General features: G+C 36.3%; 1 pseudogene; it reads left to right on the top strand.

Annotated features, from left to right (window-relative positions):
• Positions 1-12,598: 12,598 nt before the first annotated feature.
• LOC114107653 (corepressor interacting with RBPJ 1 pseudogene) lies at positions 12,599-30,873 on the top strand (annotated as a pseudogene).
• The last annotated feature ends 41,216 nt before the right edge of the window (positions 30,874-72,089 follow it).

The raw sequence follows: 72,089 nt of genomic DNA, 5'->3' as shown, positions 1-72,089 counted from the left end.
TAAATATACATCAGAAAAAAGATAGCCTTTTCAACAAATGGTGCTGAGAAAACTGAAAATCCATATGTAATAAAATGAAATTAGACCCCTATCTCTCATCCTGCATGAAACTCAACTCAAGGTGGATCAAAGACTTAGGCACTAGATCAGAGACCCTGAGCCTACTAGAAGAAAGAGTAGGCCCAAATCTTCACCATGTTGGCCTAGGATCTGACTTCCTTAATAATACTCCTAAAGCATAAGAAGTAAAATCAAGAATCAATAAATGGATGGATTCAAACTAAAAAAGCTTCTTCTTAGTGAAGGATACAATAAATAATGTGAAGAGAGAGCCTACAGAATGGGAGAAAATCTTTACCATATGCACCTCAGATAGAGCATTAATCTCCAGGATATATAAAGAGCTTGAAAAACTTAACAACAAATAAATAAATAAATAAATAAATAATTCAATCACTAAATGATCTAAGGAACTAAACAGATACTTCACAGAAGAAAAACAATCTATCAAAAAACATGAAAAAATGTTCAACATCTCTAGCACTTAGAGAAATGAAAATCAAAACTAGTCTAAAATTTCATCTCACTCCAGTCAGAATGGCAATTATCAAGAATACAAGCAACAGGGGGGGACTCAACATGGCGGCGGATGGGGAGGCAGAACTTCCATTACCTCTTCAGCCACGCGGACAGAGAGACACATCAGAACATTTGGATTCTGCCTGCTGAGAAACTCCCAGCAAAATTCCGCTGAAGTGAGACCTAGGCGGGGAGTTTGGGCTTATTGGAGGTGACAGCTTGCCCTGGTACGGGTGAATCTTGGCCACTCTGCGTGCGGAGGTGCAGGCCGGCTGTCTGGCAACCTGCCGCAGACAGAGGCGTTTCAGCACTTCGGGAGACTGTGAGCGGCTTAGAGAAACGAAGAATTGGACCCTTTGAAGTGGTTGCTAACCAAGCCTCCATGTAACAGCTGACCGAGAACTGAGACCGAGACAGGCCAGATGCACCCCTCCCATCGGACACCCCGGCAAGCAGTCTGGAGCCCTCCATAGCAGAGAGCTGAAGTCACCAGAGTTCGGTGGACGGAATCCCTTCCCAGTGAAATCGGCTTCAACAGGTGTGTGACTCCCACCCCACCAGATACATACAGCTGGAAAACCTCAAAAATCTCTCCCCAGAGCTCCGTGGGCGTGACTGTAGGGACCGAGGGTTCATGTCAAAACCCTAGAAAAGGAAGAGCAAAACAACAGCAAATGTAGCAGAAGGCAAGAAATAATTAAAATCAGAGTGGAAGTCAACGAAATGGAAACAAAAGAAACTATTGAAAAAATTGACAAAACTAAAAGTTGGTTCTTCGAAAAAATAAATAAGATCGACAGACCCTTAGCCATGCTAACGAAGAGAAGAAGAGATAGAACTCAAATTACTAACATACGGGATGAAAAAGGCAATATCACAACAGACGCTACAGAAATACAGAAGATAATTAGAAATTATTTTGAAACCCTATATTCCAATAAAATAGAAGATAGTGAAGACATCGATAAATTTCTTAAGTCATATGTATGCCCAGATTGAGTCAGGAAGATACACAGACTTTAAACAGACCAATAACAAGGGAGGAAATAGAAGAAGCCATCAAAAGACTACCAAATAAGAAAAGCCCAGGAACGGATGGGTATACAGCAGAGTTTTACAAAACCTTTAAAGAAGAATTAATATGAATACTTTTCAAGTTATTTCAGGAAATAGAAAAAGAGGGAGCTCTTTCAAATTCATTCTATGAGGCCAACATCACCCTGATCACGAAACCTGACAAAGACACTTCAAAGAAAGAAAATTACAGACCAATATCTCCAATGAACCTAGATGCAAAAATCCTCAATAAAATTCTGGTGAATCGGATACAAAATCATATCAAAAAAATTGTGCACCATAATCAAGTAGGATTCATCCCTGGGATGCAAGTCTGGTTCAATATCCAGAAATCAATAAATGTTATTCACCACATCAATAGACAGACAAAAGTAATTAAAGGTATAAAAATAGGAAAAGAAGAACTTAAATTATCACTATTTGCGGATGACATGATCTTAAACCTAGAAGACCCAAAAGGGTCTACAAAGAAACTACTAGAGCTAATAAATGAATTCAGCAAAGTGGCAGGATATAAAATCAACACGCATAAATCAAAGGCATTCCTGTACATCAGCGACAAATCTTCTGAAATGGAAATGAGGACAACCACCCCAATCACAATATCCTCAAAAAAAAAATAATAAAATAGTCGGGAATCAACCTAACAAAAGAAGTGAGATATATACAATGAAAACTACAGAACCCTAAAGAGAGAAATAGAAGAAGACCTTAGAAGATGGAAAAATATACCCTGTTCATGTATAGGCAGAACTAACATCATCAAAATGGCGATACTACCAAAAGTTCTCTATAGGTTTAATGCAATGCCAATCAAAATCCCAATGGCATTTCTTGTAGTAATAGATAAAGCAATCATGAAATTCATATGGAAAAATAAAAGACCCAGAATAGCAAAAGCAATTCTAAGCAGGAAGTGTGAATCAGGCGGTATAACGATACCAGACTTCAAACTATACTACAGAGCAATAGTAACAAAAACAGCATGGTACTGGTACCAAAACAGGCGGGGGGACCAATGGTACAGAATAGAGGACATAGAGACCAATTCACAAAATTACAACTACCTTATATTTGACAAAGGGGCTAAAAGCATGCAATGGAGGAAGGATAGCATCTTCAACAAATGGTGCTGGGAAAACTGGAAATCCATATGCAAGAAAATGAATCTGAATCCCTTTCTTTCACCATGCACAAAAGTTAACTCAAAATGGATCAATGAGCTTGATATCAAAAAAGAGACTCTGCATCTGATAGAAAAACAAGTTGGCTCCAATCTACATATTGTGGGGTCAGGCTCCAAATTCCTTAATAGGACACCCATAGCACAAGAGTTAAAAACAAGAATCAACAAATGGGACTTACTCAAACTAAAAAGTTTTTTCTCAGCAAGAGAAACAATAAGAGAGGTAAATAGAGAGCCTACATCCTGGGAACAAATTTTTACTCCTCACACTTCAGATAGAGCCCTATTATCCAGAGTATACAAAGAACTCAAAAAGTTAAACAATAAGAAAACAAATAACCCAGTCAACAAATGGGCCAAAGACCTGAACAGACACTTCTCAGAGGAGGACATACAATCAATCAACAAGTTCATGAAAAAATGCTCACCATCTCTAGCAGTCAGAGAAATGCAAATCAAAACCACCCTAAGATACCATCTCACTTCAGTAAGACTGGCAGTCATTATGAAGTCAAACAACAACAAGTGCTGGCAAGGATGTGGGGAAAGGGGTACACTTGTACATTGCTGGTGGGACTGCACATTGGTGCAGCCAATTTGGAAAGCAGTATGGAGATTCTTGGGAAAGCTGGGAATGGAACCACCATTTGACACAGCTATTGCCCTTCTCGGACTATTCCCTGAGGACCTTAAAAGAGCGTACTATAGGGATAGTGCCACATCAATGATCATAGCAGCACAATTCACAATAGCAAGACTGTGGAACCAACCTAGATGAATGGATAAAAAAAATGTGGCATTTATACACAATGGAGTATTATGCAGCACTAAAAAATGACAAAATCATGGCATTTGCAGGGAAATGGATGGCATTAGAGCAGATTATGCTAAGTGAAGCTAGCCAATCCCTAAAAAACGAATGCCAAATGTCTTCTTTGATATAAGGAGAGCAACTAAGAACAGAGCAGGGAGGAAGAGCATGAGAAGAAGATTAACATTAAACAGGGATGAGAGGTGGGAGGGAAAGGGAGAGAGAAGGGAAATTGCATGGAAATGGAAGGAGACCCTCATTGTTATACAAAATTACATATAAGAGAAAGTGAGGGGAAAGGGAAAAAAAAACAAGGGAGAGAAATGTATTACAGTAGATGGGGTAGAGAGAGAAGATGGGAGGGGAGAGGAGGGGAGGGGAGGGGAGGGGAGGGGGGATAGTAGAGGATAGGAAAGGCAGCAGAATACAACAGACACTAGTATGGCAGTATGTAAAAACGTGGATGTGTAACCGATGTGATTCTGCAATCTGTATATGGGGTAAAAATGGGAGTTCATAACCCACTTGAATCAAATGTATGAAATATGATATGTCAAGAGCTTTGTAATGTTTTGAACAACTAATAATAATAATATTAATAAAAGAATACAAGCAACAATAAATGAGGATGTGAGGAAAAAGGTATACTCATATATTGCTGGTAGAACTGCAAATTGGTGCAACCACTATGGAAAGCACTATGGAGATTCCTCAGAAAACTTGGAATGGAATCACCATCTGACCCAACTATCCCACTCCTCAGTTTATACCCAAAGGACTTAAAATCAGCATACTTAGTGATGTGGACACATCAATGTTCATATTAGCTCAATTCACAATATCTAAACTATGGAACCAAACTAGATGCCCTTTAAAAGATGAATGAATAAAGAAAATGTGGTCCATATATACAATAGAATATTACTCTGCCATAAAGAAGAATTAAATTATGGAATTTTCCAGTAAGTAGATGGAACTGGAGGCTATCATACTAAGTGAAACAAGCCAATACCAAAGAACCAAAGCCTGAATGTTCTTTATGATATGTGGATGCTGACTCACAATAGGTTGATGGGGAGTGGAGGTTCACCAAATTAGACAAGGGGTAATGGAGGAAAGGGAGGGATGATGGTAATTGGAAAGACAGTAGAATGAATTGGCCATAACTTTCCTATGTTCATATATGAATACATGACCAGTGTAACTCCACATCATGGACAACCAAAGAATGGGAAGTTATACTCCATGTATGTATGATATGTCAAAATACATTCTACTGTCATGTATAACTAAAAAGAACAAATCAAAAAAAAAAAGAAAAAGAATAATAGACATGATTTATGTGTTAATAAATGGAACAAAAGTGTTAAAAATAGTCTGATCATTATTTAGGGATAATAGATCTGTTAATCTCCTTGGGCTGCCATAACAAATTATCTAAAACTGGGTAGCATAATACAACAATAATTTATTCTTTAATAATTCTGAAGGTAAGTAGTCTGAAATCAAGGTGTAAACAGTACTGTACTCCCTCTTGAAACTGTTGACAGTATCCTACTCTTGCCTCTTCCAGCTTCTAGTGTCTGCTGGCAATATTTGTCTGTGACCCCATTTCTCTCTGCTCTGATTTCACACCATCTTCCTTGTGATTGTATTTCCCTGTGCCTGTCTCTCTTATAAAGATATCTGTGCTGGTAGTTGGGACACATGCAGAAAATACCCGCACAATCTCATCTCAAGACTCTTAATTGTTTCTCCAAACACTCCTTTTCCAAATTGGGTGACATTCAAAAGTAATGGGAATGAGGATCTGGATATGCCTTTGGGAACCATTATCAGACTACCTTCATGGTACTGCATGGAACTGTTTAAATCAAAAGATCAACAGGATAAAATTTTTGTTTTAGAGAAAATAAAAGTTCCACAGCTTTATAGAATATGAATTAGAAAGAGCCAATTTTAAAGGCAAAAGAAAAAAAAAACTTATCAGAAGCCTGCTCAATATTTCAAATAATCAATGGTAAGGAATTATATAGGGGCACTGATAATAGGAAAGAAAAGAAGTGGCTAAAAGTATGATTGGTAGAATTGAAGGGCAGATTTGATGTGTGTATGAGAAAGAGCCTCTAATGATTTCTGTGGTTCTAGACTGGGTACTGAGGTAGGTCATAGATAGAGGAGGAGGTTCAGTTTTGATAGAAGTGCTGGAGGTATATCGTACTAGCATGGCTTTAATAGATCTCTCCAGAAGATGGCTCTCATAGCTTTGCTTTGCTTCCTGTTTTCATCTTGGTTGGAAAAACAGTTGAAAGTTTACAGTAATATGACACATTGACATATGACTCAAATGTCTCTCTATACACTGATTCATCCATGTCATATGACCCCGGGGCATCAAAGCATTGTATTAACATGCCAGAATTCTACATTAAATAATGGAGGGAGGTATATTTTAAGTTGTGGTGATAGCTGTATTGATCCTTGGCAGCCCATTTGTTTTTCCTGGTTGTCTTGAATTGAGGTGTGATGGTAAGATAATCAAATAGAATTGTTTGGGACACTCAAGTGGTTTTGAACACTCTATGTTATCTAAAGACATTTCCTAAAAAGACATATCCCATTACGGCAATCTCAAAAGGTATACATTTGGCTGAGAGTTTAAAAAAGATAAAACCAAACTTAAATAAAAGTTCCCAATTCCCAGTCACCTGAGGGAAAAGATGTAGAGATTAATTGGATGAAGATTCAAATATCACCCTAGATTGCTAGTAATGCTGTGTATGGGAAAGAAAGTGATTTATGTGTGAGTAAATAATCAGATTTTCTAACATTCTCCTGAAGTTAATTTCTTGGGACAACCTTGACATCAAAAACATGTGGATGTTTTTAAAATTTTTATTTATTTATTCTAACTTGTTATTCATGACAGAAGAATGCATTTCAATTCATAACACATATAGAACACAATTTTTCACATTTCAGGTTGTACACAGAGTCACACCATTCATGTCTTCATACATGTTTGTAGGGTAATGATGTCCATCTCATTCTACCATCTTTCTTACCCCCATGCCCCCTCACTTCCCCTCCCTCCCCTTTGCCCTATCTAAAATTCCTCCATTCCTCCCATGCCCCCCCTTGATCCCCATTATGGATTAGCATCCTCATATAAGAGAAGAAAACATTTGGCATTTGGTTATTTTGGGATTGGCTTATTTCACTTAACATTATATTCTCCAACTCCATCCATGTACCTAATAATGCCATGATTTTATTCTCTTTTAATGCTGAGTAGTATTTCATATTGTGTGTGTGTGTGTGTGTGTATCTCACATTTTCTTTATCCATTCATCTATTGAAGGGTATCTAGGTTGGTTCCACAATTTAGCTATTGTGAATTGTGCTGCTATGAACATTGATGTGGTTGTATCACTGCAGTATGCTGTTTTTAAGTCCTTTGGGTATAAACTGAGGAATGGAATAGTTGGGATAAATGGTGGTTCCATTCCAAGTTTTCCAAGGAATCCCCATAATGTTTTCCAGATTGGTCGCACCAATTTGCAATCCCACCAGCAATGTATGTGTGTGCCTTTCCCCCACATCCTTGCAAACACTTATTATTATTTGTATTCTTAACAGCTGCCATTCTGGTTGAAATGAGATAAAATTTTAGAGTAGTTTTGATTTGCATTTCTCTAATTGCTAGATATATTGAACATTTTTTCATATATTTGTTGATTGGTTGTATATCATCTTCAGAGAAGTGTCTGTTCAGTTCCTAGGCCCATTTATTAATTGGGTTATTTGGTTTTTTGTTGTTAAGTTTTTTGAGTTATTTATATATCTTAGAGATTAGTGCTTTCTGATGTGAGTGTGGTAAAATTTTTCTCCCATTCTGTAAGCTCTCTATTCACCTCACTGATTTTTTTTTCTGAGAAGAAGCTTTTTATTTTAAATCCATACCATTTATTGATTCTTGATTTTATTTCTTTAGATCTACTTTTTTTTTCCTACTGGGAGCAGAGTCTCTGGTTTAATTCCCAGGTCCTTGATCCACTTTGAGTTTTATGAGAGATAGGGGCTTAATTTCATTTTGTTGCATATGGATTTCCAGTTTTCCCAGCATCATTTGTTGAAGAAGTCTATCTTTTCTCCAATATGTGTTTTTGGTGGCTTGTCTAATGTGAGATAACTGTATTTATGTGGGTTTGTCTCTGTGTCCTATATTCTGTACCATTGGTCCAAAAGTCTATTTTAGTGCCAGTGTCATACCATTTTTTTTTTTATTTTTTTTACTATTTCTCTGTAGTATGGTTTAAGTCTAGAATAGTGAAGCCATAGGCTTCACTCTTCTTGCTAAGGATTGCTTTGGCTATTCTGGGTCTCTTATTTCTCCAGATAAACTTCATGACTGCTTTTTCTATTTCTATGAGAAATGTTACTGGAGTTATGTTGAAATTGCATTTGATAATATTGTCATTTTGACAATATTAATTCTGATTTTCCAAGAACAAGGGAGATCTTTCCATCTTCTAAGGTCTTCTTTAATTTCTTTCTTTAGCATTCTATAGTTTTCATTGTAGAGGTCTTTCACCTCGTTCATTAAGTTGATTCTCAAGTATTTCATTTGTTTGTTTTTTTTGAGGCTACTGTAAATGGGGTAGTTTGACTAGTTTCTGTTTCCAAGGATTTGTCTGTACATCTCACTGATGTACAGAAATGCCTTTGGTTTGTGGGTGTTGATTTTATATCCCGCTACTTCGCTGAATCCATTTATTAGTGCTAGAAGTTTTCTGGTGGATTTTTTGGGTCTTCTAGGTATAGAATAATATTGTTGATCAATAGTGATAGTTTGAGTTGTTCTTTTCCTATTTGTGTAAATCATCCAGATTCAGTTTGGGTCAATCATATGACTCTAGAAATTTGTCAATGCCTTCAATATTTTCTATTTTATTGGAGTACAAGTTTTCAAAACAATTTTTAATTATCTTCTGTATTTCTGTAGTATCCCTTTAATTTCTTTCATCTGTCTAGTTTTTCTGGCTAGAATTTCAAGAACTCTGTTAAATAGAAGTGGTGAAAGAGTGTATTCCTGTCTTGTTCTAGTTTTTAGAGGAAGTGCTTTTAATTTTTCTCCATTTATAATGATGTTGGTCTGGGGCTTAGTATAGACAGCTTTTACAATGTTAAGATATGTTTCTGTTATCCCTATGTTTTTTTTTCTTTTTGAACATGAAGAGTTGCTGTATTTTGTCTAATGGTTTTTCTGCATCTATTGAGATGATCATATGATTAATATCTTTAAGTCTATTGATGTGATGAATTATATTTATTGATTTCCATATATTGAATCAACCTTCCATCCCTGGGATGAATCCCACTTGATCATGGTTCACTATCTTTTTCATGTTTTTGTATTTGATTTGCCATAATTTTATTGAGAAATTTTGCACCTATATTCATTAGAGATATTGGTCTGACATTTTCTTTTTTTGATGTGTCTTTGTCTGGTTTTGGATTCAGGGTGATATTGGCCTCACAATATGAGTTTGGAAGTGTTCACTCTTTTTTATATTTTATGAAATAATATGAGGAGTATTGGTATTAGTCCTTCTTTGAAGGTCTTGTAGAAGTCAACTGGGTATCCATCTGATCCTGGGCTTTTCTTGGTTAGTAGGCTTCTGATGGCATCTTCTATTTCATTGCTTGAAATTGATCTGTGTAACTTGTGTAAATCATCCAGATTCAGTTTGGGTCAATCATATGACTCTAGAAATTTGTCAATGCCTTCAATATTTTCTATTTTATTGGAGTACAAGTTTTCAAAACAATTTTTAATTATCTTCTGTATTTCTGTAGTGTTTGTCATGATATTTCCTTCTTCATCATGGATGTTAGTAATTTGAGTTTTTTCTCTCCCTCTCTTCACTAGCATGGCTAAAGGTTTATCAATTTTATTTATTTTTTTCAAAGAACCAGGTTTTTTGTTTTGTCAATTTTTTCAATTGTGTCTTTCGTTTTAATCTCATTGACTGCAGCTCTGTTTTTAATTATTTCCTGTTTTCTGCTTTTGGTGTTGATTTGTTCTTCTTTTTCTAGAGCTTTGAGATGTGATGTTAGGTCATTTATTTGTTGACTTTTTCTTTTTTTAAGGAATGAACTCCATGCAATGAACTTTCCTCTTAGTATTGCCTTCATAGTGTCCCAGAGATTTCAATATGTTGTATCAGTGTTTTCATTCACCTCTAAGAATTTCTTAATCTTCTCTTTGACATATTTTGCAACCTGTTTATTGAATAGCAAATCATTTTGTCTCCAAGTGCTGGAGTAGCTTCTATTTTTTTAATTTTATCATTGATTTCTAATTTCATTTCATTATGATCTGATAGAATGTGGGGTAGCATCTCTACTTTTTTGTATTTGCTAAGAGTTGCTTTGTGGCATAATATATGGTCTATTTTAGAGAAGGATCCATGTGCTGATGAGAAGAAAGTGTATTCACTTACTGATGGATGAAATATTCTATATTTATACATATTAAGTCTAAGTTATTGTTGTATTATTGAATACTGTAGTTTCTTTATTTAACTATTGTTTGGAAGATATATCTAGTGGTGATGGATATGTTAAAGTCCCCCAGAAATATTAGTGTTGTGGTCTCTTTGACTCTTGAACTTGAGAAGATTTTGTTTGATGAAGATAGATGCTCCATTGTTTGGGGCATTTATATTTATAATTATTATGTATTGTTGACATATAGTATGAAATGTCTTTCTTTATCCCTTTTGGTTAACTTTAGCTTGAAGTCTACTTTATTTGATTTGACAATGGAAACCCCTGCTTGTTTCCACAGTCCATGTGAGTGTTATGCTTTTTCACAACCTTTCACCTTCAGTCTTGGGATTTCTTTTCCTATGAGATGACTCTCTTGAAGGCAGCATATTGTTGGGTGTTTTGTTTTGTTTTGTTTTGTTTTGTTTAATCCAATCTACCAGTCTATGTCTTTTGATTGGTGAATTTACACCATTAACATTCAGGGTTATTATTCAGATATGATTTGTTTTCCCAGTCATTTTTGGTATTTAACTTGACTTGATTTCTCCTTGGATTGGTTTTTCCTATAGTGTAACACCTCCCTTTGCTGATTTTCATCATTGTTTTTCATTTCCTCTTTGTGGAATATTTTTCCAAGGATATTCTGTAGTTCAGGCTTTCTAGTTGTAAATTCTTTCAACTTTTGTTTATCTTGGAAGGCTTTTATTTCATTATCAAATCTAAGCTTAATTTTGCTGAATATAAGATTATTGGTTGGCACCCAGTTTCTTTCAGAGCTTTCAGTGTCTGGGTTGAAAAATCTGCAGATATCCTAATTGGTCTCCCCCTGTATGTAATCTGATTCCTTTCTCTTGGGCTTTTAAAATTCTCTCCTTATTCTGTATGTTAGGAATTTTCATTATAATGTGTGTTGGTGTGGATCTATTGTGATTTTGTACATTTGGTGTCCTGTAAGCCTCTTGTATTTGATTTTCCAATTCATTCTATTCTAATTTATTTCTATTGAGTTTTTAGTTTGGTTTATTGTTTCTTTCATTTCAAGGATTTCTGTGTTGTTGTTGTTGTTTTTTCAGAACCTCCATCTCCTTATTGCAGTAATCTTCCTGTATTTCCTGTCTTTATTTGCTTATGTAGCTCTTTGTTGAAAAGATCTGTTGCTGCCTTTATTTGCTCTATTATATCATCCTTGAATTTATAGAACATTTTAGTTATGTACATCCTGAACTCCTCCTCTGTCATTTCTTCTGTTGTGCTAGCCATGGATTCTAATAATGTAGTATCTTGTTTTGTCAGGGACACTATCTCCCCTTGTTTTTACATGTTGTTTGAGTGTTTTCCCTTTTAGCACTGTGGATCTGAGGCATTTAGTGTACCCAATTAATTTACCCTATATACTTATAGTGTCCCTGCAGAGTTCCAATACTTCTCCTTTATGAGGGAGAACAATAGTAGTAGATCCCAATACAAACTATATACAGTCTTAAACCAAATAGCTGCTATTAAGACATTTACAATTTTGTCACAATATACAGAAATGGTGAGTTCAATTATTATCTACAATATAAACAGTAGGTTTGCAAAAGGGTCTAGAGTTTCTTATGGTAGACAGAGAACCAGAAGGGAGGTGTAGGATGAGATTTCAAGGGGGTAGAAGGTGAGGATATAGACTTATTATATCTTTGAAAGCATGAAAGCAAAATCTAAAGAAGTTGGTTACTAGCAGGAGAAGACAGAGAAAGTCATTTTGGGGAGACAAGTAATTAGGAAGACAATAGAGTATAAAAAACATAAATATTAAGAAAAATTAAAAAGGTAAAAATATCAGATTAAAAATATACAATACAACTGTAATATACTATTCAGACATCCCAGTCCTCAGTAACCTAATTCGTGAAAAATACTTGGTTTCATAAATGTTGGGGATGTGAGGGTGAGAGAAGAAAAAAAATCTCAAAGGAAGATACAAGGATTGTTTTTGTTGAAGATCAATATCTTTCCTACTTTTCTTCTTGTCCAATGCAAGGCAGGGGGGTATGCTAGTTTAATGTGGGTACCTGGTCTTATCTCCTTATATGGCCTGTAGACCTCATAATTAGAGAAAATTCCTGGTCTCGAATTTAGTCTCTAAACTGTATCTCACTCACCTTCTCCTTTTTACTTCCCAATCAGGAACCTTTCTCTCTGTAGGTCTTATGGGTTGTGTTCTGGGGGCTGCACACCTGTCAGGAAGAGCTGTTTTGTACTGGGTAGTTCAGAACCAGGTTTTGCAAGCTACCTTCCGTCTGTGTAGTCAGAAGCACTGTGCCAGGTTAGTGGCTGCTGGGGAGGTGGGAGAGTTGGGGACTAAAGCTACCTTGATATTGCTTCTAAGCCCCAGCCAGTGTTCCAAGATGGAGGTTGACCCAACTAAAGATGGTGACAAAGTGTCTCAAGATGGAGGCAGCTGCTTTCAGCAATGGGGTGTCGGGTTGGGTGGGGTCGGGTGGTGGTGGTGGGCTGCATGTTCAGAGATGCAGCTCTTTGGTGTGTTGTGTTGTAGCTGGTGGCTGTCTCCAGACCCTGTGCAGTATTCCCAGGTGCAGGCTACCACATGTATGGGACTATGGCAGTGGTTGTAGTGTCCTAAGATGGAGGTGACTGGGGAAGCCCCATATTGGTAGACGGGGTTCCACACTGAAGTGGTGGCCAGATATCCTTTGTTGGAGTGACAGCCAGCATAAGTAGGGGACCAGGAGTCCTACTTAGGCACCCAGAGGTTATGCATGGGTGAGTGGCTGGGATTCTTTTGCTGACGCTAAGGCCTGGAAATAAATGTTGGATGGAGGCCATGATTCCTGCATTGGAGGAGCTCTAATCACTTGCAGAGAAACATGTTCCCACTACTTGAATCCCAGGTCACAGAGTGACACAGAATGCAGCCTCCCTTGAGCCCACCATCTTGGATCTCCCTGAACATGTGAATCTTAAAATAGACACATTGGGTTCCCATGGGAACACTCATAGTGGGCGCTTTCCCCCAACTAATTAATGAGCTCTTGCTTTGAACTTTCAGAACATGTAGATCTTCCACAGGGCTTTTCCATGGAGCACTTTGCTTATTCATGGAGCAGCAGAAGTACTGGGGGAATATTTGATCAATGGCTGTCAGTGGAAGGAAATAAAAACTCAGGTTCTTTGGATCCAGAAAACCTTTGAGGTAAACTTACAGTACTTACTTCCTTTATGGGTTCAGATGAGTCATCCTTTGGGGGACTTCTACTCCTGCTTGATTTTCTGTCTCTGTCCTGCTTCTCTACTTCCTTGCTAACTCTCCCACTCCACCCCAGGAGCACAACCTACTCAAATAGCTTATGCATTCATCCCTGTCTCAAGATTTCCCTCTGAGGAGCCCAACCCAACTGAGAACTTTAGGACAGATGCAATTACTCAGATTTCTGCTTCTCTTTGGCACCTGTAAGCAGCTCTACAATTCCAAACCCTTCCAGATGTAACTTCTAAACTGGCAAGATCTCCTCCCTTTCAAGTTGAGTGCATTCTCTTTTGGAAATCATGAGAACATCACAGATGGCCTTATGATATAAATAATTAGTGATGAAGACAATTATTGCTCATCTGTGGTGAATCAAACTTCTTTTTATTTAGTCAGCAACAAGCAGGACCTAGTCATCATATTGCCTTTGAGTCTGCAGGGCCACACAGTTTAGAAGGTTGTTCTTTATTTTTGCCTTATGGGGTCATGTGCTAAATATTTATCTGAAATGTCAGGATTCATATACTCTCAGACTATCAGTTTCTATGCTAATATTTTTCTTGGCAGTTGGTCACAAGCTCTGCCACTAAAATTATAGGCTTTATTTATCACAGCTTCACTTTCCAGTCCTTTCTTAATATACCTCATAAAAAGAAATTGCTCCTCTGATGATTTAAATAAGATACCCCAAAAAGCAAACAAGTTCTTCCACTTCCTCTTTAGCTGTGAGGCACATGACCTCTTATTGTTTTCATTCAGTTTTACAAAATCCACAGTTTCATCATCCTCTCTGACCTTGATTGATTCAAGCTGGGATGATTATCCTTTATTACTCCATGGTAATTTGGCCCCAGAGGGGCATCTATAAAGGTACTCTTAAGTGGGATGATCAATGGAGATATATTGGACCAGAAGTTGGAAAATCTCAGCTATGTTTCTATACCTTCCTTGACTTGTTTAACTCTAAGATAAAATTTGTGAAATTCAACTGTTGTTTAATCAGGTATCAAAGAAGTACTATGGCATCATGATTTACAAATTCTATTTTAGGTCCAAAGTCCTATGACCCTGGGAGTTTTAAGTAGACCTGATTAGAACAAATTCACATAACAATTAGTATTGATATTGCTGGTTTTCAAAGTGTGATCCTTAAATCAGTACTATTAGCATCAGTTGGGACCTTGTTAGAAATATGAATTATTGTCCCCATCCCAATTTATTGAACCAGAAACTCTGGGAATGGGCTCATAAATTTGAAGCCTGCTGAAGTGTAATACCCATTGATTCACAAAGCACAAGTAAAATACCATCATCATGGTAACCAAGATTGAATTTTTCCAAACAAGATACAATAGGCCTCAACATTATTAATATGGTTTCCCAATAGCTAGCCAAGAGTATTTGATTCAAAGGTCTGGAGGAGCTTCTAAGAATCTACATTTTAAATATCTAAGATTTCAAGGACAAACTTTAAACAATATCTGAAAGGCAGTGATTGAGCTGCTGTTTTGTCTTCCCATGTGTGGCATGAAATGAGAACTCAAGAGCTCATTGATGGAGGAAGGAGAGGATGAGTGTGGTGAGGGAGGTAAACTGAGCAAAAGTTTATTGTCAGTGCCCAGCCTTTGAAACTGAGAAATCGAGAAGATCAGTGCCCTTACTTGTTGCATGGTTATTTCTAGAATATAAATCCCACTGGGACAAGTTATAAGTAGTCCTTGAGAAAAATATCATGAATTTTTCTTTTCATGCATCTTTGCATAAATGGCAAGATGGATCAAGGCAATCCTACAACATCTTATTCATTATGGAATAAAGAATAGTCTCTTGGGTTCATATACAAGATGAAAGTTTTAAAAAAAGAGCACCATCTTCTATCCTGTTATTACCTCATAAAGAAGAAAGAAATCTGGGAAAAACTACTGGAAATACAGTAGATTTGTATTTTTTTAAAAAATATAAACTAACTGCCTCCTTCCTTCTATCTTCTTTTTTTTTTATGTTCAATTCAGCATTATTTACATTTTGTTTATTTTTCATACTTTTTTATTTGTTTTAATTAGTTACACATGACAGTACAATGACCTTGACATATCATACATTTGAATCAGATGGGATATAATTTCTCATTTTTCTGAGTGTACAGGTTTCAGAATCACATTAGTCATGCAGTCACATATATACACACAGCGATAATAATGTCTATTTCAAAGTACAAGCATGAGAGTAAACTTGTAAGTAAAGAAGAAAAGAATATGGAATTTGCACAAGTTTTCTGGACTAACAGGATATGATTACTTTAAAATATATTCACTAATTGTTTTCCTTCCCTACTTTGGAAATGTGAATGTTCCTAATGTTCCTCTCTGAATTCCCAGACTTAGTGACCCATTCCCAGCTGATAGAATGCATGGAAGTAATGGCTTATGACTGCAGACGTTAGATCATAGAAGGTATTCATCTTCTGTCTTGGTATTCATCTTCTGTCTTGCTCTCTATTACCCATTCTAGGGATGCCAGAAATGTAGTGAGAACATGTGAGCAGTCTGTGAAGAGGTTCATGTGGAGAGGAACTGAAGCCTCAAGCTAACAAGCAGCCTCAACCTGCCAGCCACATGAGTCAGTTTTGAAGAAAGTTCTGCAACTCCAGTCAAACCTTCAGATAACTAATTTCAAGAGTTCATATTTACTAATATATGTGCATTCCAGGAAAGCCTTCCAGTTGACCCTGGAAATGCTAGAAGCTTATTGTAAGTTAGTTACAGGTGCTCCTGATAGAAGGACACCATGTCGTGTATCAGTTAGATTTGGGCGGGAGTACAGGCAGGACCTGGTCCTGACAAACCATTGTCAGGCTATCAGAAATCATTCTAAAAATCATGCTTATCACTCAGTATTAGACAGCCTTTTGTCCCCGTGACCAAAATGCTTGATCAATAAACAAAGTTTATTTTGAGCTCATGATTTCAAAAGTCTCAGTCCATGGTCTGCCAACTTCATTGATACAGAAAGAACATCATGACAGAAGTGTGTGGCAAAGGAAAACTGACAACTAGAAACCAGAGATGGAGAGGAGGCATACCCCCACTGACATTTTTCCTCCAGCTAAGTCCTTCCTCTCAGTAGTCCATTCAGCTGTCAAGGGTTTAATCAATTAATCCAGCCATTGCCTAAAAGCCCCACTTCTTTTTTTCCCCATTTTTTTTTATTTTTAATTTTAATCTGTTATATATGACAACAGAATGCATTACAATTTATATTGCACATATAGAGCACAATTTTTCATATCTCTGGTTGTACACAAAGCAGAGTCACATCCTTTGTGTCTTCATACATATACTTAGGATAATGACGACCATCACATTCCACCATCTTTCTTACCCCTATGTCTCCTCCCTCCCTCTCCCTCCCCTTTCCCATCCTTAAATCAGAGAAATCATTTGGCATTTGTTTTTTTGGGACTGGCAAATTTCACTTACCATTATATGCTCCAGCTCCACCCAATTACCTGAAAATACCATGATTTTATTCTCTTTTAATGCTAAATAATATTCCATTGTGTATTTACACCACATTTTCTTTATCCATTCAACTACTAAAGGCAAAAGCTCCACTTCTGATCCTTGCCCCCATTGAAGACCATTCTTCCAACATATGAGCTTTTGGGGGAATATTCCATCCAGATTTGTGTTAGTCAGTTTTACATAGCTATGACCAATGTAACTGACAAGAACAACTTAAAGAAGAAAAAGTTTATTTTGACTCACAGTTTCAGAGGTTCAGTCAATGGTTGCTAATTCCATTGCTCTGGGCCCAAGGCAAGTCAGAACATCATGGCAGAAGTGTGTGGCAGAGGAGATCATCTCAGGACATGATAGACAGGAGGCAGAAAGTGCAAGGCACAAAAATATAAACCGCAAAGGCATGCCCCCAGTGACCTACTTCCTCCAACCACATCCTACCTACTTATAGTTACAACCTGGCGTAGTAGTCCTTTCAAATTATTGATCTCATCAAATGGATTAATCCACTCACCAGGTTACAGTTCTCATAATCTAATCATATCATCTGCATTGTCTCACACATGACCTCTTGGGGGACCCTTCATATGCAAATCATAACAACATCCAAATCCTTATACACTCTACATATAGCATGCTCCAGACATAAGAAAAATATTATAAGACCCTGCTACTTGGCTTTTTTGGACTTATTTCAGCTTACCACATGGTCTGAGAAGGATCGATAAGAAATTGGTAAATTTAGGAAATTATATTGTGGCTAGTTCTTTTGGTTCTTAGTTATAGTGGTATAACCATGCACCATATTTAAAATAGTTTCAAGCAAAAAAAAAAACCCATAAATAAAAATAGCAATCAACCTTTACTTGCCAGTGGTTCACCAGTGATGGGACAGAGTGGCTCACATAGATAACATCAGCTCTCTGAAGATAGAAGATCTCCAAGTAAAAGTGGACATCTATGAGTGGACACTGATATTACAGTAGCAGTGAGGAAATCTCCAGAGATGAGAGTGATCATGATACCTTTGATGGACAGAAGCTCTTAAACTGTCTTTTTGAATACTGCAACAACAGAAGATTTTAGCACAGCAACTCAAAAGATTAAACTAATGATCAGTGTGAGAGTTTCCCAGTTATTGAGTTGCCCAAAGCCTTTAGGATGGCTGAGCAAGTCCTGGGGAGGGTGAAGCCCCTAAGAGAATCAACTCCAATCAAGAGCAATCTCCTCTATTTACCCTACAGTGTACTCTTTACCAGTCAAGAAATGCTAGGTCATACTTCCCAGTATCAAAGTAGATTAAAACTCTGGTGGTCTATTTATTCATCATGATATATCAACTCAGCATGGTGGTCTGCAGCATTGACACTCAGGAATGTAGGATTATCAGTTACCCAATGTCTTGAACATTTCTAATTATTGTGGTACTGGTAAGGGAACTTGGCAAACCACACACTGACTCTAAAGTTTTAGCCCAGAAGTGATATATGTTACTTATCATATTTCAATAGCTTAAGTAAATGACTTGTTGATGTCTAATTTGATGAGAGCAGAGATACTTTCCTTCAATGTGCCCAGAAAACTAGAAATGTTGGCCAGCATGAACAATTACCATGAGTGATTATCTATACGATGTGGAAAGCCTTGGTTAGCTTTAGCCTGTATCTTTTGTTAGCCAAGAGTAATAATTCCCAGAACACAGGAATATTCAGATGGTCATCCCTGGGGGAAAAATGGAAGAATTTTAAGATTTACTCAATGTTACACAGAGATAGATAGATAGATAGATAGATAGATAGATAGATAGATAGATAAGGATATGTATATATCATGGTCTTTAACTGATGGAAGCAAGATCAAACAACATTCACTGAACTTACACACTTTTTAATAACTTTACAACTATTTAGCTGAATTTCATCAGTCAATTCAATTACTAATAACACATAACCTTGCAGCCAATGAATAGTTTGGGCGTTGTGGTTAGGGACAAAGCACTTGTTCTCTCCCACTCTGGTTTCCATGAAGTGATATTTTCCCTGGAGATGGCTGGATTCTTATCACCACCACCATTCAAGGAAAACTGTAATGACTTACCACATTGGTGGGTTTGGAATGAAGACTCAGCATGCATTGTTCAGTCCCCTTCCTTATTTTCCCATTTGAGAGCCAGCATACCTACATAAAGCAGTATCCTAGGCTGTTTCTCCATGCAGTAAATGTGACAGAGATTTACTCATAAAGGGGATATTTCTGTGATAGTCACAGATGTCTATGACTTGGTTTGAAATGTGTTTTTTGTGGTTAATAACAGGAAGCCCCATTGTTTCTGGACAATCTATTATTATCTGAAATCTTATTGGTATTGTTATCTCCATCTGCTTAATTTCATGAACTATCCCTATGTGAGTTACCAGCTAGTGGGGGCAATAAGGCAGCTCTTATTTACTGGGTGTCTTTGACAACTTCTTTCCCCCATAAACACCAATATTGGATTCTAAGTTTCTTAAAACATTTATGAAGTCAGAGTTTGGATTTTACTGATTACGATCAATGAAAAACTATTTCTTGATCAAATGTGTCTTCATTATGATGAGAAAAACAAAGGCATGAGCCCTCCCATAAGAAACTGGCAATGGGAGATGCTTCTCTTGATAAAAACAAAACCCCCTGAAATTTCAACTAAACTGAAAGTATCAGCCCCTCCATTTCCTATAACTTATTCCAGTTAGTCTATAATTCTAGTTTTGGCTGATGGTAAGAATTCAGAGAAGTGTATTTGATGTTAATCTATTTCTTTGTTTAAAGAGACCTTCTTCTTTTCTATGGAAACTTTATGTATTTAAAGTCCACAGTCCATATAAAGACTATTTCAAGCCCCTCTCCTTTCATAACATACTGTAGAGAAGAATCCTCTGTGTAGTTCACAAGCTGTCTCGGGTATTTTCCTTTGGTCAACATTCTTTCCTATGATGTCAGTAGCCCCTTCTAACTTGTTTTCCTTTCTGCTGCAGTCTGGAATTTAGGGCTGACTTTATATCACCTGCTACGGCTGATGATAAATTCTACCATTTGCCTCCAGTCAAGAGGATTGTGCATTTTCAGCCCTCTTCCTCTCAATGCAACATCTATCTTTAGGTTGGGCACGATGGATGGCCAACAACTAAGACAAGTCAACATGAAGTAACCTCGGTATCATATTGCAGCTGAGCAACGGAATTCGTGTGAACCAGGATAACCCTACTAGGAAGTTTGTCATGACTGAAGGTCTTCTGAAAATAACCATTTTTTTCTCTTTTTATCCAATCCTTTTTCTTTCCCAATTCTACTCATTGTAAATTCATTCAGACAATACCAAAGGTTAACAGTTAGTATTCAATAAGTTTTTTTTTTTTTTTTTTTTTTTTGTATAAATTACTTTCCAGAAATAACCACTAGAGATGGCTTGGTGCCATTCTCTCGGTTTTCCTTTCAGTGACACTTGGTTCATGGAAAGAATGGTATTTATTGCCTGAAATTGATGGTGAAGATTAGAGTTTGGTTTTTTAAAAAAATCAAATGAGTTTCTGATGGGAATTTTTTTAATGCATAGTGGAGATTGTAGCATTGAAAGTGAAGGTATTTGATTGCAAGAGTCATGCTTTTGAGAGAAAAACAGACCTCTGAGTTCAAAGTCTGGTTTTGAATATTTAGAGCCAAAGAGCCAGAAGGACTCAGAGAATAACATTTACACCATAAGCTACAGCATCGGAAGGAATGCATAAGAACATAAAAGTAATTTCCCAAGTAAGATTTGGTGGAAATTGTTGTGGGACGAATGAGAATTGAGAAAGAGAGTGAGAGCCTAGGGTGTTAATAAGAATGTTTGAGAAAAGCCTTGAGCTTTTCTCCACCGTTGGAGGGATTCCAGGGGGTGGAGGTGGGAATTCAACTGATTTCTCGGATCACAGGGGATGCTTCCAGTGCCCACCAGTTCCCCTTCACAGCTGCTCCAAGCATTTGCCAAGGCCCACAGCTGCTCCTTCTTAGAGACTTGTACCATCTCATAGGAGGAATTGCCTCTCTTGGAATATCACACTCCTCTGCCTTTGTCTCAAAGTAGCAGCCAACAGCCAGTGATTGACTGATGCAAGTACACAAACACAGCCCCTCTTCTCAAGATGAAAGAAGTCTGTGGCAATGCAACTTTTGAGACTGCAATGATGCTGGATGTCAGCTGAAATCACACCTTTATTAAAAGAAAAAAACAACTTTCTTCTATTTGCTTCCTTTACTCTGTTATAGAACCAAAGTTTTATAGATTCAAAAAATTAATTTAACTATAACTAAACTTTCTTTTAGAGTACTCTATGTCCACTGTTATCGAAAAACTTAACCTTGCTGAATTCAAGTAAAGTCAGTCAGTCTTGGTTAAATTCCATTAGGATTCAACCCCTCCCTCTGCTCTTCCCTGTTTTGAATTTAGAGGCTAGAGAGATTGGATATAAATTTCTGTTGGCTCACATTTCTTTCATGAATCCATATGGGAAGAGGTACAGGCGTATTTTATTATATAATGATTCAGATTCATGTGATTTGATGATGTACTGCTTCCTAAATGGGTTTGAGGTAGAGGTAGAGTGAATTAAAGGGGGCTTAGGCCCAATACTCACCCTTTATCATCTAAATCCCCAAGTATCTCCTGGTCTTGTTCCATAACAGCAGCTGAATCTCAGGAGTTTTCCAATCAACATCTGCCCATCAAATTCATTCCTTCCCAACTTTCTATTCCCTTGAATAAGAATGCTTGCTTAAAATCAGAAAGCAGCTCTAATTTATGAAAACCTACTTATTTGACACGGGTTAAAAATTCACAAAAGATCATCTCATGTATTTACATGAATGCTCCATCTTTTTTTTATGAGATCTCTTGCTCATCTTCAGGTGAAAAATTTTTGATTACTTTTTTTATTGTTGGTGTGGAAAATAGAAAGGAGAGATGTTTTCTGCACTGTCGAGTTTCAAAGCTCTTGGTTATGTCAGTCAGTCATAGAAATAAACATCTTCAAACTTTTTTCATGCATATTTATATCTGCAAAGCATCAAATAAAAATCAAGTTAAGTGACTTTCTGGGTCAAGGTTAAATAAATTAACGGCTTCCAGATATTTGTAAAAATCCATTTGATTTATTACTCTGATTAAAGATTTTAAATAAATTCTTTGTTGGTATCAGGTTGGATCTTAGTAATTACTACTCTGGGAAATGCATGACTGGGCCTTGAATACTGTATCTCAATTGCCTTCTCAGATATCCATGGCTTTCAGAGAATTAAGATAAATCTTTGTTCAAATTGACTTGTTTTTCTATATTTTTAATTATGAAGTGGTTCAGTAGAACAGCACTTATGAAGAATAAAATTGATGGGCTTTTGTGAACCCACCAACCAACATAAACTATTAACTATTAAATATTAATATTTGTTTTGAAGGATGAATAACACTTTCTTCCCCCAACTACTAACTTATTTTATCATTCCTACTTATTTAGTAATATTTTTAGTCATACATATATTGATAAACAACACATAGAATTCTATTTTACGCTTTTCAACTTAAGTGGTAACATATATGTGCTGTTTTCCTTCAATGTCCTATTTTGACTTTACTAGTGACTGCCAAAATTTCCAGAGGAAATAAAGTTTTTCTCCTCTAAGTTGTTCTTGTCAGATATTTTGGTCACAGAGAAAAGAAAAACTAACACACGATCAAAGGGAAACTATTATATACATTCGAGAAAACATGAAATTAGTTTGCTCCATATATACTAATCAGTTTCAGCTGGATTAAATATATAATGTTCAAAAGGCAAACCTAATAAATTTAGAAGGAAAATGTGAGTAAATATCTTTACAAAATCAAAGTGGGATAATACTTATTCAAGATAAAAAGACACAGAATTTAAAATAAAATATTGAGAAATGCATTCTACATGTAACAAGGAAGATTGCAAATTCCTCCCATTTTGACATGTCTCCTCTTTGCAGTTGATGCTCTTGCCTGTGAAGAATAGGAGTCTGTGGCTTTATAGTCTTGAATCTGATCTGGGCTTGTCACTTGCTTTGAGAAGTAAAAAGTAATAGGTCTGATGTTGGTGACTTCCAAGCTGAAGCTCAAGAGACATGAGCTTGTATCCGTACCCTTCAGGAACCACACTGCTGAGTGAGAAAGTGAGCTAACCAGGAGCAGAGAACACATGGAGGAGAACCAAGGTGCTCATCTAAAAGTCCTAGGCAAATGCTAGATGCATGACTGAGGCCATCTGGCCTGCTCTCCAACAGACCTGCCAAATGACCACAAACACAAGCAAGTCCAGCCAAAACTACACGGATCAGGAATGAGACCTGCTCACATTGCCAATCCACAGAATGGAGCAAACAAATGATGGTGCTTTTATGCTCCTGAATTTCAAGGTGATTTTTTATGAGGCAATACATAACTGATACAATAAATAAAAACATCCATGCTTCACAAGATGTGCTGCATAAATTAAAAGACAAGCCACAGAGTGAGATAATATTTCAATGATATAAATTGTCAACTCAATACAAAATTAAGAAATAGATTTCACAAATGAAATGTCAGAAAAGCATGTGAACATATAATTTATAAGTAAGTAAAAAGTGAACATATTAAAAGGTGCTTAAACTTAGATGTATTTTAGGAAGTGCAAATTAAAAAAAATGATATTAAAACAATTTCATATCCCTTAATTCAATAAAAAACAAAATAGAACAAATTTTTAAAGAAGTAAAAAGAAGCAGCTCAGGAGACCAAAGAGGGAGGATCACAAGTTCAAAGCCAGCCTCAGCAATGGCGAGGCACCAAGCAACTCAGTGAGACCTTGTCCCTAAATAATATACAAAATAGGGTTAGGGATGTGGCTCAGTGGTTGAGTGTTCCTGAGTTCAATCCCCAATATCACAAAAAAAAAAAAAAAGAAAAGAGAGAGAGAGAAGAAGAAGAAGAAGAAGAAGAAGAAGAAGAAGAAGAAGAAGAAATAAGAATATTCTACACTAATTTTGGTAGAATGAATTGATACTATAACTTTGGATGGTGGAAAAGTTTATTTGAGTCATGATTTCAGAGGTTCAGCCCATTGTTGATCTACTCCCTTGCTCTGAGCCTAAGGTGAGGCAGAACATTATGGTGGAAGGGCCTGGCAGAAAAATGGTGCTCTGCTCTGCTCATGGTGGCCAGGAAGCAGAGAGAGAAAGAGAGAGAAGAAGGGCTGTAGGGAAGGTAAACCTTTCAAGGCACACCCCCAGTAACCTACCTCCTCTAGCCATACCCCACCTGCCTAGTCACCACCCGATAAGTCTGTTCAAACTTGGATAAACTAACTATGTTACAGCTCTCATAATCCAATAATTTTACCTCTGAATATTCCTGTATTAACACAGGAACACTTGGGGGAACACCTCATATCCAAACCATAACAACATATAAGGTTACATTCTAAGACCATCTGTGGATATCTGAAACCTCAGGTAGTATTGAACCAAATATACCATATCAACTATGTTTTTCATATATATATATATATATATATATATATATATATATATATATACACACACACACACACACACACACATATATATACCTATGATAAAATTTAATTTGTAAATTAGACACAGTAAGGGATCAACAACAATTGCTAACAGTCAAGTAGAACAATTATAACAATATATTATAATAAAGGTTATGTGAATATACCCTCTTGATCTTAAAATGTCTTTTTGTGCTGTACTTACCCTTCTTCTCATGAAAATGTAAGATAGTATAAAACCCACGTGATGAGAGGAAGTGGTGACTAACGTAGGCACTGTGACATAGTGTTAGGCTATTACATAAAGATGTGAAGGTTGGTTGAACACAAGCACTGACACCTAGCTGATTCTTTTTTTAAATTTATTTTTTATTTATATATGACAGCGGAATGCATTACAATTCTTATTACACACATAGAGCACAATTTTTCATATCTGGTTGTATACACAGTAAACTAGCTGATTCTTGAGACAGCAACTAAGTGACTAACAGGGAGGTAGTGTATGTAGCATGGATATACTGGACAAAGAAATGATTCACATCTCCAATGGCACTAAATAGGACCTTGTGAGATTTTATCACATTACTCAGAATATCTTACAATTTAAAAATTATGACTTATTTTTCCTGGAATTTTTCCATTCAGTTTTCTCAGAATAAAGTTGACCATAGGTAACTGAAACCATGGAAAGCAAAAACTAGTCTGTTCAGTAGCACTAATTGACTATTTCATCAATTCAGTTTGTGATTGTACTTCTGTCATATTTAGTAATTCCATTGATTAGGCAGAACTCATGAGGTTCTGGCAGATGAAAATTTTACTAATTTCCTGAAATGACCTTTCAAACATGTTCTATTTTCTACCTGAGTTTGGGACCCACTATAGAGATATAAAAATTGAAACAGATGAATCTTAAAATACAATTTTCTTGCTGAATTCAAGGATAAGACCTAAATGTTTAATGACAGTGTGATTCTTGGCTCCAAATCCCCAAACTAGACTTTATGTAGAACAGCTCTGAACAATCACAACATTTTCTCTGAGTGAACTTTAAAGTTTACTCTCAGGCTGGACTGGATGTGCTAACCACTAAACTGAGACAGTGTGAGGGACCAAAATGTCTAGATGAAATTTAAATGAATATAGGCAAATAAACTATGAGGTACTTCTCAAGATTTTTTCCAAGAACAGATGAACTGCATTTTGTCTTACGTTATTAGTGCCACTGTAACTAACAATCATGATAGTTCATAATTTGAACAATTACCATATGCATATGGTAGGTACCTTAAAAAACCCTTGCATAATCAAAAACAAATTTATTAGATGTATTAATCCCAGTCCTCCAAGAAACAGACACCAAGTATAGGATTAAAGATACATGCAGTCTATCAGAGGAAATTCCTGTGAAGGAAAGTTAAGAAGAGCTATAGGAGATTGGGAAAGTCATCAGACTCCAGATAAAGGAAAGAAGGAAGAAATGAATATTTAGTAGAAGAGTCTCTGTCTGCAATGCCCATCCTAAGGTATTTTCTGAAAACCAATAGGAAGTCTGTATTGATTTTCCATTGCTGCCATAACAAATGATCACAAATTCGGAGGCTTAAAATAACACAAATGCATTATCTTACCATTCACAAGGTCAGAAACCCTAAAATCCAAGTGTTGGTTGGGCTGCATTCCTTCTGGGAATCTGGGAGATCATTCATTTTCTTTCTATTTTCAGCTTCTAGAGGGCATCTGTGTCTATGGACTTGTGACTCCTCCATCCTCAAGGCCAGTATCTTCTCATCCATCCTTCCTTGCCACCTTCTTTGACCTCTACCTTTATTATCACATCTCCTTTTTCTGACTTTGACCCTCTGGTCTACCTCTTATAAAGACCTTTGTGATTACTTTGGGTCTACTGGGATAGTCTAAAATAATCTCCCTATTTTAAGATCCTTACCTTGATGGCATCTACAAAATCCCTTCTGCCATGTAAAATAACATGGTCACTGGTTTGGGGATTAGGAAGCGGATATCTTTGGTGGGTATTATTTGACCTACCACCAAGCCTTTAAGCTAAAGATCATTCATCAAAGGAGCTCCCAATTTCCTGGAATGGACATCCCTTAATGTCCCTAATGCTTTTTCTCTTTGACTGGAGTGGCCCTGTGAAATTGTGGCCTCATTTCTGCCACAGTCAGAAATCCAAGAGGCTCATTTTTTTTATGACCACTACATGCATTTAACAGAGGAAGCAAACACATAGAAAGATTGAATAACTTCTAAGGGCATACAGTCAATGGAACAATCTCTCAATCTCTCTCTCTCTCTCTCTCTCTCTCTCTCTCTCTCTCTCTCTCTCTCTCTTCTCTACACTTCTATATCTCAGTCTCATATTTCTTCCTGAATTATCTGTTTAGGAGCCTGAATACATTGCTTGTTTGCTCTGGGATCTTATAAAACTTGAATACCCTGATGGTCCCTTTTATGCCTTCTACCACCAATGCCTATTCCTAACAATACCAAAAACTAACAATGGCCTAATCACTGGTAACTCTGGCCCGTTCCTCAGTAGGTTCCTCAGTGCACCTCAGATGAGGAGCCTTGAAATCTTACTCGAAGCACCAGAGAGCACAGGTCTTGGAAGGCAAAATTGGGAGTATCTTCAAGTATCACCACATATGGATATGAAAAGCATATTGATTAGAAAAGAATTTGACCTTAGCCTAGGATTCTGTATGTAAATAAACCAATTTACATGCCGTATTGCCATAAATACATTGATTCTGTCAAACCTAACACAAGGTATACTACTAAAACATTCTATTCTACCGCAAATTATTTATCATGATTCTAAAGAAGACATGATCAAATTCTAAATGATAGCTGTCCTGGAAACCATGTACCCCAAGAATCCAGGGAGTTTCCAAAATAAAGCTTCAGACAGGCAGATTTAAAAAATAATAATAATAATAAAAAGCCTTTCCCTCCTTTATCACTAGAGAAAGATTAAGAGGATATTTTGTCAAAGAAAAAAAACTCTATAGAGCAATAAAACACTGAATGTTCTGAACATATGGTACCCAAGGGTTGATCATTTTCAAAAATGGCCTTACTGTTAAGAAAATTGGCAGAGACCTTACAAGATTATTAGACCATTCTTTCCAATATTTCTTTCTTCCAGATTAAACTCTAACCAATAACATAGGACCAGAAGGGTTCATTCTATATCTATCCTATCAAAAAAAAATACTCCACAAAATTTAAAGACCCCAGTCACTTATGTATTCAACTCATTAAACACACTGCACTATCACATAGTTAGAAATAATTATTTCTGGTGCATTTGTTTTGTTTCAGAAAAGAAAGACAGAAACCTCTGAATTTGAATGATCCCATTTAGGTCTTTCTGGGAAAATCACAAAATAATGAATGAGCAAAAATATTGATGAGATGCTAAGAAGTTTATTTCCCATACTAATGTCTATAATTCAATAATAAAAGACAGGGAATCCATATAGCTCAAAGGGAAGGGCAATTAATCTGCTTTCTGGGGAAATCTGCTGTGTGTTTGTCATGAGAAAACCGTAGAATATGGATTTTGATTTCCCTCCTCTTTATTCTTCACGGGGATGCCATTTCTTCTTTACCCCAAAGACCTTTCTTTTCTTTGATGTTCTCAGTGTCTGACCTCAACCTTCCCTGATAGAAGGATTGCCTGGGGCCTGAAACGACTCTCTTTCTCAGTTGTGGCTTCAGCATCTGCCTTCTTTCTTAAACCATTAGTGAGACTGGAGTGAGAAGGAGAGGTAAAGGGAGGGAGGTTGGTCATTTTCCTCTTTATCTTCCTAGCCTCAAGTCTTCTTTCCTTCCTTTCTCTCTCTCTCTCTCTCTCTCTCTCTCTCTCTCTCTCTCTCTCTCTCTCTCTCTTCATTGTGCACACCAATCACTCTTTAGAACTTGGAAGCTGAAAGAAAATAATTTAAAGGTGTATGCTGAGTCTTAAAAAAGCCATTGCTTTGCTCCATGTGCAGTTTTTTCCTGGGGCTGAACAACATTTATCTACTCATTAACAAGTGTACCCTGGGTCCCTTTTCATGCAGTGTTATTTTATTATTTCAGTTTGATCTCCTGTGTCACGTTGGGGGCACATCAGAGAGAAACCCGCTCACAAGTGTTGCTGTGCATGAGTAGGAAATCGAGACTTAAATTTAAATTATTAGGAGAAAGCAAAATTTGATTCACAGAATGAAAGGATATGTGATTTTTGTAGTACTTTGGTCAATATCTGTGATCTTGTTTTAAAAATGTTTAGTGTACTACAAACTCAGACTGATCCATTATATAATTGAAAAATATGTTTGGCAACGTACATATATTAATACTTATTGTTATAATAGTAATAAAAGTAACTTACATTATTAAGCATTTAGCATGGACAAAACATCAAAATCTGTTCCAATCCATTATGTGAATTCCTTTTCTAAATTACTTCAAAAATTATATAGCTACTGTTAAGGTGCTATTTTTTAGGAAAATAAACTGACCCTTCAGAGATGAACTTGCCCAAAGTCTCCTGATAATATATAGTGGAGTAGGAGTTGACACCAGATTTTTCTGGGCTCCAAATCCATATTATGAACCATTATTTTATACAACTCTAAGAAATGTTACTAAATTTCCTCACAGCAATTCAAAGAATGCTTATGCAAACAAGAGGTACTATACTAATGGTGATGAAGAAGAAGGTGTTCAAAATCTGTTCACACATGTGCCAATTTGCTTTTGTTCCTTAGTCAAAAATTCAACTGCCTTTGTGCTATGGAGGATCCATTTTAGGTCATATGACAGGACAATAGTAGAAGAAAGTCATAGGAACCTCTTGATATCCATGAGACCTCTGAAGTCTTTTAACTCAGTGTTTCTCAAACGTTTGCACACATAAGAATTATCTAGAAGGTTTATTAAAAAACTTATTTCCAGGGGCCCTCCCTAGCTCAGACTGCAAGATAGAGAAATCCTTTGCCAAATTCATGTGCCAAAAGGACTTTCATCCTGCCTCTGAATGCACTATCCAAAAGGTATGGATGGCAGAACAGAAATTATTATATGATAAGAAGAAACTTGAATTAATGCAACAGTATCCTAAAGTACAAGTGTTATATTATAACAAATTCTTATGGAAGGTGAATGTGTAAAGAATAGCCTTAATTTCATGTGTGAAGTTCCACTAGGAGCTAACGGAAGAAAATAAAGAGAAAGAAGAAACAGAATAGAAATTTGAATAGCAGAAAGGAACTCCATGTGAAAAAATAAGCCAAAGATGACATGAACACCAGAGATCAGCCCTTTGGCATTCAGTTTTGAAATGTGAGATGCGTTAAATATCACAAATGGGGTCATGTCAGCATAATTCAAGCACATCCTTTGAATTTTCTGGAATCAGCTTATGTTGGGTTCCCACTGATGGCTCAGGACTCTCAATCCACCCTCAGGGAGCTAATAGTGGAGATGAGAAATAGAGGGTTTTCACTGTAAAGGAAATAAACTGGGGAGAAACTTGGGTGCAAATTATCCATCACAGCAACGGAATGATGTCTGTGTTGACTCAGAGTTTGCTGCCAGTGAGGGTGAAGAAAATTCAGAAGTTAAATTCTTAAAGTCACTCAAAACCAAATGAAAACAGAAGCAGCTCAGGAAATTGGGTAGAAAAGAAAAAAGGTATTAAAAAATGTTACAGAAGAGCAGATATAAACATAAAAAAATTTTAAAACCTCTTCTTCCTCCTCCTCCTCTCTGACTTTCTCCTCCTCTTCCTCTAATATGATTTCAAAAAGCAGTCGCTACAATTACTACAAAGAAAATTTTTTAAAAAGAAGGAAAAACAAGCATTCCAGAAATTAAAATGAATGTGAAGAGACTAAGGGTAAAAAAAGAGAAAACTTTATGAAGAACTTTCTAGAAGTTATAGTGACAAGGGAGAAAGCAACAACAACAACAAGGAAAAGCCTCAGTTTTAAAAACAAGAAAGTTCTGGAGAGGATAGCAAGTGGAGCCATCCTAATTGTAGGCAAAAATCTAGAAGGCATCATCACAACCCAGAGAAGAGAGGATCTGAGAGAAATGAACAGAGTAGCAGAAGTCAAAGCAGAGATAAGAGAAATGGGAGAAACCCACTTCCTAGTGGTTATAAGCAAAGGGAGAAAAAGCAGCAGCCGTAGAGGAGTCCCAGTGAAGAGTGCAATAAAGAAAATGACACCAGAATACCACGGTACCCATGCACACAGGAAGCACTCGTGAGACAAGCACACTGAAGGGACATGGGAGAGAATAAAGAGACCATATGTGACAATCACGTAGGAATAAAAATATGTCCCTTTTCTTATTGAATAATAAAAAACTGCAAAGTCTGAGTTATGTACTATTATCTTTCTAATAACAAAAAAAAATATGGATTCCAACTTTCCATCTCTTTAAACTGTCCTTTCAAATACAAAACTGCAGGAATCCCATAAGGATGAATTTTGCAAATATACCTAAATAATCTAGTTTGAGGTTGTAGAAATATTTTCTATTGGTAACTGTTTCTTTGAACCCTGTGCCAGATAAAAACCCCATGTAACTTTGTGAAACTTGCTTTGTTCTAAAATATCATAAAACGACGGATAGCATATTGAATGATTATTAAACAAAAAAACGTTCCTGGATCTCACCCTCAAAATTCTGATTCAGTAGGTCTGGGACAGGACCTGAGAATCTCAATTTCTATTAGAGAATTAGGTGATGCTGCTAATGGTCTGAAACTTCATTTAGAACAGCAGGGGTCTACTTGATAGCAACAATCACCTTCTGTTCATAAGTTCAGTGTTGCCAAAGGTGAATATTCTGAATCTTTACTGGACGTCACTAGAGAGATGGCTTGAAATGGAAATTACACAATGCAAACACCAGCGAGTCTTCTTCCTTTGGTTTGCAGGCCACTCAGAGAATCAGTGCTGGTCTCTGAATCACTAAGTAAGAAGCCTCCATGTCTGACTGGGACTTTTACCTCTTTTACCTACAAGAATCTGGAAATTGTCTGACATTTTCTCAGTTATGATCCCATGAGTTTATAATGATTTAACCCCAGGGGTGCTATTTATATCTAGTTATACGCTTATCTTCATGACTCCACAAATATTTACTCTATGTCTGCATGTACCCAAAACACTTCAAGGTGTTAACAGCATAGTAAAGAACAAAATAGGAAATATCCATGCTAGCATCACCTTACAATTTACTTCCTAATTCCCATTCCAGAAACCCAGACAACTAGGGGTTGCAAACCACTAGGCTCATGTGTGCAACCCCTTTCCCTGGGGATAGATCCTGTTTTCATGATCCTTTCCATCAACCAGATGAAATTACAATGTGATATGGATTTTTCTGCTCAGAAGTCACACTCTCATTTCCCATTCTCTTACAAATGTTGCCTCAGTAGAACCTGAACTCATTAGGTCTCCTTGGATGTGAAGATTTGGAATGATACAGCTCCCCAGATGGTTATTCCCTTGTAAAAGTTCATTTTGCCCAGTGAACCTCAGGTCACCCTTCATTCCTGTCTAGCATTCCCAGCATGGGTTTTGTCAACTACGGCAATCTCAGACCACATCATCTTCTCACCTAACTCTTCTGATTCCTGCTGTGGTAGAATTGATTCTATTTCAATTGATAAACCATTTGGGGGGAAATTGCAAGCCATTGATTTAGGGAAGCAGTGTGAGGGATCTCTTAAAGAGCTGCTTATGATGCTTTTAAAAAGCATCAGAGCTACCAGCCTAATTCCACCAGCTGATGATGTCTGCATGGTGATGCATAAATATGACATCTCTGAGACAGAGTTTCTTCTGGTAGAACGGCTCCCATAATTAATGAGATCAAGTTGTTAAAAGTCTCAAACATATTGCCAGCCACGAAATAGGAAATTGAAAATAGTTGGTTACTGTAATAGACAGATGACAGTTGTGGCCCTAGTTCTTCTCTCTCTTTACCCATGCCCCTATGCAGTGGGACTGACTCTTCTTCCCACAAAAAGGCCTAATCTATATCTCCAACTCTTGAATCTTGGTGGCTTATACACTTGATATGGCCAAAATAATATGGCAAATTATTATGTTGTGGACATGAGTCATCTCCAAAAAGATATTGTGCTAATGCAAGAATAATCAGAGGCAAAATGATTAGAGCTGTAACCTAATCAGTCCATCCTCGTTTGAATGGACTGACTGGGTAGTAACTGTAGACAGGTGGGGCATGGCTGGAGGAAGTGGGTCCTGAAGGTCTGTCCTGGAAATATGCACTTTCCTGCAGCCCTTCCTCATCCACTCCTATCTCTTTCTTTCCTTTCTTTCTTCCTTCCATAAGCTGAGGGATTTGCCTCTACTTAACCCTTCCACCATGATGTGCAGCCCCACCTTGGACCCATAGCAATGGAATCAGCTATCTATGGACTGAGACCTCTGAAACCATAAGCTTCAAAAAAACTTCTTCTTCTAAGTTGTTCTTGTCAGGTATTCTGGCCACAGGGGTGTAAATTTGACTAAAACACAAATGTTATATGAGACGACAGTTGCAAGCCTTGACCACAAGAAGTCCCGTGTGTTTCTGCTCATTCTCTTGTATTCCTGTGCATTTAAATAAGCTCTAGGTAGCCTGGTGCGTGAAAGAGACCTCACTGAGTAGAGCTCAGTGAGCCATGTCCTCAGATATAGAGGTAAACCCACAATAAACTAACGAATCTCTCCTATTGGCCTATAGCTGACTATGGAGGAGTGCATGCCCAGCTCAAATCAGTCAGCCTGGACCCATTCAGCAGGATCACAAAACTGACCTATATGCTTGTGAAAAAAATGCTAAGTAATTATTAGTTTACGCCACTATGTTTTTGAGCAGTTTGTTATGCAGCATTATTGTAGAAATAGATAAAACTTTACATTTCTTTTCCTAATTCCTTTACCTGTTTTGTTCAGTGTTTACTATGTAAACTAAACTTCTTTGTCTGCTTTATGTTCTTCCTTCCCTTACACCACAATACAAGGCCAATCAGTCACCAATCCAAAATGTCCCATGACTTGGAGGTAAATGTCCTGTAGAACTGGCAAATTTTTCTTCCCTGGGAAAGAATGTTCTTCATGTCTTTCTCCAAGACTTCAGCTACTTGAAAAGTGGACAGGATAGTTGTTTGACCCTTTTCTGGATCATATCACACCAGTTGCAATGGTTCCTGATTCTTTCAAAGCTGCAAATGTCTTTGGACACAATATTGTTGGCTTGTTAGCCTCTCATTCTGGAACTGGACGCTGTCCCATGCAGGGAATTTGGTATCAGTCCCATCCTACCTATTTTGTCCTGTCACGCCCAGTAACCTAGATATCATTATTATATTATTTACTACCATGTCACCGACATCTGGTTCATTGAAGACAGTTCAAAATATTCACTCAGTAAGAAAATGGATAAAAATTGAATAAATTAATGTTGTTCACACTGAAAACATATTTCCCTTTTTCCATATTCCATCTATTAAGATCATACTATTTTTGGGATGGCTAACTTAAGTAATAATCACAATATATTGTTTGCACTTCTCCAAAAGCATATTATTTTTCTCCATTTTTAGTAGTTCATATTTCTACTTGTCTTGTCCTTGGAATAATATCTTACTAATATTCAATTCTTACTCCCTCCTGTAGTGAAATAAAATATTCCTTTAAATAAATTGGATTTAATTGTTGAACTGAATAGTCTCAACTGAAAGTTTGTTCCATACTAATTTGGAACCATAGCATATAAATGTCCATTGGTCCTTCATAAGGAGAAATAAATTGATAAGTTTTGGTAACCTAAATATTTAAAACACCATGAGTAGTCTGGAGATCTATTGAAATACAGAGAATGGAAAGATATATCAGTCTACTGTACACAGTATAATGCTGTGTAACAAACTGTCCCAAACACAGAAGCTTACATTATACATTTATTTCTTGTTCAGATGTCTTCTAGTCAGCCAGGTTTGGCTGGATTTAGCTAAGCTTGGATTCTAGCTAGTGTTTCCATCCAGATCTGATCTACAGCTTTCATGCTTATTAAAATGGTGGCTTCTGGAGGGAGGTTCTTCTCATGATAAAAGGCAAGAACATGAGAAATTAAGTTCCAACACAAGGTACATTTAAAGCTATTTTGTGCAGCATATCAACTAATACTCCATTGACCAAACCACTTTACATAGCCAAGCTCAACCTTAGTGGTTTGGGGAAATATATATTTATTTACACTAGTAGGAAGAACTATAGAGGAGCAAAGAGCATGGTTTCAGGAAAGGGGTCAATAATGGGAACACTAACACGATGCCTGTAGCTGGGAACTAAATGAACAAAAAATAGAAATATTGGAGTTTGATTAGGGTTACAACAAGTATCTCAATTGCAAATTTTGGCTTCATCCCTGAATATACAAAAAAAAAAAAAAACCCATCATTTTATATGTATTCTAAGCTACAAGTTACTTGAAAAGAAATGTTGTATTATAATCAAATCTGTCAGTAGTATGTTTTTTAGATGACAATACAGGAAGTACATTTCTATGCTTTATTTTCCTTCTGTTCAGCTGAATTATAATAAAAACCTGTTTAATTTGGAAATGGCACCAGTAACTGGAAACAGCTTTGATATCAACTCATTATTGAAAGAAAATTTCTGTTCATGCATACATTTTCTGCTTTAAAATTTGCCTTTGAGAACAAAAACAGTCTTTATTTAGCTTAAGTAAAATATATTATTCTTTAATATGCTATATAGTATAGATAATATTACAAGTGTGTAGGAGGTATGAATTTGCTACTATTATAATTCAAAGTCAAATAAATGTCACTTTTCTTTATGTTCTTTCAATCATATTAAATCCAACTTTAAGTCTGAAGGGAAATTGAATCTTATTATTAGGAGCTGTCACATGACTCCCCTTCATTCATTCTGCCCTCACTTGGCAAATGTCTTGAATTAGACAAGGGATCTCAAGCAGAACAGAATACCTGGAGAGAATGTGCTGAAATCCAGCACACATTGGGAACCAGTAAATTCTTTTAATCTCCAACTAATCCAATCCCTGAAGCCTCATAGGTCTGCAATTGTCAAGGCTCCTTGGGACTAGAATCCTCAGAAGATGTGGAATCCTGTCACCACTCAGTCCCACCTCCTAGAAGTGTGCCACAACTATCCCTTCAGTGATCCTCATGATTTTTGGAGATTGTGAGTCAGGGGTGGGGATCTTGGGTTAGAGATCCATAGATTTCATTTTCTTTCCTCTCATGATAAAACTTCTTTTCCCTCCACTTATTTGTGATTCTTCTCTTTGACAAGCACTTTTACGCCCCTCCAAGTGAAATACTGATCCTTGTATATCTCACTGAGGTTTAGCTTTTGAAACAAAGCAAGAGATTTTCTTCGAGTGTTTTGCTTTGGGCTTTAAAGAAAAAAAATTGCACCGAGGCAGGGGAATGGTAGGGAAACATCTACTTGCTTGGAATGAAGGTAAGGAGTGGAGGAATATAGAGAATAAAATACTAATATTCCCGTTGTATCATTCATGATACAACAGTGTATTCAAAGCACGTATTAATAAATTTGTAATTATCCAGTCAATAGAACTATTTATTTTTCCGTTTTTTATATCAGACTCGGAATCAAATTACCTTGTGCAATTCCATTTTTTCCATTCCATGTTATTTTATTCAGTGAAATGGTAAGAAGACTTTATTAATATGGAGACATTATCAATTCATTAGCTATAATAGTCATTTCTATTATCTATTTTCTTTGTTTTTCTTCTTGGAAGTTGATATCAAAAGGGTGGAGTTCAGAAATTAATTTCAGCAGCTTTTGGGAAAACCTGCACACAGCAAAACCAGAATGTAAATATCTCACATGAAGATATCTCACAGCTTTTAAATTTATTTTAGAATAAACTATCGGGAACTAACAAATGAGGTACATATGCGTCTTTTTGCAATAATTGAATTTGTGGCAAAGTAAAATTTTACTTTAATTCATTCTCAAAACTGCATGTTAATGTTTTATGCTTATTCCCTTACTTTAAACCAACATATGAAGTTTGTGAAGTTTCCTTCATTAGTCAAAATGAGAATTAGGCTTTTTCTCTAAAGCAATTCTATGCTATCACTAATTTATTTTTATTTATGTATTTTTTTTGGTACTAGAGATAGAATTCAAGACTTCTCACATGCTAAACACACTCTAACATTAAGCTATTTCTCCATCCCAATCATTAGTTACATTTTTCTAGGACATATAGGGCATCTTTGTAGGAGATACAAAAATGAATTCAGTTGAGGTTCACACTATATGTATTTCTAACTTCATTTATCATCAGCAATTTAAAGCAACATATAATATAAATCTTATCTCCACATACTCTAAACTAAACCAGAGTTATTGATATTGATAAAATTCATTCATTCAATAGGTATTAGCACTTACTCAGTGTCAGACAGAGTACCACTTGACAATACATGCAATGGTATAAAAGCACTATATAGTTTCACTCCTATTCATTCAGAGGAATTTGATCTATAAAATTATGTATACTAACTATAAGAGGAACAGACTTCTGCTATGTTCTTATCAAAATATACTAAAAAACCTTTTCCTCATTCTGTTTGAACCAAACAGTTTCTTTCCATATTTCTTGATTCCACTGAATTGGTATTGAATGTGTGGAACTGTGTTAAATTGTGGGAATATAGATAAAAACAGGAGAGTCAAGGTCCTTGTTCTCACGATGCTTACAATCTTTAAATTATATGTGAATATAAGCCATTAAAGTACAAATACCAGGATGGACACATACTAGCATTGGTATCTCATTTCAAAAAGTCACCATGAAATTTTATATTTGAAATAGTTAACCTTCTTTAGGATTTCTTTCCAAGCCAAATTACGCTTGCTTAATCGAAAACAATACTGCCCAATTAAATTTCACAGCATGCTGTCCACATTTTTGCATTAGGTTAGGTCAATAGCCAATTCAACCCTCCAACAAGTTTCCTATTCCTTTAAAGTCAAACACGAACATCAGATTGGATGGCAGGCTTGCATGCTCATTCAGGGTCCAGTTTCTTTCTGTCTTGTTCTCATTCTTCCTCTAGAGTGTTGTACAGGTTAAATATCACTTATCTGAAATGTTTGGAACCAGAAGTGTTTGGGATTGGGACTTTGAAAAATTTGTGTATATATATATATATATATATATATATATATATATATATATATATATATATATAATTAGATATTTTGAAGATGGGCCCAAGTCAAAACACTGAATGCATTTATATTTTATGTATACAAGGAGCCTGAAAGTGATTTCATACAATATTTTTAATAATTTTGTTCATGAAACAAATTTTAGGGGTGTGGAATTTTCCTCTGGCAGCATCAGTTGACATTCAAAAAGTTCCATGTTTTGGAGCACTTTGGATTTCTTACTTTTGGATTAGGGATGCTCAACTTGTATAAAAAAGAGAGAACACAGAGGATTAAGGGAGGTTCATCTTGGAATCACTCTTCCCACCCATTATCCATCCCCCAGGATGCAATCACAAGACCACAACTAACTGCAAGAGGAGCTGGGAAACAGTCTAAGGTTGAGTCCACAGCAAAGAGAAAATAGGTTTCAGTGAGCACATAGCATCTGCCCCAACTTGTTTCTGGATGAATATTAGCTATATCCAGGGGAAAAACAAACAAACAAACAAAATCTATGTGTGAATTATGTTTATCCTATATGAGGCTATTAAAAGTTATCACAACCTCTCTAGCTCTTTCCTAATTAATTCAGTAGTTTAAAAAAATAATTTTGAGATCATTTACATTTACAGAAGAGTTACAAAAATAGTACAAAGACTTATTAATAGTACTCTCATAGCCAACTTCCTCCAGTGTGTTAATCTAACATAACTATGGGACACTTATAAAAGTCTAAAAATTAACATTGAAACAATAGTATTATAAATTTCATCATAGTTTTCATTAATGACTGTTTTCTGTTCCAGGAAATTTCAAATACGTTTACCTCTCCCTATCTATCTTTCTCTCTTTCACAAATGTACAAATATATCTACACACACACACACAGAACAATACCTTCTTTGAGTTTTCTGATCCCTAAAGTAAAAAAAAAAAAAAAAAGTTCTCCATTCTTATAAGTAATCATCACTCAAACACCATCCATTTACAAAAGTGAAATCTAACATGGGATGTGAACATCGACAGGTGCTCCACAGTGATTGAAGGAAAGATGGTAGCAAGGAACAAAAATCTAAGTTGGTGATATCATGGAATATACTGAGCTGTCACTACCGAGTGCTTTATATGCAATAGGCACATTTAATTTTTCAAGTAGTTGTACAAAGAAAATAGTGTTTTTGTTTCTGGTCTTTTTCTACTGAGGAAACTGAGTTTTCAAGAGGTTTTATAATCCATCAGTCCCACAGATAGTGAGGGAAAAGTCTGAATTTAGATTCATTCATTGAATCACCAAATTTCAAGGGTTGACTAAAAATGATGGAAAGAAGAATATGGCTGAAGGCATTTCTGAAGTTGTAGTCTATCCAAGCATTCATTATGTGGAACATACAGATATAGATATTTGAGAACAACAAAATAATGAACCTATTTTAATTTTATGTCTTTGTTCATGCTAGTTCACTGTTTGCTTACAATGGCCAAAATCTTTCACTCAGTTTCCAGAAGACAAGTAGAAGGCAAACTGGTTGGAGGAGCAAGATCTGAGATTTTGAACTTTGGTAATTTCTGAGTTTAGCATGTCTAACTTTGAGTCATATTTATTGTCATATTTCCTTGGGAATCTTTGAAAATCTAACTTCTTCCTAGAAACTTTATTTTGAGACCAGATTCCTTAACATTGCACCTCTAACAGGTGCAATCTTTTCCCAGGCCTATTAAATTTTGTGCTTCTAATAATAATATTCTCCTGTATCTGCCAGTGAGATGGGTCGGGCTTCTTGCGTGAATGTGATCCAAGATTCAGTCTAGAATAAATCTATTCTGTTAATAAAAGCATTCTCAAAATGGTGCATCAAATGATAGCCCCTGGACTGGGCATGGTGGCATGTGCCTGTAATCCCAGGGGCTCAGGTGGCTGAGGCAGGAGGATTGAAAGCCAGCCTCAGCAATTTAGCGAGGTCCTAAGCTACTCAGCAAAACCCTGTCTCTAAATAAATTCTTTTAAATAAAAAGGGCTGGGGATGTGGCTCAGTGGTTAAGTGCCCTTAGGTTCAATCCCTGGTAAAAAAAAAAAAAAAAAAAATGGCCCCTGGATCATCATCATCATCATCATCTAGAAACTTGGTAGAAAAGCAAATCCTAAGAGTTTGAAATGACTGAATTAATGTCATGTCTCTTGTGATGTCTATTGGTACAATGAATTAAACCTAGAAGGACTTAGTGTCCAACAGCTCAGCAATTTAGCTGGTTGCATGACCCTGGGTCCTTGCTCAGCCTCTGTGCTTTTCCATTTATTCACGTTTAAAAATACACCAAAGAGCTATAATCTAACTCTCGTTTTTCTGTGTTTGCTGATGAGTAACTAATGGAGGGTTGTGCTATCCCATGTTAATCTTAACTGCCTGACTAATGCTTAGCAATAGCTTTTGTATTAAGGTTGTCCTTGTGATTGCTGAGCCTCTTCGCCTGCTTTGGATTTAAACAGCAATATTCCAACACGTTTGTATTCCATAAATCATTGGGGCATGGATTGAATGTTATCTACTCATCTATTTGTAATTAAACTTAATATGGATTTAACCATTAGTTAAATTCTCATGCTTCGAGATTTGCTATAATGGAGGAAGCCATGACCTTTATTTTAATATGGAAGGTCTTTTCTCTTGGGGCATTTGAGGTCAAGGAATGAGAGCGAACTTTCCTATTTAACACAAATCCTTCTCATAGGAAGCTCAAGTAATCCAGGCCAGAGTCCTCCAAGAAATTAATCTGGACAATAAATAAATAAATAAATAAATAAAACAAAACTGAGATAGAGGTGGTTGCCACAGCAATTAGCAATTCTGTAGAAAGAATTGATATGCTGACTATGCATAAGCTGACCTTTCAAGAACACTGAAGGAAATTGAAAGTGTCACATAGGAATGACACTTTGAAGGTTTTTTTTTTTTTTTTGCTGTTGTTTTTTGTTGTTGTTGTTGGTTTTTTTAACAGGATGGAAATCAAGGAGATGAATAATGGGTAAAAAAAAAAAAAAAAAAAAAAACTAGTGAGATGAAAGTCTTTGAATTCCCCCAGAAACAGGGCCTGAGCAAAAACTGAAGTGTGAATATTTTATTTGGGATGTGATCCCTAGAAATAATGGCAGAGAGTGGGAACTTGAGAAAAAGCAGGAAAAGAAGGAATATAGTGCTATATTTTGGATGTGGAATGTCCCCCAATGGCTCATGTATTGGAGACTTGGTCCCAGTGCAGCAATGTTCAGAGATGGGATGTTTGGAAAGTGATTGGCTGATGAGGGCTCTGACCTCACCCATGGCCTAGTTCACTGATGGATTCACGATTGAATGTACTATTGGGAGGTGGTGGAAACTGTAGGATGGGGGCCTAGTTTTAGGAATTAGTTTACTGGGAGCATATCCTAAAAAGGAATCTCCAGTTTCTGATAGCTTCTTTGCTCTCTTTGCTTCCTGGTTGCCATGGGGTGACTAGCCTCCTTCAAGACACTCTCCCACCATGATGTTACACTTTTCCTCAGGCCCAGAAACAAAGGAGCCAGCCTACTATGGACTAAAACTATGAGTCAAAATGACTCTTTCTTCCTTTATGGGATTTTTCTCAGGTATTTTGTTATAGCAACAAAATCTGACTAACACAGCACAGTGAGTAATATTAAACAAATTACCACTTTTAGCAACTGAAGTATAGGGTAAGAAGTTCTGAGTCCAAGTCTAGTCTGACTCTGACTTGGTTTGCTTCCCTGGAAAAATTATTTCACCTCTTCATGTACTACATTCCTCTTCCAGGAAAAAGAGATAAACATGCCCTCCCTCCCCTGAAGGGATTCTGCTGTTGCTATTGATAAAATGTGATTAGCTTTTATTGAACACTGGTCCTGTACTAGGCTCAATGCTAACCTCTTTTCAAATCCTATAAAGTAGGTTAATTGTTCCTTGAATTTTACTGAGATATCATATTAACTATATAGTTTCACATTTAAAGGGGACAAAAAGGGACTTCACAAACTATAAGGAAATATTTAAAGAGAACATTTTATATATTCACATGAGTCAGTATAAAGGCTGTGCTCTAATTATAACTTTTAATTCATCAGCTTCAGAGCTCAAGCCAAGTCACTTGGTTCTTAATTGGTCACGAAATTTTATAAACCACTGTATGCTGGATATTCACATTAGTGGAGACCCCTACGTACATTTGAGTCAAACTGGTAGAAATAAAAATGGATGTAAGCCAATCATATGCATATGTGTGACACAGGAACTTCACTTCCTAGTAGATATGTCAGAAATATGGGCATATGTGCATCAAAAGGATGCACTAGGATGTTCTGCGCAGACAATTTGTGAAAATCAAAAGTTATAAACAATCTAAGCAACCAGAACTGTAAAACTAAATAAATTGTGATCTATGTATATATTGGAATATTATACAGTGATGAAAATGAGCGCTCTATAGACATACATAACAAGAAGAATAAATTTCATAGATATGCTATTCAGTGTGACAAATCAGATGCAAGAGACGGAAGTGATTTGATTTAGAACAAATTCCTAAAGAGTCTAAACTTATCTCTGCTATTAGAAGTCAGGATAAAGGGGAAGGTGGCACAGACTAGAAGGGTGCATAAGGTGGGCTTCTTGGGTACTGGTAATTCTCTCTTTTTTGTTCTGGATGCTGGTTATGTGAGTGTGTTCACTTTGTATACTTGTTGAGCTATGAAATTTTGACCTGTGTACTTTTCTATATGTGCATTGAACTTTTGAAAAGTCACCAAATAAAAAGTTTTCAAATTTATGCGTGTTGATTTTATATCCTGCCACTTTGCTGAATTCATTTATTAGCTCTAATAGTTTCTTTGTAGACCCTTTTGGGTCTGCTAGGTATAGAATCATGTCATCCGCAAATAGTGATAATTTAAGTTCTTCTTTTCCTATTTTTATGCCTTTAATTTCTTTCGTCTGTCTAATTGCTCTGGCCAGTGTTTCGAGAACTATGTTGAACAGAAGTGGTGAGAGAGGGCATCCCTGTCTTGTTCCAGATTTTAGAGGGAATGCCTTCAATTTTTCTCCGTTCAGAATGATGCTAGCCTGAGGCTTAGCATAGATTGCTTTTACAATATTGAGGTAAGTTCCTGTTATCCCTAGTTTTTCTAGAGTTTTGAACATAAAGGGATGCTGTACTTTGTTGAATGGTTTTTCTGCATCTATCGAGATGATCATATGGTTCTTATCTTTAAGTCTATTGATGTGGTGAATAACATTTATTGATTTCCGTATACTGAACCAGCCTTGCATCCCAGGGATGAATCCTACTTGATCATGATGCATGATCTTTTGATATGTTTCTGTATCCGATTTGCCAGAATTTTATTGAGGATTTTTGCATCTAGGTTCATTAGAGATATTGGTCTGTAGTTTTCTTTCTTTGAAGTGTCTTTGTCTGGTTTAGGAATCAGGTTGATGTTGGCCTCGTAGAATGAATTTGGAAGTTCTCCCTCTTTTTATATTTCCTGAAATAGCTTGAAAAGTATTGGTATTAGTTCTTCTTTAAAGGTTTTATAAAACTCTGCTGTATACCCATCCGTTCCTGGGCTTTTCTTAGTTGGTAGTCTTTTGATGGCTTCTTCTATTTCCTCAATTGATATTGGTCTGTTTAGGTTGTATATATCCTCCTGACTCAATCTGGGCAGATCATATGACTTAAGAAATTTATTGATGCCTTCACTATCTTCTATTTTATTGGAGTATAAGGATTCAAAATAATTTCTAATTACCTTCTGTATTTCTGTAGTGTCTGTTGTGATATTGCCTTTTTCATCGCGTATGCTAGTAATTTGAGTTCTCTCTCCTCTTCCTTAGCATGGCTAAGTGTCTGTCGATCTTATTTATTTTTTCAAAGAATCAACTTTTAGTTTTGTTAATTTTTTTCAATTGTTTCTTTTGTTAAAAACAAGAATCAACAAATGGGACTTACTCAAACTAAAAAGTTTTTTCTCAGCAAGAGAAACAATAAGAGAGGTTAATAGGGAGCCTACATCCTGGGAACAAATTTTTACTCCTCACACTTCAGACAGAGCCCTAATATCCAGAGTATACAAAGAACTCAAAAAATTAAACAATAAGAAAACAAATAATCCAATCAACAAATGGGCCAAGGACCTGAACAGTCACTTCTCAGTGGAGGACATACAATCAATCAACAAGTACATGAAAAAATGCTCACCATCTCTAGCAGTCAGAGAAATGCAAATCAAAACCACCCTAAGATACCATCTCACTCCAGTAAGATTGGCAGCCATTATGAAGTCAAACAACAACAAGTGCTGGCGAGGATGTGGGGAAAAGGGTACACTTGTACATTGCTGGTGGGACTGCAAATTGGTGCGACCAATTTGGAAAGCAGTATGGAGATTCCTGGGAAAGCTGGGAATGGAACCACCATTTGATGCAGCTATTCCCCTTCTCGGACTATTCCCTAAAGACCTTAAAAGAGCGTACTATAGGGATACTGCTACATCGATGTTCATAGCAGCACAATTCACAATAGCTAGACTGTGGAACCAACCTAGATGCCCTTCAATAGATGAATGGATAAAAAAATGTGGCACTTATACACAATGGAGTATTACTCTGCACTAAAAAATGACAAAATCATGGCATTTGCAGGGAAATGGATGGCATTAGAGCAGATTATGCTAAGTGAAGCTAGCCAATCCCTAAAAAACAAATGCCAAATGTCTTCTTTGATATAAGGAGAGCAACTAAGAACAGAGCAGGGAGGAAGAGCATGAGAAGAAGATTAACATTAAACAGGGATGAGAGGTGGGAGGGAAAGGGAGAGAGAAGGAAAATTGCATGGAAATGGAAGGAGACCCTCATTGTTATACAAAATTACATATAAGAGGAAGTGAGGGGAAAGGGAAAAAAAACAAGGGAGAGAAATGAATTACAGTAGATGGGGTAGAGAGAGAAGATGGGAGGGGAGAGGAGGGGAGGGGAGGGGAGGGGAGGGGGGATAGTAGAGGATAGGAAAGGCAGCAGAATACAACAGACACTAATATGGCAGTACGTAAAAACGTGGATGTGTAACCGATGTGATTCTGCAATCTGTATACGGGGTAAAAATGGGAGTTCATAACCCACTTGAATCAAATGTATGAAATATGATATGTCAAGAACTATGTAATGTTTTGAACAACTAATAATAATAATAAAATAATAATAATTAAAAAAAAAGAAAATAGGTAGACTTTATCTAAATTTTTAAAGCAGTTATATTTCTTCGAATGACTTTCCAGGTATTTATTCATTTAAAGTAGTAGTAACTTTGCTTTGAGTCTTCCCGACTTGGAATTGTAATACTGTCTTGAATCTGGTTTGGAATGCAATTTATGATTTGCGGGAATATTTGATTAAAAGCCATTACATCTTTAAAAAAAAAAAAGTTTTCAGACTTGTGTCAGATATATTCAAAGGATTTTTAGCTCTTAAAATCCAGGTAGTGAAATGCAGCTCAGACACTGTCCCATTAATATTGAGATGAGGCTCTTAAGAAGTGTGGCCAACCTGACAAAATGAGGTAGGCATGTTTAGTTCCACCACATGAGGATGTCCTTCTACCTGGCATGGTACGTTTTGCATTCTCTTGGACGCAGCAGAGATGTACAGGAGCTGCTCAGGAGCCGTTCATTGCTCCAGGATTTTGGAGAGTGCAATTTCTGAAACTTCCACAGGGTGGCAAGGACGCTATTTCTTGACAGTGGGCATACCTAACAGCCTTCTGTTTTTTCCCCAGTACCTTTCGCAATGTTCAGGTTTCCCTATCCACAGCCATTATAAAAACTGGAGAATATAATTTTCTATGTTATAATATTTCTAATAAATGTTCCACAGTCCAATTACCTTTGAATACCAATCTACATCTTGAGAACATTAAATAAAATAGGAAAATAATAGATCAATATTGTACCAGAGAACAGAATATCTAAAATTAGATAATAGGCACAGGAAATAATCAAGGAGAAGAATAACCGTGAAATGGTTTGTAGGGTGATGGAATAAAGTGAAGATACCATGCCATTTGTCCTCTTTAAAAAATATCCTGGGAATCTTATAAGCACAGAATACATTTAGGTTAATATACTGCTAATGGATTGTAGGTAGTGTTATTAAAAAGTTGAAATTATTTCCCTTTATGCATTTACAACCTTTTTGCAATGTGAGTTTTCAACAACGCCCACCAAGAGGAAAAGCTCTTTCCCCACCTGTTGGATTCAGGTTGATCTTATGTACTCTTTGACCAATAGAGAGCAGCACTGGTGATTTTCTTCTAGTTCTGAACTTAGGAGTCCTTACACAGTTCTGCCTTATCTCTTGGACCAGCACCTTTGCCATGTGAATAAACTTAAGCCAGCTTGCTGGAAGACGAGAAGTCACATGGGTCAGCCATTCCTACTGTCCTCATCAGGTGACCACAGATATATAAGCAAGGCTTAGCAAAATCTCCAGAACCTCACTCAGTTCAACATGACCCATAGACCTACTAGTGAATAATAAATAATTGTTTTAAGCTGCTAAGCTTTAGGGTAGTTTGTTATTGCAATTATGGGGGAACTCATGGCCTTATCAGAAATGTCAATTGTACCAGCTTATTCTCTGCTAACCATCCTCCTTGATGTAGTTTTGCTATGTGGTGAGAACATTAGCCCCAAAGTCAAGAATTTTGGATTCAAATCTCAGTAGAAGTAGATCATTAAATCACCTTTAAATTATTGCTCAGATATATGTACATGGGGTGGGGGAGCATTTTGATGTTGTAATGGGAGAGAAGTTTGTTGTTGATTTTAAATGGGGAATTTAGCCTGGTACTACTAGAGATGGACGAAGTGATTGGGAGGTTCCACTTGGCTGCAAGTTTCTTTAAGGCAGAAACTGTCTTATAAGGATTCAGCTGTGTCTTACGCTGGGTTTTCCCATAGGCAAACCCTGAGGCAAGTGGTAGCGTATTTGTGATCCTAGGCCCCTTAAGGAGTGGAAAAGCCACAGAGAAGAGAAGGCATCATGGGGATGAACTGTTATCAAATAGGTTAGCACCATGTTTAATTATTTTCTATCTTTCTTGGGAACTCTGGAAAAAAAGTTCATAATGTACATCTTAAATTTAGCCTACTTAGTGTTAAAGGAGCTGGGGTACTTCGCTTAACCAATTCTCAACTTTTATTTGTTCCAAGTGGATCCTGAAGGAAATATGTTTTTCAGTTTTTCCAGACTTATGCACAGAGTGAGTTGTGGAAACCAAAGACGTCTTCAGGCACAGAGAGAAGGTTTTTGGACTGTGAGAAGTTGACCTGAGGAAGGGGAAGGGCCAGTAGGGAAGAGAAGAGCACCAACATCTGCCACCAAGATTGTCTTATCCCTGGGATATGCTCGCAATTATCCCTTGTATATTCAGTCTATTCCTAACAGAACCATTTTTCTGTTACAGAAATCTATTAATTTTTTTTCTAATCCATAGTGTATAAAATGAGTTCCATTTTCATTTTCTGAACACAGACTGAAGGTTACCACTTCTGTAAAATCCTCCCTGTATAATCTTTACTGCACCCCCAACAATAAAGCTATAGATAGCAGATGATAAATAGATACAATAGATAAAAGTGTGTTCTTTCTTTTTTTTTAGTATTCTCCATTTTGTAAATTATAGTGTCTACATTTATCACATGAAACTACAATTATATTAAGGGGGTTCTCTTTTGTGTTGGTTTTTAGTTTCTTACATATTTAATAATTTTAAGGTGTTAAGTATTAGGGAATGGTAATGACCCAACAAAAGAAATGAGTTGATGGGTACACACCAAATGCTAGTACAAAATCTCGAGTTTAATTTAAATATACCCTGTGGGGGCTGGGGCTGGGGCTCAGTGGTAGGGTGCTGGTCTAGCACGTGCGAGGCCCTGGGTTCGATCCTCAGCACCACATAAAAATAAAATAAAGGTATTGTGTCCAACTACAACTAAAATAAAAAATATTTTAAAATAAAAAATAAATAAATATACCCTATGATTGCTGAATATTTCAGCAAGAATATTATATATTTGTGACGGCAAAGGTCTTATTGGTACTGTTTAGTTTTACATCCTAAAATATAACAAAAATTATAGGAACAAAATAAGAACTAGAAAAATACTTGTTAAATATAAGAAAAAATAACTTTGAAATGAAAAACTCTAGTGAGAATTTTAAAATAACAGAAAAAACTCTCTTAGATTTTTCTAAACAGAAAATGGACATAGGAGTCAATCTGCATTAAAAATATAAGATAGCAGAAAGTTAAGTGGGTTCTATACACTTCATAGATAATTCTTACTCAGTTATAAATTACAAAACAAAATTGCTACATATGGTGTTTAAAAATCATATTGTTTCCAGTTTTTATAAAGATTCAAACTGGGATTCCAAGTATAATAAAATTAGGGAAAATATATTCACAGTCACAGAACAAAAATTATAGCTGCTTGTTTGTTATTAAGTTGCAGTTTATATTGAATGCTAACATATTGCATAACATTTGATAACAAATAAGTTTTGCAAAATAGGAATTTCAGAATTCAAATTCTAGAATTTGATTTTTCCACATATGCATTCTTCAGAGTTTTATCTTCACATCTAAGCCTCTTTTGACAATGAGGTACAGTGTCTGAGCTGGAAAGTATATTCTCCATTACCCTTTGTTGCTGGGCTGCTTTTGAAGAAATTTTGAGATTAAAGATGCAGGCCAGAAAAAAAATTTTAAAACTGCTTAGAATCAGGAGCAGTTGAATGCACACCAATGTCAGAGTTCACTGTACAAACGTTTTAATTTGTCATTGTGAGATGGATCAAGAATGGACACATCAAAAGAAAGATCTGTTGTGATGTGATTTTTTTTTTTTTTTTGAGAGCTACATATAGCCAGAGAGCTTCTGTCATCCAAGTTATTCCAAGGCAGTTTTATGTTCCTGCTGTGTCTGTGAATGACAGCTTAATATAACATGTATGGAAGAGAAAAAGGCAGACAATCTTGCTCAGACTCTGGGTTTCCATGTTCCTAACAATAGCCCCAAGGAAAAACTATATCTCCAAATAATTCTTAAACCCACTCTTAAGGTTCTTGAGCATCCATTCTTACTAAAGTATTAGGAATGGGATGAATTGGATCATATCCCAGGTGTGCTGTCCTTTGGAAAATAAAAGGCAGGCTGGGCCATTACTTTTAGAAATAGATTTATCACTAGGGACGACGTTTGCTTTTTTGTATGTCATCATTTACCTGCTGTGCTAGCCAGCTTTATGTTGCTGTGACCAAAATGCCTGACAAGAACATCCTAAAGGAGGAGATATTTATTTTGGTTCATGGTTTCAGGGGTCTCAGTCCATGGTCAGCCAATTCCATTGCACAAGTATCATGGAGGAAGTATAGCAGAGGAAACCCCAATCATGGCAGCCAGGAAATAGGGGAAGGGAGCAAGAAAACATAAACGCTTCCAGGGCACACCCCCTGTGACCTACTTTCCCCAACTATGTCCCACCTCCCAGTAGTTCATTCAGCTATCAATGCATTAATCCATTAAATACATTAGTTCATTGAGAGGTCAGAGCCCTTATGATGGAGTCATTGCTTAAAACTCCCACCTTTGAACCTGGATGTATTGGGGATCATTCTTGGAACACATGAGATTTGGGGAGACATTTCAGATCCAAACCATAGCACTTTCCTTAACAAATTTAATGCTCTGGGTAGGGGAAACATTTGAAATAAAAAATAAATATTCAAAACAGTTCTGTCTATTAACTGCTACTTTGTATAATAGGAGATAAGACTTCAGGATTGGTGCTGGGTGCAACAATATTTTCATTGTGTTGCTTATTTTTCTGCTTTATTGTCAATTTTCTATTACATAAAATAAAAGGTAGAAATTGACCAAAATTCCATCCTGAAGTCAAAGTTAGAGTTTTAATTTCTTGTATACAACTTCCAGTCCTAATATTTTCATATATTCAAAAGGTTACATTTTATACTACTGTGATAAAGTAAGTTTTTAACTTTCCATACTTAATTAGTTTTGAACTCTGGCTTCCAGCTATTTCCCATTTTCCTGTAACTTTTTGGCTTTTTTTCTCTCATTCTTTCATTTCCATCTACATTCCTTTGGAATAAATATTTCCACCTTGATGTATGTATTTTCAGAACATTTCTCTGGTGTTGCAGTCTGTCTTGGGCAGAATTCTAAGATCAACCACAATGAATGACATTTCTATTGTTTGTAATAGGATGTTAAAATGGAACACTGTAGCAGACAAATCCACAATTATAGTCAACTTATTTCATTCCTGTCCATCAATAATTTTAGAACAAGATAAAGACAGACACATAGGGATGGCAGTATGGTTCAGTGGTAGAGTGTATGCCTCTCATGCATGAGGCCCTTATATCCAATCCCCAGCATGATAAACATACACCTAAAAGAAAAAAAGCAATATATAGACATATATATATCCCAACACAATAGAACAGAGGACCCCAAAATAATCCCATCACATTTATGGCCAAATAATTTTTGATGACAGTACCAAGGTGATTCAATGGGAAAGAATAGTCTTTTCAATTAATGGTTCTAGAAAAAAATGTGCATACAAATGCAAAAGAATAAAGTTGAACCTTTCCATAATCGAACATTAACTGAAATGTTTCAAATATCTAAGTGCAAGAATTAGAACCACAAAACTCACAGAAGAAACAGGTGAAAAATCTCTATAACACTGGATTTGACAATGATTTATTGAACATGATACCAAAAGCATAGACAACAACAAAAAATTGAATTCCATCAATGTTAGAAAGCTTTGTACATCCAAGAAAAAAACAAAAAACACCTCTGGGTAGTAAAGGCAATATGCATAATGGGAAATTATTTGCAAGTCATATATCCAAAGTGAGTAATATTTAGAATATAGAAAGAATTTCTACAACTCAACAACAATATCATGATCAACAATACAAATTCAAAACTGAGCCAAAGTCTTAAACATACTTTGTTCCAAATATATTGATCAATAAACACATATTCAAAATTACTGATCCTTAGGGAAAAGCAAATCAAAACCATGAGATTCCATTCATCTAAAAATGCACCTGGGATTTGTTGTGGTCAGATATGGTAAGACAGGCAAACACAGAAATGGTCACTATAGAGTTCATGTTCACAGATTGCTAGAATAGGAAGCACTACATGCCACTAAGGACCATAGCGGGAAGCAGCAAGATCAATCAGAAGGCATAGGGGAAGGGGAAAACAAGGCCCAGAGCCCCTAGTGAGGATTTTAAGGAAAGAAATGAGGAAGGAAGGATAGATATGACGACTAAATTTAGGACAGTAGGTCCACTGAAATCATTACAATCCCCGATATCCAGAGGCTGACTAGGAGCAAAATAGATTCTTACTCAAAACAATTTTCTCCTATATCCCACTTCCAAATCAACATCTTCCAAAGTTATATATAAGTGAAATGACTATTTGCTACCTGCAAGGGAGCCTAGAAATTCATTTTTGATTTCTCCTTTGAAAAGACAGAAATTCTAATAGATAAATTTCCCTAAACACTGAAAGGCTATCCTATAGACTGAAGGTCACTGTGCTTGTAATTCCTGCTTCCAACATTTCCGGCTTCTCCGAACTTCTCAAAATAATAACTCATTCTTTTACTTTCTAATCCCAATTAGTAGTTGAATAAACATATTCAATTTTTCATAATTTAGATCATACTGTGTTTTGTTTTACAAATACATGGAATGACTACTTTCCAACTTAATAAATATTGACCTGTGTATCAGTTAGGATGGTTTAAATTATGCAGCTGTAACAACTATCACCAAGATCTCAAAAACAGTACAACAAATGTTCATGATACAAGCCATATGTGATTGGTGATTGAGCAAGGTGCATTTTTCCTCTGCAATCACTAAGGAACCCCAAAATGATGGGATTCTCTTAAAGCATCTTTCCATAACTGCCAAGGCAGAAAAAGGGAACCTGGCATATTGTGCATCCCACATTTAAACTTCTGTAAGAGATGTCACAGTTTTTTCTGCTTACCTTTAGTCAACCAAATGTAGACCATTCCTAAATTCTGGATTTTATGGTAAGCGTAACCCTACCATATTTTTAGAAGAAGCAACATATTTGTCAGCAACATTTCTGAGGACTCAAGATTTCAACAACTTTGTAAAAGAATGAAAATTCTTTATGTGTGAAAGGCTTCCTTGGTGGTGACAAAAATAAGCAGGGGGTGCAATTTGTAAATTCTAAAGTTTCAATTTACATAACAACAACAAAATCTGGGAGGGAGACAAAGCATGATAATTTGGCATATGCCCCTCTGTTAGAAGAGCCCAAACTGTGATAGGAGGTAAGCTCAGCCACCTGGGCACCAACAGAAGGTTTCTAGGGCAATGTGAGGGTTTTTAGGAAGAGCAATAAAGAAGATAAAGAGGTTAAAAGCACTGCCTATCTTCCCTTTTATTGATTAGATCACAGGTGTTCAAGGAAGGATGTAGAGAAAGGGACCCACTAAATACATCAAAGAGTTGTAGAAGAACCCCTGATCACAATAGACGCTAGATCAGTGGGTGCAGCCTTGTGGAGTGGGCACCTCTCTCAAAGAAATCCTTTGCTTTCCATCGTGTTTTATCAAGCATGCATTGGAAAAAGAGCTTAAGATTTTCTTCTCATGGACTTCATATGGCATTTAGAGATCTTGGAAATTCACCTGGGTTCTGGGAGAGGTGGCAATGGGTTGAACATGCATCAAAGAAGCCATAGTACACAGACTAACAGCAGAGGCAGAAAGCTAGACCTGCAGATATCATCAGTGCATGCCTGCGAAGCAACTCCGAAGGCAAGAAGGTACCAGTAAACTGCAGCAGGTACCAGGCCAGGGACCAGAAGGGACCAATCACCTTTGACAGAGATCATCCATGACCGGAGGACAGAAAATGTCTTTAATGTTTCTGCTCAAATGTCATAAAACCCCTGCTCTTATCTTGAGGATTAGGAAAGGGGGAGGGGTTGAAAAATAAGAGACTGAATCATTCAAAATTGAGAGTTTAAACCGGAAGTATGAGAGTCTGTAATTGACAGAATGAGTCACCAGGAAGAAGACAAGGTCTGCGAAAGACAATAAATGATTCATTTTATTTGTGCAGTTCAGAAATATTGATTGTAAATTTGTGATCTGACTGATGCTTTAGCATGTTGAAAGGTCTTAGAAGCTGCTTCGGATCGGAGGTCCCCCTGACTGCCTGTCTTTCCCTTGCACAGGTAGAGACTTTCTGCAACGTTTCCTTATCTACCTGACCAGATCCACCAAAAGAGAAATACAACTGCCTTCAGTCTTCTTACTGAAATTTCATTAATCAGAGAAGATTAAACTCATCTCACAAAGTCTGAAAGTAAGTCAAACATCACATTGAGAACCCAAAGTAGCTCTGTCCCAGTCTATTTATCTGCCCTTGAAATAGTTTACTACCCCTCAAAACTTGCTTACACTCTTACTGCCCTCTTCCCCATAAGAGGGTATTTTAAACTTCGACTATCTGATCTTTTCTTTGAATCTGATACTTTGTGTATGGCTCCTACATTTCTGCACATTAATACATTTGTATTTTCCCCATTAATTTGCCTATTGTCAGTTTACTTCATAAACTAAAATTATGAAAACTCTAGATGCAAAAATGGAAATTTAAAACTTCCCTATAGATCCAATAATAAATTGTCTTTAAGTAGTTAGTGAATTTCATTTCATTTTTATGAAAGAAATGACTATTTATGAAATGTGGTAAGTATTCAAGAAAAGAAATATTCTCAAGATACCCTTCAGAAATTAATATTGTATGGTAACTCTATCTACAGGACAATTCTAAAAATCTCTAAATAAAAAATTTGTTTTTATTTCTCCAAAAATGGAAAAAATAGTAGGATACATTTTCATATACCCTTCATCCATGTTGAGTAATTTTCAGTATTTCATCTTTCCTGCTTCATTTTTCCTCTTTCTCTCATGCATTCTTTTCCTTTTTTGCATTTGTTCTTTTTGAACATAGAATAGAAATATACTCAGTTGATGTTTTCTAAATAAAGTAAGAAAATGTCTTCAAAATATCAACTGAAAGTCATGGCATTGGGCTGGGGAAGTAGCCCAGTGATAAAGCATATGCTTAGCAGGCATGAGGCACTGCGTTTAATTTCAGCATGCACGTGCACACACACACACACACAGGCATACACACCCTCCAAATAAAAAATAAATAAAAAGGAAAGGAAAGGCAGGGGCCTGGTGTAGCATGCCTATAATCCCAGAGGCTCGGGAGGCTGGGAAGGAGGATTGCAAGTTCAAAGCCATCCTAAGCAACTTAGCAAGGCCCTAAGTAAATTAGCAAGATCATGTCTCTAAATAAAAAATTAAGAAAGGGTTGAGGATCTGGCTCAGTGGTTAAGGGTCCCTCAGTTCAATCCCTGGTATCAAAAACCAAACCAAAAAAAAGGAAAGGAAAACAAAAGAGAATTACCATGAGCAAGTTGAAGTGATCATTTATATCTCCTGCCTTTGAGAAGTCTTGAGTCTTATAGAGGAGGGCCAGATAAACACCTATAATTTCATGACCTAAGCACAATAATGGGAGTATTACATGGGGTCATATGAATGTTAAGGCAGGAATAAATAGGACTATGTTGAAGAAAAAAAAAATTGATAAGACTATTATGATAAAAAACATACTCCCTCTAGAAGGAAGAACATACAAAACATGCAGAGACATGAAGAGAGGGAGTATTATTTTAAAAAACTGCACCATAGCAGAGACTTAACAGAGAAGTGGTACAAGATAAGCCTGGCGAGGCAGGAGAGAGCAGGTTTCTAAACCCTGATAGTGAAGTCCTTGTGATTTGGTCACTTCCCAGAAGAACCACCTCTGAATATACAGCATTGGAGACCAAGCCATCAACACATGGACCTTTGGGGGACATTCCAGATCCAAACTGTAACAATCTTTAAATATAACTTGACATGAAAATTTAAAGATGATAATAGTAAAGGAAAACAAAACTTCAGAACAATTCATTTATGGTCATAGGTACAAAAAAATCCAAATAAATTTAAACAAAGTAAATCCAGGTTTTACACTTACACACACACACACACACACAACAATATATACATATGTCTATATATAATATACACACATATATCCATACCATTAGTAAGTTGAGTTTATTTTAAGAATTCAAAGATCTTTTTCCAAAATATTTTTATAAATCTATTATTATAGTTTGCTATAAACTAAGGGAAAAAAATACTTTTTTCAAAAGCAGAAAAAATATTTAAACCAGCATCTGTTCATTAAAAAGTAAATACTTACAAACTAATAATAGAAAGAAAGCTGGTAAACCAAGGAAGCAAATTGCATGCTTAAAGGTAAGTGATAGGAACACAGCCTTTGAAATCTACAGCAAAATGAAGACACTTACTATGTATGCTCCTTTTAGTAGTGTAAAAGAGGTCCTAAAAAGAGGTCATTAAGACCCAAAAAAGGGTATTGAAAATACAAATATTGTAAATAAACAAAATGCTTATTATTTATAGATTCTAAGATTGTTATAATTGTTAACATAAGAAACAAAACAAATAAATAGAGTTAATAGAAGAGTTCAGAAATATTGCTAGACATAAAGTCTTTATAAATATTGCATCTCTAGGTATCAGGAATTAACACTTGAGAGCATACTTTTTAAAGGTATCTTATAAAATATTCATAAACCTTTTGCAAGATAGATAAAATTATAATACAATATTCAATGTCATAAAAAGGGACACCAGTAATTGAGAGATAAACCAAGTTCATGGATGGGAAGATTCAATATTGTAAAAACGTCAGTTCTCTCAAAATTAACCTATAAATGTAATGTAATCCAATCAAAGTACCAACAGGGGTTTTAAGGAACTGGAAAACTAATTTTAAAATTTATAAGGAAGAGGAAAGGACCAAGAATAGTCAAGATTGAAGAAGATCAGACTAGAGAGCCTCAGCCTATACCATAACAATTATTATCATGAAAGTATGGTGATTAAGAGATTGTAAAATTGATTTAGGAGTAGACAAGGAGACAAATAAATCAAATAGAAAGCCAAGAAACATGACCGCAAAGACAGATCGGTTTGATTTATGAAGCATGTGAAGATCAGTGAAAAGATGGACTAGTCAATAAAGTGCACTAGGGAAATTATTGTCCGTTGGAAATAAACTGTATTCCTACTGTAAAGCTGACGAGAAAGAATCACAGTTGAACTAATACTGAGGACTGTTTAAATCAGGTTTTTTGTTTGTTTGTTTGTTTTTGTCACTGGGACCAAACAACCTGACAAGAACAATTACAGAAGGAAAAGTTTATTTTGGTTCACACTATCACAGGTCTCAGTCCAGACAGCCAACTCCATAGTTCTGGGACTGTAGTGAGGCAGATCATGGCGTTAGAGTGTGGTGCAGGAAAGCAGCTCAAGACATGGTAACCAGGAAGCAGAGAGAGCTCCTGCTCACTAGAGACAAAATGTAAAGCCTAAAGGCACACTCCTAAGTGACCTAACTCCTCCAGCAACACCCTAACCACGTGCAGTGCAGTTACCATCCAGTTGCCACTGATGAGGTTACAACTCTCATAATTTAATCGTTTGCCTCTGAATGTTCTTGCATTGTCTCACACATGAGCTTTTGGTGGACACCACACATCTAAGCCATACAAGGACAGAAAATGTCAATGACTTTGTTGTATTGGAAGGATTCATTTTTATAGAGCACAAACAATAGAGAAAAAGGGAATGAATCCAACTCCTATTGTATTTTAAAAGTTCTGTGACCTGAAAGAGAGCTATTAAAAAATCCCTCCAGTTTGGGAGAAAATATTTGCAAAATATATACACAACAAAGGAATAGTACCCCATGTATGCATGTGCATTAGTTTTCTATTATTGCTATAACAAATTAACACAAACTTGGATGCTTCAATAACCCAAATTAATTGTCTTATAGTTCTGTAGTCAGAAGTTTGACACAGGCCTTCCTAAGCTAAACTCAAAGAATACTATTATACTGTTTTCTTGTTAAAAAGACAAGAATAATGAGTGCCATCTAGGATATAAGAGAAGGGAATCTTTGTACACTGTCAGTTGGAATGCAAATTATTACAGTCATTATAAACCTCCCTATGATCCAGCAATCCCACTACTGGGTATATTTCCAAAGGAAATGAAATCAGTACTTTGAAGAGATGTCTGAAGTCTGTACCCTCACGTTCACTGCAGCATAATTCACAATAGTCAAGAAATGGGATGGATCTAAATGTCTACCAAAGAATGAATGGAATACAAGTAATGTGATATACAGTAGAATACTATTCATCCTTAAAAAAAAGAAAGAATCCTGTAATTTTTAACTATATGGATGGACCTGGAAGACATTATGCTAAGTGACATAAGCCAGGAACTGAAAGAAAAAAGAAAAAAAAAACCATTGCATGATCTCACTTACATGTAGAATCTAAATTTTCAAAATTGTAGAAGTACAGGATAAAATGGTAGTTACCAGGGACTTTGAATGGGTGGAGATTGATAAATGGAAAGTTATTGGTGAAAGAATTCAAAGTTCCAGTTAGAAGAAATTATTCTGATAACTATATAAAATGTCCCATGTACTTGAGAATTGCTAAGAGAATCCATTTAAAATATTTTTACCATAACAAAATAAGTATGTGAAGTGATGGATACGTTAATGAACTTGATTTAATTATTGCATCAAAACATCACATTGAGCCTCATATATGTCCATGTGTGTACATACAATAAAAACATGTACATAAAATAAAATAAATGAAGGTATTGGTAGGCTGCATGCCTTTCCTTTGCTTATTAAGGTCACTGACAGAATTCAGTTTTTTGTATTTATGGTACTGAGGAGACCATTTTCTTGTCAGTTGTCAGCTGAGGACCTTTCTGTTTCTAGAAGCTGCCCCAGATTTCTTTCTCCTTCTTCAGAGACAATAATGGTAGGTCAAGCCCTTCCCATACTTTGATCTTATCTCTCTGTATTACTTTTACCTCTTCTGTTTTTAAGGACTTGTGGGAAGAGTTGGGTGTGTGGCGCATTAGTGGGGTTCTTGGCTGGCATATATAAGTCCCTGAGTTCAAAACCCGAATAGTACCAAAAAACATAAACAACCTACTCAGAGGTTCTGAGCATTTAGGTGTTGAACCTTAGTGGGTATTAATTTGCCTGTTGGTATCACTATCTCCATCTCTACCCTTATATATATTTTTAAATCACTAAGAAAAATACAAATTACCTAGTAATTTGATATCCATAATCATCCATAACCATCCATAATGGTCAAAACACAGTATATGCAGGTATAGAAACATCACAGTGAAACCCACTAAGTTGTAGAAGTAATATGACTTAATATTTATAATAAAAATAATAAGCTGAAGGAACTATAAAAGAGAGAGAGAGAGAGAAACGGATCTCAGTCTCAATCAAACCTTCAGTTGACTGGAGCCTAGGATGAAATACATTACAAATTCCTGAGGCAGGCTGATCCAGCTAAGTCACCCTAGCATTTCTAGATCACAGAAACTAGGATGTTTGGTGTATATAAATACTAAGTTTGGGGGTAAACTAATATATAGCAATAGGTAAGTAATATAGGGTATGAGCTTTTTTAGAGTGTGTTGACTAAGACTGAGGTGGAAAGTAGATTCAGAGAGATTTATAGGAAAGTGTGTATGTGTGTGAGTGTGTGACAGTGTGTATGTGTGTGTGTGTGTGTGTGTGAGAGAGACAGAGAGAGAGAGAGAGAGAGAGAGAGAGAGAGAGAGAGATTCTGTGTCTGTTACATTTAGCACAGACATGTACTTGTTTATATGCTGCGGGTAAAAAATATCAGGAAAAGCCAAAACTAAAAAAAAAGAGGAGAAATTAAATTAAAGTCAGAAGGGTGTGGACACCAATGACAGGGGAAGGATTTGGATTCTCCATTGTTTGAACACCCTTCCTCTGAGACTGGAAGAAAGGAAGTAAAGATATATCTGGCATCTGTGCTTATGTGAAAGAACCACCCTCCATAGAAAGCCTCTTATTTAGAAAAAATATGGGGACTGTAAAGTTTATATGTTAAGAGGAAGGAGACTACGAAGAGGTAGATCAGCTTAAGGGGTAAAGAGAAGTCTTGGAATAGTTTCAGTGGAAAATGGAGACAGGAAAAGGATCTGGCCTACAGGGCCTGAAGTGGAGCTGAACCATTTACCTGGTTGTGTGCTTGCTTGTTTTCCTAAATATTGCAAGGCTGTATTGATGCAGGACTATTGGTTTATAAAAACGAATGGAATGGAACATGTTTTTAAAAGTTAGCAAAGTCTAGGCAACAAATTACAGCCAGAAGAAGCTTCATCCATTGAAAGAAAAGGAAAAGTCCTCAGGACCAACATTCATCATGTGGTTAAAGACAGTATACCATTCACCCAATTTAAGTCATGACCATAACTCTCAGCCTTTCACTGTTTTCCTAAGGCCGTTTGCTGAAAATACCTAGACCTTGTCTCTCAAGTCTCTGATGGAGCCCCTGAACCCCTGTGCAGACCTACTTGATAACATAACCCTCTAACATGCATGACTTTCTCCTCTGTCACCTCCTGGTCTTGTTCCTTTGGGGTTTTCCATTTACCCCTGTGAAACAGTTTTCATTAAAACCTGTATAGTCTGTGCCTAGGGAAGCTCAAATGAAGACAGCAAAACATGCAAAATGATTGTGGGTGGTAGAGTGGAGAGGCGAAATCTGAGCAGCCCACTTTCTCGGACACTGTTTACTTAGCTGGTTAAGGATGGGTGAAGATTCTTGAGATAATTGGCACTTGAGTTGGCAAGAAGCTGCTGCAGTTGTCATCAGTACGGCACCCCCAAACTGACAAGAACCTCACTAGGGTATTCATGTTTGTGTTATTCTTTGACAACACCATGGGTGGCTAGTAATGTGCTTAATAAAAGAGGATGACATGAGATTTATATTGTCATTACTCTGATTAAAAGAATTACTACCAGGTGGAAAGGATTTCTGTTCCTTGTGGAGACACTGTTAATTGACAGCTTGGGAAAAATTGTGGTGATAAAAGTTAATTTGCTTTACCAGGTTTCTCTGTATTGTACAATAGCTGTCTTTTTCAAAGGCCACTGCCAGTTATCTTGGAAGAACAAATGATAGGACTCTGCAATAGTAACTCAGACTTCCTATTTCTCTGCAAAGTCAAAAGTGAACAGAAGACACTAGAAGAAACAACATTCAAACAGATTAAACAGCTCTCGGGGGGTTGGGGGTGGGAGTGGAAATGGCCATTGCTGGCTTTCTTTCAGATAGCAGGAGCTTCAAGGGTGGTGTTTTTCAAAGTATGATGAATATACAACTCTACCAAAATTTTAGTGATCTGTTGAACATATGTGATCTGGGGATCAATTCAACATTCACTGACTGAGAGTCAGTGGGCAGGGGACACAGGATGTTCTTTTTTTAGCTAGTTCATGGGGTAATTCTTGGAATTTTGAGATTAGAGTCATTTATATTTCTTGCAGTTCTACCAACTTGAGCTTTATTTGTGTTAACAAGCATCTTTTTTTTTAAGTAAGCAAATCAACATGTTTTCACTCATTCACACATCAACATTGAATTTGATCTAATGAGAGCTGAGTTGCTCTAAAGCAGTGGCTATCAACTGCATTCAGAATATGCAGAACCCAGCATATGTTTGATTCAAATTCTGTATTTAAAATATCTTAAAGCTGTAATTTAGAAACCTACATTTTCAAATATGTTACTTTCAAAATTTTTACCCACTAGAGACCACCAATTTAAGCTATGTTGCCACTTCAACTAGATTTTGTGCTGACTTCTAACAGATTCCTACTAGCCTTCTTCATATATTTAACTTGGAAGGGGGTCACAAATGAAAAAGATTTAATTTTTTTCTCTTAGCTTTTTGGGAAATAAGCATTTCTGTACATATAAAACTGAATTCACCTGAGTTCCAAATAGTGGCTCCTGCTCACTGAGTTTAATCATGGATCAGAATGGACCAGGTATAGCCAGTCTCTGCTCCCAGAACAGGAAACAGTGCAATAACTGAACACAAAATACGTTCTATTGTGATGATGTCAGAATTTTAGAGTTTTAGCCTTTAAAAATGGGAAATGCTTTGCTGTGTCTTTTATAATTATTGTTATCATAATATTTCAGGTGAAAGTGACAAAATTACTCCTTTAACCAGAAATGAATTATAATTTAAAGAAAGAGAAAGCAAAAAGAAATATACTAATTGAATGAGGAGACCAAAGAAGAACAAGAATAAATGATACACTATGTGATTAGCAATGGGTTCTTTAGCCATCAAGATAACATTGGTGACGGTATGAATCCAAAGTCTTGCAGTGAAAATTCTCACAAAAAAAGTATCCAGGAGACAATAGAACGCAGGGGTAGTTATGAGGCATTTGGCTTCACCTTTGTCAGGCGGTCTGTGCTTCCTAAGAGCTCCCTGTGTTTAATTCAGTGAAGTGTTACCACCTTCTCCTATAGCCCTTCCCAACTTACATGCCATATTTAAAGCAAACATAGTAAGTATAAAAATAAGAATTTCAGTTTCTTTCAGCATAAGAATTTTACAGCTTTATATAAATAATCTATGCTAGCAAAATTTAGATCCAAAGATTAAAATGCACTACACATCCTTTTTAAAAATTTAGAAATGCACTGTAGTATCATTCAACAGAGTCATTCAATATTAGTAAGAGGGACAGGCTGCATTGGCTACAGGGACAAACTACCACCAATGCTGTCAGTATCTTTGCCTGATGATGAGAGGGCACATTCAATGTGTTTGATCAATGAATTTGTGACCATTTCAAATTTAATTCACCAGAACAAGAAAGACTGCCTTGTGGTCATTTTACCTTTTTTTTTTTTTTTTTTTTTTTGAGCAGGCTTGGCCTTACATGGAGGTGGAGAATCATCTTCTACATTACTGCTCTTGGTGAGAAACCTTACTTTCTTTTTCATAGGCCTCTCCACAGACTTGCTTGAATGTCTTCACCATAGGGGTTGTCCTCCCTGAAAATTAATGAAAAAAGGGAGTGTCCTACTCCAGAGGAAATTCAGTAGACAGCACAGACAGGGAGTTCATGTGTGGCCACAAGAGAAAGACCCCACTCTTCCCTAGGACTGATTTCAATGCTTTGCGGGGGATGGAAGACTACAAGAACTAGTACACTATAATTTTAATTATATTTTATGTACCAAAAAAATGTTGCATACTTTTACACATACTAGGGATGTACTTGGGAGGATCTCAATTTGAGAATAGCATTAATTCCATTTATCTCTCACTTTCCATTAGAGAGTTTTTATTGCTCATGCCTTGCTAATGTCTATAAGTCATCCAGCTTACAGCCAGCCAGTGATGTGCCGATACATGGTTAACATTAGACTCTCTTGGCAGGCAGGTTACACACACACACATACACACACTATCTGATTTGTAACATTTGCCATTTTCCATAGTGAAAATATTCTCATTAAGGCTAATTTCAAGCTGCCAACATGCTGCTACACATAGAGCTGGATAAAGGCATATGTGCAGAATGAGCTTCAGCACACTGTTGCTTAATAAATACCATCATTTGTTCCCTTCTAGCTTTCATCCATCTGATCTTGCCTAACATCTTAGGTAGACATCAGCAAGCTATTCATTAAGTATGTTGGATTTTGAGAACTATATGATCTCTATAACAACTATTTAACTCTGATGTTGTACAGCACTAGAGCAGTCATAGGAAATACATGAATTGGCATAGCTGTTTTCCAATAACACTTTATTTACACAAACAGGTGACTGACTATAGTTTTCTCATCTGCAATGGAAAGTGAGCCAATGCCCTGGAAGCAGATCTTGAAGCAAGGATTTAGGTTCATATAATGTATTGAAGTAGGACTCTCAGGTGAAACCTTTAAGGGACTGAGGGGAGAAAAACAAGTAAAGGCAAGAGTGGAAACAAGGATGTGGCTACAGGGGGAAAGGCTAACCTTGGCCTGATCTCATGGAGGAGTTCCAGAGTTTAGAGCACTCTTCAGAACTGTCCTACCTTGAGACAATGGGATTGGGCTTTTGTGTCCCAATATTAGTCAGTTGTTGACAAGGGTCCAGAATAGTGACTGCAAAACAACATCCAAAGTTTCTCCATCTCTGGACAAGATGATTCAACCAAGAACAATGGCTTGGAAAAGATTACAGTTGTGGGCTGTTAGCTGCAATAGTTACAGATTAGTACACCAGGTGGTAAAGAGAATCTAGCCTGGTTCCAGCAGTGTCTGCTATAGTATAGGTTCTTAAACTGTGCATAAAAATACCCTGTAAAATATCTGTTACAGGGCTTCACCTTTAGAGTTTCTGTTTCAGTAGGTCTAGGGATAGACCCAAGAATTTGCATTTCGAAGTTCCCAGGTGATGTTAATGTTGATGGTCCAGGGACCACGATTTAAGAACCACATTATAATGTTAATCCTTTGAGTGTCTAAAATTAAGACCTTGAATGCTACAACAGTATTATTGCTTGGTCTTATGATCTAAAGAATGGAAAGGAAGTATTGGGGAAGGAAAGAGTTTCACAAATGATTTTCTTTCTCTTTGGTTCTGGTTTCCTTTTATTTAATACATCTAGCTTTTATCAAGATGCATTTGTAATATAATGTATAGATTTAGTAAAACAGTACAAAATTCTCTGGAAATACATTTTTAATATTTAACATTTTTTAATTACTACTATCCTACTTCTCGCCCCCCGGCCCCCCCGCAACATCTATATTTTATGAGTCATCCCACCACATCTTCAAGGTGATCCATTATCAAGAAGTATAGCCTTTAACCAGGAACTTGTTTTTATCATCCAACTTCTACAATGCAAGAGAAAAATCAAACTACCACCTTATCCCTAAGGCTTGACTTGGCACCTACATAAGGACCTCACCCTCAGCAAGCACTGACAGGTGGAACTTTGAAGAACAACTGCTCTTGCCACACCTCAGTGCAGGTGGAAACAGAGCTGTTTGTGAAAGTGAGCAGTTCAGCATGATAATTACAAAACTATAAGAGGAACACAGGCTTGTACTGCTTGTTGGGCCATTTAGTCCTGTCATCTTGAATTTGCTTTCCTCCTGTGAGTCCACTGTTGGCAACTTCCCAAGGTCATTAACTCCTTTTTAAAAAAGAGAAACAAAGATAACAATACTTCTGACAGTCTCACAATTTACAAACAAATTGTGTGTTCTACCTTTGCAGCTTTATTTTCCATTTTAAGGACGCACATGGCTGGGTTTGGCTCGCAGAACAGAACCACAGGATCTCAGAGCTGGAAGGGTTATTAGAAAACCATGGGATACATGTGATATGTTGACACACCAGAATGCCACCTCTGTTTGAAGTGTGACCAACTAATTTGTTCCTAATAACAAACAGCAACATTTGCAAATAATTAACTTTTTATAATGACAGAGTGGGCTTGAGTTGTTTTTGTAATGTCAATGTCATGCTCTTGCATTCTAAAGTTTTCTTGAGCATGTCAGATCTTGATATGAAACTAATGCTCCTGGGATTGTACAGCTCCTGCTGCTGTGTATGTATTATTTCACTAGAAAATGTCAATAGGCATGTGGGTGAAGAATTGCTGATTTGACCAGCACAATCCAATGGAAACATCATGAGAGCCAGAAAGTTAAATCACACATGGAATTTTAATGTTTGAAGTAGTCACACTAAAGGAAGTGAAAACGAACAGGTAAAACCAATTTTAAGAATACTTGTGTTTGACCCCATATGTCCAAAATATTATCATTTTAATGCAATCAATATTTTAAAAAATTGAAGTATTTTACTTTTTTTTTACACTAAGATTTTGAAAATCTGGTGTATACAGCAATCTTAAACTTGGACTGACCATATTTCAAGAGCCCAGTAGTCCCATGATGCTAGTAGTGAACATCTCAGATCTAGATTGATCCCTTTACTTTATGACAAGAAAACAGAACCCCACGGCAGCCCAAAGTGACTTCCTAAAGTTACAAAGATGATTAGAGAAGAAAAGGAGATTCATGCCTACTGTATCCCATACTAGAGAATCATAGTACCCCAATTACCAAGAAATCATTGTTTTAAGAACTTCCCTCCAAGAAGGAAAAGCTAAAAAAAAAGAACAGATCTACTCAGACTCAGAGAAATATAGTGTCATGGTAAAAATCAGGCTTGGGGACCAGAGTGTAGTGATTCCTAATCTGGTTCTTCTATGCACTAACTTTGTAGTCAAGTTATCTTTCCTGTGCTCCAGTTTTCTTATCTGTGAAATGGGGATGTTACTAATACTATCTTCTTCTCAATGAGGTATAAGGATTAAATGTATGTGTGTGTGCACGCACACACACACACACACACACACACACATCATATCACATATACATATAGACATACAGAAAACTTGGAGAAGTACCGAGACATAGAAACTACCATGTAGTTGTGAGCTATGCAATACTAATTTTTTATAAGTCTTTTGAGACACAATTTTAGGTGAATATAAAGTAAGCCTAAATCCATGTGCTTCTATCTGACAACCTATACTTTTTCAGAAGGAAAGGGCCTCATAGCATTATAACTACAATGTACTTATTAAATTTTAGAGCATTTTCAATTAAAAAATAGGGGAAAAATAGTTCCAGATTGATTTTTATCTAGCCAAAAATCTAACTATAACCCTTCCTGTGCTCCCAATAATTGGTTAATTAAGGTGTTACTGTATTGTTTTTGCAGAGTTTTCTTCCAGAACTCTGAAAGGAATGAAAACATATTTAGCTATTCTTTTCAATAGAAAGAAAGCATACATAATTATCTGAAGTCTAACTGAATGCACAAAAATCGTGACTGCCCGGATACAATATGAATTAAAACCATCTATTCTCTGCCAACTCGGTGTAGAATACAACCCACAGCTAAAAATTCCTCCAAAGTCTAGTATAGAGAGAGAAATAGTTTGCGGAGGTGTCTTTTGTATTTTTTTCCAACTTAGGTGAACCAAGGTCAAATAATTTTCTTTATTGCAAAAACACAGAAAATTGTTTTGTAAAATATGTCCTAAAAACAATAGCATCTGATTACCAAAGAGGGTCACTTTATCCTATTTTCTAAGGGTTTTTAGTAGCGGATGTTGTTTGGGGAATTTATCAGGCGATTTTATTGTGGGTAAGTTGTAAAATGGGGTCATAGCCCCACACTTCATTTTACAAACTTTCTGACATTGAACCAAGCTACAGAAATATGCAATTTCACCTCAGCTGGTGACATTTGTTCTTGGAATCCAGAAAGTTTTTATATGCTAGAAGTTGGATTATTTCTCAGGAACTATAGAATTTTAGATTTATACTCAGTGCCTGAGTAGGGTAAAGCCATTTTAACATATTAGTAATGTTACCCTTTGAACTCCAAAGATCACCTATTGACTGAGAGTTCTCTTAGGAATGGAAATATTTGAGATGATTTGTGGAGGCCTGGTTGTATTTTTTCTGTAGCACATAACTGTCAAACTATGCCTTTGGGTTAAAATTGGGCTTGCTGGTCTGATTCCCATTGCTCACTGGGACTATTTCTTTGTCTTAAGTGGCCCATGATTTCCTACAGAAAAATAATAGTAATAAAGTGAGCTATGACTGGTTGCTATATGCCAGATTTTCTTTCCTGTTGATGAAATTTGAACACATTTCACTATGCTGCTATTTTATCCTTCTCTGCTCACATAGTGCAGTACTCTTTTCCTTCTTGATTCCAGCCCACTCACAATTCATCTTGACCTAGATCTTAGCAACCTTCATTACATCCCTTCTCCATGTGCAAGGGAATCTTCAGTGGTAAGCATCATTGTAATGCGTTTTTTGATGTTAACATTTTAAAGCCGAGCTGGAAATCTGAGTTTTCACTCTTCACCAATGACTTGCAGAAGATTTGGAAAATCAATAGCTTATTTTCTTTCCAACTCATTTGAAGCAAAATGACACAAATCAGAAACGATTTCACTAATGTCAGCAATTCAGGAATAGGTACATTAAGTACATTTCAGACCCATGTGTACAGTCTGTGCCAAAAAAAAAAAAAAAAAAATCATGATCAGTAAGCTTTTCTTTTTCTTTTTCTTTTTTTAACTTACATTACAGAAGAAAGACTACTACATCTGGCATTCAGAGGGGGCTACTATTTCCATTTCATTGTTTACTTTGTGACTTTGGAAAATCCCAGACTCTTCCTGAGCCCTTATTCTCTTGTAAAACAGGCTTCAAACTCCAGTGGGGAGGACATTTTGTCTTCCCAGCTGACCCTTCCTTAGTGACACGGTTCTATTCCCACCTCATGTCATACTGGAAGGGCCATGGATTTACACAGGTCTCATAGCCCTAATCACTGCAGGACATGGAACATATTCTAATCTAATCGCATTTTCTTTCCCAAACTTGAAATGGAGATTTACAGAATGGAGAGTGAAGCTAAGCCACCTTAGAAATTGAATGAATTCCGATTATTTCGCTGTGAGTTTACAAAGTATCAGACATCACTCCATGCATTTTTATGTGAATTACCTCATTTAGTGCTCCCAACCATTCTACTATAGTATCTATCTATGGGATACTTACATAGTATCATCTTAAATTGGATTTCTCCAAAAACAGAACTCAAGACAGAAATTGGAAATAAGCAGCTTCTTTGAGAGGTGATCCCAGGAGGCAAGAGATATGTGTGGTGAAATAGAGAAAGTAGAAAAGCTATTGAAAGTTATGTTAATGATTGAGCTATAGCTTTTACAACAGGCAGTGTGAATTGTAACCTCCCAAGAATCCTAGGTCATGAGGAAAACTATTCACAGGCTGCATGTGGGTAGACTGTTGTTTTAGGCTTTTCTTTTTATAATAGTGTTTTATGGACATCAAGAGAGAATGACTTTTTATATTTAGGGCAACATGACATGGTGTGAAAGTGGTGTTGAGGGAAACAGAAGCTGAGAAACAAGAGGCATAAGTTTTGGGGACTTGTAGAAATCCTGCAGTGAAATTGGAGACTTCGTTGCCTATTGAATGGGAGGTTAGGCTGAGAATGGGCGGTGGAAGTTGCCCTGGATTTTTCAAGATTTTCAAGATCTGGTAGCCTCTAGATAATACCTAATTTAAATCTAGACAAATAAAAAGGCACATTTTCTACTTTTACTGCATTTTCATTATTCACATTTATTCAAATTTGGGACTATACCAAAAAATAACTTCTGGATTTGGATGGATTCTCAATAAAATAAACTCTATCCTCAAGACCAACGTTAGATATAAGTTCATTCTATATATTAAAAAGCAGCTATTTTCTCTATAATTTATATTTTCTTTCCTATGATGGCACTTAGTAATAGATAGCTTAGCCAAGGATTTGAGATCCTTCATATAGAGGAAAACCTGAAATATGAAATTCATATTCTATTTTATTTTTATGTTGTAGTTTACGAGATGAATCCCAGGAAGGACAAAAACTGACATCATTTTCTTTCCACAGGAGAAAGAAAAAATAAAAAAAATGGGGGTGGTAGAGTGTTTATTAAACACAGAGACTGAATAGGTTCTGGCTATATCATAACTTTTTCCAACAGCATCTTAAATCCAAGTTATTACTCTATGTTGTTTATCTGGTACTTTGTATTGCTTAACACTTGCTGCTGGCAGATTTAGGATAGAGTGTAAGTCTTGCTTTGTGCTTGAATCCTTGAATAACCTGAAGATAGATAATGGTAAAAGCAGAGTTGGTTCTGAGATGGTTTCAAAAAGTGCAGGCTTGGCAATAGCAAATAAGGCATACATTTTAAGGATGGGATCATGTTCTTAAACCTGGTTATCCATAGACAGTGAGCATCATTTTCCTCGGTCAGAGAATACATACGCATAGATCTAAAGATCTCATATCCCTTTAACGAATGAAAATCAAGACTTGGTAAGGTTAAGTCAATGAGCATGTATGGATTATTCACTTTGTGTTACTCCTAATGACAAAAAAAAAAAAATTGGGAAACCAGATGTCATCTGAGTTGTCTCCATCTCTTCAGAGCCAGGCATATTTGTTCAGGTTCCCAATGTATCCTCCATGGAAAACCTTCCTTCCCCCAAGATACCGAAGGAGTCTAGGTATAAGGCATTCTCAGTATGACCCTCTCTGATCTCTCACATCTACCAAACAGCCACATGCCAAAGGCCATAAAAACTGGGACTCCACATCATATTCAATAAGTGCTTTCTGGACACCCCCTCTTGTTTTGCCTATCTTTGTTCTAATTTGTTTAGCTTTTGAAGATTCTTTGCTTTCTTGTCAGCTCAGCAATAAATTCCAACATGTCATGTTTTTAAATACTTCTGATTATCTATTTTTGTTTTAGCAGAGGGGTCATTTAGAGTAGTCTGACATCATCCAACACATGGAAACCCAAGCCTTAAGACTTTTTTATTTTTTCATTGATATCTTTCTAATGGATGCTTAATATTCTGTCAGTCATTATGCCATAATATTTCTCTATATTTGGGATGATAACTTTAGTGTTCTTGCAAAATTTGTTCTTATACATGCTATCATAAGTCTTTTAGTTGCATCACAAGGGCACTGATGGTCAAATGTTTAATTTGATGATTCAAAAAAAAAAAAGCACAAAGACTTGAACTCTTGGGATATCATTTATTCTAATTTTCTATCATAACTTATCTAAGCCAAGTATAAGTGCTTCACATGTATTACTTCATTTAAATTTCACATCACTGTGAGTAGGTATAAATAACATTCTCCTTTCCAACATAGAAAATGCAAGATCAAGAAGACTAGAATTTTCTCGAGGTCACTCATCTACAAAGGACAAGGACTTGGACTTAGGTTCACCTGAGTCCAATGACTACCTTATAAATCACACGGGTAGTCTCAAACCAATCTACCCTACCTCCCACAAAATCCTTAAACTGATGACCCCCATCTCTCCATCCTCTAGGATTTCTTGCTATAATGGCTCAGCCTAAAACAACCCTTTCTACTTTCCACTTCCTGTTTAATCACTTGCTGTGGTTCTCTTAGTACTTCAGGTTGATCTAAAATTCACCATACAATTTGAAAAAGTTCAATTTTATGTTTCATTCTTCCTTGAACTTGTCACCCAGATTTTTCAATCTACAAGGATTTCCTTTTCCTACTCATAGATGAAAAGCCTAGCAGTCATTTCGCTTGTAAAAATTTTACGTTAGCTTGACTTGTGACTAAATTTAAGACCACTGTAAGGCATTAACAGTGGGTTGTTTTAATTTGTTTTTATTTTCTCTCTTGGTAGGCATTAAATGAATACTTATTAATTGAGCAAATTATTTTTTATTCTGCTAATCTTTTATGTTTGGTTTTCTGTTTGTTTTTTCTTTTCTTTTTTTTTTTTTTTTTTGTAAATAGTGATAAGAAGTAAAGTAAAAAAGAACAGAATTGTAATATTAAAGTAAGGAGAGAAATGATGCTCAGATTAAGAGCTATTTTTGTCCCTGGATGTTTATTCCAAGCACTGCTTTGGTCGATGTAGCATGGGCAACAGGTAATTCTTAAAGGTGATTAATTCCAGGTGGATCAAACCTTAATATCCTTTTGAGGATGATTCACTTCAATTTGCTGCATCATTACTTTCAGGAGGCAGCAAATGATACCAAACACTATACACTCTTGCACATTCTTTCCAACATCCCTCCCAAGTTGCAAACCATTTAAAAATAATTTGAGATAAAGTTCAGTCAGTTAGCTAGTTACAGCATTCTCTTGGGGTAGCATTAGCATTAATTAATGTTTGTGGGTTGCTTTGAAAATCATGAATGCTATGGAAGTGCTGACTATTAATTTAGTAAATGCACAAGCCATGAAAGCTGAAATTTAGAGGCAGTTGCACACTGATGAAATGTTTTAATATTTAAATGAACTAGCCTGAAGAAAGTCTCTGACATCCCATGTTTATAAATCAGAATGGAAAGAAGTCTGAAGCGAAGCATTTAAAATGGCTTAGAAGAGAATACTGAGGTGGAAGTGAATAGGAATGATTTTTGACTGTAAGTGGAGATAGCAACTTTCAAGGATAATCAAAATTATGCTTGGGAATTTGCATATCCATCAGGAGGGTGGTCCTCTGTCTACTAGTAATTGGCAGTAATTCAGATGGTGAGACATGGATGAAGAATAGGAAAAAGAGGAAGTGAAAGAAGAGGAAAAAGAAAATAAAAATTAAGAGGAAAAAGCAGACACAAAAGCAGAATAAGGAAAAGGAGAAGGTCTCCGCCTAAGATTAAAAATAACAATGAGATAGAACTACCATTTCTCCACTGCCAGTCAGCCTGAGGAGCGTCCTCTCCAAATTTACCCCTCCACTCCTGGTTAACCGTGAATTTGAGTGAACAGATCTTACACCCCTTCTTTTGCATTCACCAAAAGCATCCTATGCGCCTCCTCTCCTCCAACCTCCACATCCACCAATGCTCCCCACAAGGGGTGACCTTGATGTCTTCTACATGTCTCCTGTGTGATTTTAATTAAGCCTTCAGGATTGTCTTGATGTTCAACTTCTCCAGCAAGGTAAAAAAACATGAGGACCTTGTCCCCATATATATGCTTCTCTGATGGCTAAGACATGTATGCTCTTCCCAATGATTATTTCCAGGACAGTGGATTTCCATGACTGTGAAGGTGGTTGCACCATTTAACTAGTTCCCTGGATAGAACTTTCTAGAAGACTTTACTGTGGTCCTACTAGAAGGTAAGGAAATAAATTTAATACCTTGCATAGTAACGTGATGTTATAGGAAGTCTTTATAAAATAACTAAAAAATTATCTCCCTCCCTTCTTTCTTTCATTCTTTTGCCTTTCTGTTAATTTTTTTTAATTGAGCATGTCATATATTTACATTGCAGGATATTTGTAAAACTGAAAAATATTGAAAGATTAAAACATAGAAATTAATAATTTCTAAA

Source organism: Marmota flaviventris, chromosome 2, assembly GCF_047511675.1.
Source record: "Marmota flaviventris isolate mMarFla1 chromosome 2, mMarFla1.hap1, whole genome shotgun sequence".
Taxonomy (NCBI): Eukaryota; Metazoa; Chordata; class Mammalia; order Rodentia; family Sciuridae; genus Marmota; species Marmota flaviventris.
Note: the sequence above shows the minus strand (reverse complement) of the source record. Positions and strands in the feature narration are given on the sequence as shown.